The sequence below is a fragment of the Notolepis coatsorum genome (assembly GCF_963971535.1).
Source record: "Notolepis coatsorum genome assembly, chromosome: 1".
Taxonomy (NCBI): Eukaryota; Metazoa; Chordata; class Actinopteri; order Aulopiformes; family Paralepididae; genus Notolepis; species Notolepis coatsorum.
In genome coordinates, this window is record NC_140165.1 from 168,870,912 (window position 1) to 168,943,000 (window position 72,089).

Below are 72,089 nucleotides of genomic sequence, written 5' to 3' on the forward strand. Positions count from 1 at the left end.
AAGAGGCACTCGAGTGCACAGACTGGAGCGTGTTCCGTGAGAACACAGATAATATAATTTATTACACTGAAACAGTGCTGGACTTTGTTGGTACTCCGGTAGAAGAAACAATCCCCTCCACCACAATTAGAGTTTTCCAAAACCAAAAGCCCTGGGTAGATAAATCCGTCTGTGAGGCTCTGAAAGCGTGCACCTCAGCCTACAACGCTGGGCTTGTGACAGGCAACATGAACGAGCACAAGGCGGCGAGATACAACGTAAGGATGACAGTAATAGACGCAAAAAGGCGATACAGGGATAAGGTGGAACTTCAATTTGAACAGGCTGATTCTAGAGGTATGTGGCAGGGCCTCAAAACGATGACAGATTACAGAGGCGGTATCCCCGGCTGCATCCTAAAAGTCTGTGCCGACCAACTGGCCCCGGTATTCACTGACATATTCAACCTGTCCTGAGAACGGTCTGTCATCCCCACCTGTCTGAAAAGGTCCACCATTATCCCTGTACCCAAAAAACGACTATCTCGCTATCTAGCTCTCACCTCCATAGCCATGAAGTGCTTTGAGAAGCTAGTGAAGGGCTACATCTGTTCCTCCCTCCCCAACACCTTGGACCCCCTGCAATTTGCATACCGCCCCAACAGGTCCACGGAGGACGCCATAGCCCATGTGCTGCACACAGCAGCATCACACCTGGACAAGAGGCAGGGGAACTATGTGAGAATGCTGTTCATCGACTACAGCTCAGCATTCAATACCATAGTCCCCTCCAAACTCGTAGCCAAGTGGGTCTTGGACTTCCTGACAGGAAGACCCCAGGTGGTGAGAGCAGGCAACTGCACCTCCTCATCCATCGCTCTCAACACAGGGGCCCCCCAGGGCTGTGTTCTGAGCCCCCTCCTCTACTCGCTGTACAAAATGAATGAATGAAAACTTTATTTAACAGATTGCAGAATGGGTACAATACAGTACGGCTCAATACATACAATTGTTAAAGGATAACTCCACTATTTTGGGAAATTAGCTTATTTAACATCTTCCCTGGAGTTAGACAAGAAGATGCATACCTTTTTTGTCTCTGTGCGTGCATTTTAGCTTTGGGAATAGATGCTCCGTTAGCATAGCTTAGCTTCATCACTGGAAGTGAGGCAGGACAATAGCCTTACAGTGCCTTACAGTGTATTGCAAGGTCTGACATTGACCAAACTTGATATGCATGACCTTGGTGGGCTCTAGGTCAACTCCTGAAAAGGGGGTCAATGTCAGACCTTGCAATCAAAAGTTAGGGGCGCACTGAAATTATGGCAAGGGTTATTAGCCCCCTAACTTTTGATTGCAAAGTCTGACATTGACCCCCTTTTCAGGAGTTGACCTAGAGCCCACCAAGGTCATGCATATCAAGTTTGGTCAATGTCAGACCTTGCAATACACTGTAAGGCACTGTAAGGCTACTGTCCTGCCTCACTTCCAGTGATGAAGCTAAGCTATGCTAACGGAGCATCTATTCCCAAAGCTAAAATGCACGCACAGAGACAAAAAAGGTATGCATCTTCTTGTCTAACTCCAGGGAAGATGTTAAATAAGCTAATTTCCCAAAATAGTGGAGTTATCCTTTAAGGGGATGCAGACCTGAGAAAGACGTTTGTCTTGTTTCCATCAGGGTCCCCCATTTTCAATTCATATAGACATTTATGACATACACAACATACATGACATTTATGGCATAGGGACATATAGGTATTTAGTACTGATACATTTGTGACATAACGGTATTCAAATATACAGTACTGTTACCCCTAGATCCTGACAGAGTATATACATATGATGGGGAGGGGACTGTACATTAGGAGGGGGTGGGTGGGTGGGAGGGAAATATACATACGGCGGGGAGGGAATATATACATGCGGTGGTGAGGAGACTGTCTATTAGGAGGTGGTGGGGGTTTTGGGCATTTACGGTGGCCAGTTTCGAATTGCAGCCTCCCGTAGGTGCTCTTTAAGAGCGGTTTTGAATGTGGGCAGGGATTCACATTCCTTTACAGCTTTGGGTAGGGCGTTCCACATTGTTGTGGCATAATTGCGAAACGTGTTTAGTCCCTTGTTTGAGCCGAATCTGGGTTTAACATGATTTGTTGAGCTTCCTCTGGTGTAGTGGTTGTGGTATTCACTGACCTTTGGGAAGTATTTTGACATGTACATGGGCACCCCGGTCGTATAGTGTATCTTGTAGACCAGGCCCATTGCAAGTTGCTGTACTCTGTCGTCTACTCTAAGCCATCCTAGGTTGGCAAAGTGGGCAGGGGTGAGGTGGGTTCTGGGGTTCAGGTCAAGTAGTAGTCTGACCAGTTTGTTTTGTGATGTTTGTAATTTTGTTTTAAGCGCCTTTGAGGTGCTTTGGTACCATGAGGTGCAAGCATAGTCATAGTACCCTTGAATGAGTGCTCCTGCCAGAGTCTTCAGGGTATTCTTGTTTACCAGAGATGAGATCCGGTACAAGAATCTAGTTCGTTGGTTGACTTTTTTTATTACATTGGATGCCATTTTGTCACAGGAAAGATTTGCCTCTAGGATGGAACCCAGGTAGGTAATTTCGTCTTTCCTTGTGACAATATTGTCACCCACTGTAACTGAGAATCCGTCGGTCTTGCTGAGTTTGTTATTTGAACCGAAGAGAATGGACTCTGTTTTGCCCATGTGTAATGATAGTTTGTTATCAGCGAGCCATATGCAGATTTTGCCTAGTTCCGTGCTGAGGGTTTTTTCAACCTGCAATTTGTTCTTGTCAGAGACCAGCAGGGCTGAGTCGTCCGCAAACAGGAACAAGTTGCAGTCACAGGCTGACGACATGTCATTTGCATAAATTAGGAAGAGTAGCGGTCCTAGTATGCTTCCTTGTGGAACACCACAGCTCACTGTGAGGGGGGAGGATAGAGTACCGTTTACCTCTACCATCTGTTCTCTCCCCTCCAGGTAGGATTGCATCCAGCTCACTGATAAGCTATCAAAACCAATTGCTTTTAGCTTGTCCATTGGAATGGAGTGATTGACAGTGTCGAAGGCCTTTTGTAGGTCCAGCATGACCATGCCGCAGTATTTGCCCGCGTCCACCTCTTGTTTGATGTGGTCGTTCAAATAGAGAAGGCATGTGTCAGTGGAGTGGGACGTTCTGAAGCCAGATTGGAATTCGTAGATTAGATTTTTTTCCGCCAAGTACTTTTCGACCTGTTCATAGACTATTTTCTCCATGACTTTCGAGATGGAGGTAAGAATAGAAACAGGGCGGTAGTTGCCTGGGTCTAATTTGCTAACATGACTGTGTGGCACAGCGGAACAACAACACAATTATCAAGTTTGCTGACGACAAAGGGCCTACCTGGAAGAGGTAGAGGACCTGGCACTGTGGTGTCGGGAGAACAGCCTCTCCCTGAACGTCAGCAAAACAAAAGAGATGATTGTGGACTTTAGGAGGTCGGGGGCCAGGGACTACAGCCCTGGTGAGAGAGTGAACAGTTTTAAGTACCTCGGAGTCCATATATCCGAGACTTGACATGGATCACACACATTGACAGTGTAGTGAAGAAGGCACGGCAACGCCTCTACTTCCTTAGGCGCCTATGGACATTCAAAGTGAGTCAGAAGATCCTCAGGAACTTCTACTCATGCACAATAGAGAGCATCCTGACTGGTAATATTACCTCCTGGTTTGGGAATAGCACCGCACAAGACCGTAGCAGACTACAGAGAGTGGCCCATTCAGCCGAACACACAATTGGTGGTGGGCTTCCCACTCGCAGGACATTTATAACAAGCGTTGCAGGGCCAAGGCTAAGAGAATAATCAAATACTCTAGTCACCCAAACAACTGCCTCTTTGAACTGCTGCGGTCAGGCAAGCGCTACCGGAGTCTCATGGCCAGTACAGAGAGACTCAGAAGGAGCTTCTATCCCCAGGCCATCAGGATGCTCAATGACAATGACACTATGTAACAACCCATCATCTACACTCACTGCACACATCCACATGTACACACTCACTTTAAACAAACACTCACCTTACCACTCACTTTACTCACTTTAGACACTTTAACACACTTTATATGTATCTATTATTAAAGAGATTTGTACTACATTCATACCTCATTTGCACCCAACCCTATGTTTTGTACTTCATCTCATTTCTGCATTGTACCTCACTGTTACTCATTTTACTCTGTATTGTATATTGTATATTTAAGCATTACATCACGCGACGGAGTGTGTTATACAAATTAGATTACGCCTATGGGTGGTTGTTAGGCCCGAGGCGCAGCCGAGGGTCGTTAGACCCCCATAGGCGTGATCTAATTTGTATAACACACGACTTCAAGTGATGTAATGCGTTTATACAATGACCCAATTCACCCAACCTTATTGCTATACAATAAACACACAGTAATTGAAGAATAATGGAGATTTATTCAAAAACAGAAAAAGTTGATCCCAAAACAGAAAACGTAGATCCAATGGAAGTCATGCTTGATTGATTGAAAATTGTATTAACAGATTGCAGAATGGGTACAATACAGTACAGCTCAATACACACAATTGTTAAGGGGATGCAGATCAGAGAAAGACTTTCGTCTTGTTTACATCAGGGTCCCCCATTTTCAATTAATCAGAACATATATGACATACATGACATACAGATAGATAGCCAGTACTGCTACATCTATACATTTATGACATACCAGATTTACAAATACAGTACTGTTTTTGTAGGGTGATTATGGTTTATTTACATTGAGGTTCTGGGGTCACGTGGAGTATGTTATACGAAATAACAACCGGTAACTTCACTGTGCTTCTTAAACAATGATTGTTGTAAATCGTGTCGGTGCCCGTGGCTTTACATATTCGGGGTAACATCATACATGTACATAGATCAAAATGTACAATGATACGTTTGTTTTCGTCAATGTCAGCATGTCTTTTGAATCTTTTGAAGCATGAGAAATACAATTTCAATTGTGATGAGAGAAGATCATCTCCTGATTCAGATACAATTTAACACACACGGTTCCAAAGATATTAATGTTTTGCGGCAAATTTTCACCCCGCAATGGATTTAGGTGCGTCTTATCTCTCCTCTCTCATGTTGTCTGTAGGGCTGTCCCCGACTAAGGATTTGGATGGTCGACTAGGATTGGCCAAAATTTGCCATTAGTCGACTATTGGTCGACTTAAAAAATTAAAAAAAATTAAAAGTGTATAATATTAAAAAAAATAAATAAAAAAATCATTCCATTTGGGCTGTGGGGGTGCTTAATGTCTGAAGGAGTCGACTGAAGGCTTCTTGTCCTCTGCAAAAGCATGCAATTGGTCCACTGATGGATACATCTTGATATTTGTCTAGTCTAGTGTGTTCATTAGATGGTGAAATCCTCTTTCAGTGCCTCTGTGCCTGTTTTCGTAAGCAGTTAGCCTCTGGTATGCGTGCCATTAGCGTTAGCCACGCTTCTAGGCCTCTTTTCTTTTGGAAAAAAAAAAAAAAAAATTATATTCGACTAAGAGGTTGGCCAGTCGACTACGGCTCCTTTCGACCGATTAGTCGACTAATCGATTAATAGGGGTCAGCCCTAGTTGTCTGTGCTTCTCTCCTCTCTGACACCGACACAGAGAGCACTCAGCCAGTGGCCACTCCCCCGTGATTTTAATTTTGTTTTACAATGGGTCATGACAAACCAATTACATAATCCAACATTGTGTAAATGACTAACATATTCCAGGTGACTGTATCTTTTTTGAATGAGTCGTTATGACGAAATCAATACATCCATTCATAAAGATTATTGTCCGCCATCTTGGTTTCATTCAAAAAAAGAATGAACGGCGGAGTCATTCGGAAAAAAAGTTATTCGGTTGTGGGCGGGTTCTGGGGTCACGTGGAGTGTGTTATACGAAATAACAACCGGTAACTTCACTGTTTCAGCCAATCAGAATCAAGAAATGTGCATGCCATTGTATAAATGATATGTATATTGACTGAACATTCCTTTACTTACTTTTTACTTACTTCTTAATAACTTGTTTTACTGTATGTAGCACACTCTCAGGGGCTCATACAGAAACAAGCATTTCATCATAAAGTATTCTGTATTTTATTATGACAAATAATAAACAAACTTGAAACTTGAACTTGAAACAATACACAATATCAACAATACATAGAATACCAACAATACAGAGTATCAACAAGTATCAAGATCTATCAGTTAAAAAGAAGAAGATATGTTTCTATGTATGTGATTTATTTGTAGCTGTGAACTTTAAAGGTTGTCACCACATCACGGAGGAGGCTCTGCACTGGAGAAGCCATGGCTGAGTCAGTCTGCACTGGAGAAGCCATGGCTGAGTCAGTCTGCACTGGAGAAGCCATGGCTGAGTCAGTCTGCACTGGAGAAGCCATGGCTGAGTCAGTCTGCACTGGAGAAACCATGTCTGAGTCAGTCTGCACTGGAGAAGCCATGGCTGAGTCAGTCTGCACTGGAGAAGCCATGGCTGAGTCAGTCTGCACTGGAGAAGCCATGGCTGAGTCAGTCTGCACTGGAGAAGCCATGGCTGAGTCAGTCTGCACTGGAGAAACCATGGCTGAGTCCGTCTGCACTGGAGAAGCCATGGCTGAGTCAGTCTGCACTGGAGAAACCATGGCTGAGTCCGTCTGCACTGGAGAAGCCATGGCTGAGTCAGTCTGCACTGGAGAAGCCATGGCTGAGTCAGTCTGCACTGGAGAAACCATGGCTGAGTCCGTCTGCACTGGAGAAGCCATGGCTGAGTCAGTCTGCACTGGAGAAGCCATGTCTGAGTCAGTCTGCACTGGAGAAACCATGTCTGAGTCAGTCTGCACTGGAGAAACCATGTCTGAGTCAGTCTGCACTGGAGAAGCCATGGCTGAGTCAGTCTGCACTGGAGAAACCATGTCTGAGTCAGTCTGCACTGGAGAAACCATGTCTGAGTCAGTCTGCACTGGAGAAACCATGTCTGAGTCAGTCTGCACTGGAGAAGCCATGGCTGAGTCAGTCTGCACTGGAGAAACCATGGCTGAGTCCGTCTGCACTGGAGAAGCCATGGCTGAGTCAGTCTGCACTGGAGAAGCCATGGCTGAGTCCGTCTGCACTGGAGAAGCCATGGCTGAGTCCGTCTGCACTGGAGAAGCCATGGCTGAGTCCGTCTGCACTGGAGAAGCCATGGCTGAGTCAGTCTGCACTGGAGAAACCATGTCTGAGTCAGTCTGCACTGGAGAAGCCATGGCTGAGTCCGTCTGCACTGGAGAAACCATGGCTGAGTCAGTCTGCACTGGAGAAACCATGTCTGAGTCAGTCTGCACTGGAGAAACCATGGCTGAGTCAGTCTGCACTGGAGAAGCCATGGCTGAGTCAGTCTGCACTGGAGAAGCCATGGCTGAGTCAGTCTGCACTGGAGAAACCATGGCTGAGTCAGTCTGCACTGGAGAAGCCATGGCTGAGTCCGTCTGCACTGGAGAAACCATGTCTGAGTCAGTCTGCACTGGAGAAACCATGGCTGAGTCAGTCTGCACTGGAGAAACCATGGCTGAGTCAGTCTGCACTGGAGAAGCCATGGCTGAGTCAGTCTGCACTGGAGAAACCATGGCTGAGTCAGTCTGCACTGGAGAAACCATGGCTGAGTCAGTCTGCACTGGAGAAGCCATGGCTGAGTCAGTCTGCACTGGAGAAACCATGGCTGAGTCAGTCTGCACTGGAGAAGCCATGGCTGAGTCAGTCTGCACTGGAGAAGCCATGGCTGAGTCAGTCTGCACTGGAGAAACCATGGCTGAGTCAGTCTGCACTGGAGAAGCCATGGCTGAGTCAGTCTGCACTGGAGAAACCATGGCTGAGTCAGTCTGCACTGGAATGACAAGTATGTACTGAGACTGTTGCACAACAAGGATGGGAACCACTCCTGCAAAACGTTAGCTCTGCACACAATCCCTTGTGTGAGTAATCTCTCTCTCTCTTCTCTCTCTCTCTCTCTCCTCTCTCTCTCTCTCTCTCTCTTCTCTCTCTTCTCTCTCTCTTCTTTCTCGCTCTCTCTCTCTCACTCACTCACTCTGCCCCTTCTTTCTTTCTCTCTCTCTCTCTCCTCTCTCTCTCTCTCTCTCTCTCTCTCTCTCTCTCTCTCTCTCTCTCTCTCTCTCTCCTCTCTCTCTCTCTCTCTCTCTCTCTCTCTCTCTCTCGCGCTCTGTGTGTGACTGTCTGTCTGTATGTCTCCCTCTCTCTTCCTTTTGCTCTCTCTCTCTCTTTCTCTCTGTCTCTCTGTCTGTCTGCCCCCCTCTTTCTCTCTGTCTGTCTTCTGCTCTCTCTTCTCTCTCTTCTCTCTCTCTCTCTCTCTCTCTCTCTCTCTCTCTCTCTCTCTCTCTCTCTCTCTCTCTCTCTCTCTCTCTCTCTCTCTCTCTCTCTCTCTCTCTCTCTCTCTCTCTCTCTTTCTGTTTATGTCTGCCCCCCTCTTTCTCTCTGTCTGTCTGCCCCCCCTCTCTCTGTCTCTACCCCCCTCTATCTCCTTCTCTGTCTGTCTCTCTCTGTCTTTCTCTCTATCGCTCTGTGTGTGTGTGATTGTCTGTCTGTCTCCCTCTCATTCTCTTTGCTCTCTCTCTCTCTCTGTCTGTATGTGTCTATCTCTATACCTCTGTGTTTATCTCTCTCTGTCTGTCTGTCCCTCGCTCTCTATCTCTTCCCCTGTGTCTCTGGCTCTACCTCCTCTCTCTCTCTATCTATCTATCTATCTATCTATCTATCTATCATCTATCTATCTATCTATCTATCTATCTATCTATCTATCTATCTATCTATCTATCTATCTATCTATCTATCTATCTATCTATCTATCTATCTATCTATCTATCTATCTATCTATCATCTATCTATCTATCTGTCTATCTGTCTGTCTGTCTGTCTGTCTGTCTGTCTGTCTATCTATCTATCTATCTATCTATCTATCTATCTATCTCTTATCTATCTATCTATCTATCTATCTATCTATCTATCTATCTATCTATCTATCTATCTATCTACTCTATCTCTCTCTCTCTCTCTCTCTCTCTCTCTCTCTCTCTCCCTCTCTCTCTCTCTCTCTCTCTCTCTCTCTCTCTCTATCTCTCTATCTATCTATCTCTCTCTCTCTCTCTCTCTCTCTCTCTCTCTCTCTCTCTCTCTCTCCTCTCTCTCTCTCTCTCTCTCTCTCTCTCTCTCTCTCTCTCGTCTCTCTCTCCTCTCTCTCTCTCTCTCTCTCTCTCTCTCTCTCTCTCTCTCTCTCTCTCTGTTAAGGACAAAGACACTGATGATTCACAGGAAGAGACGGTGGCCATCGATTATCTGAGAATCTTCATGAGAGAATGTCTTCCAGTATATTCCAGGAGTAACTGAGGCTATAAACTGGGCTTTTGAAAGATACGTAAGGACCCGTCTGAGCGGAGGGTGAACATCCCTGTCAGTGTGTGGTCTTGTTTCCAAGCAGATGTCCTTAAGTTAGAGGTTATGGTTGCGCATGCACGCGCGCGCGCACACACACACACACACACACACACACACACACACACACACACACACACACACACACACACACACACACACACACACACACACACACACACACACACACACACACACACACACACACACACACACACACACACACACACACACACACACACACACACACACACACACACACACACACAAATACGGCTTCTAAAAAACAATTCTTAGTGAGGAGTGATGGTTTTGCTTGAAATCTGTTCCCCCCTCATGTAACAAACTCTGTTTTCTTTTGTGTTTTTTGCAAGAGAGAGCTCAGCAAGCATTATCCTCTGCTATTATCTGTGATTCTAAATGAACCTATTATGCTATGTGTGATATCAGTGTAATTGATTGTCTCAGGAGTCAGTAAGCGTTGATGTTTCCGTGTGTACCAGACACCCTGTGTGGCCCATGGAGGTGAGAAGAAATCCCTGGAGCTGAAGAATGAAAACCATAATCATATATTGTTCCACAGTTCAAATGTTTCCCCTGCATAACGGACGACCTCTATAGGAAGCAGAGGAGATATACGGGGATCAACATAAACATACACAAATTTTTTTTATGTTTCAATTACATTTTCTCGTAGGCTGTACAGGGGGGGGAAAAGCATTCCTGGTAGAACTAAGCACATAAGACCCCTGAGGAAAGGTTCCTAATTTACAGCTGCAATGGTTCCCTTAAAGGGACAAGCCAGAGAACCCATAAAGGTGCTAAGTTGCACTTTTCCCCCCTACATTCAGAGTGTGTGTCCGTGGTTTGGGCCGACGCTCCCTGTTGAGTTAACAGAGTGTTGCAATAAGGCAATCACTTTTTCATCTTCCCCAGAAAGGACCACAGATACTAACAGAGACTGCCGAGGGAGGCCTCCGGTGAAGGGTGCACACAAAAAGTATTTGTACTCAAGCACTGTACTTAAGTATAATTTTGAGGTACTTGTACTTTATTCTGTATTTTCATTTTAGGGAACTTTACGGTACTTTTACTCCACTACATTACAAAGAAATATTGTACTTTTTTTTACTCCACTACATTCATCTGAACCCATCGGTTACTAGTTACTTTGAAGAAAAAGTTATTTTGCATAGAAAACGTGTCAAAAATATATAAAGATCATGTACTTTGATATTTGAAGCCTGCCAACTTCAAGAGGATGTAATCAAAGTCAGCGTAACTGGACCACATACCACTTTAACAAAACCTTTAGAGGCCAATGGTTCGAGGATGGAACGCTCACATACACAAACATCATGTAAAATGTGCAGTTACATTTGATACTTAAGTATATTCAATATAAAATATTTCTCTACTTGTACTTTACTGTACTGTAGAATTTTGAATGGAGGACTTTTACTTTCACCAGAGTATTATTTGATCTGGGTATATCTACTTTAAGCTAAAGTAAAGGAATTGTGTACCACTGCTCTCTTCCAATAAAACCTTGCACCAACACAGACATTCTTTTTTCTTTTTCATTTTGTATTTGGGATATCAAAGATGACATTTCCTGTACTAAACTGTCTGTGCTACATGCGTAAACGGCAAACGTCATGCCATCTAATGTTCTCTTGCAGGAGAAGCATTCTGAAGGTTTAGTACAGTGGGCTCCAGTCGCATGCTGGGTGATGTTTTGGCTCCATGCTTTTATTGCTGTGATGTAAATATGACATAAAGGCTGTGAGGCTGAAGGCTGTCAGCTTTAGTTTTCATTCTGGGCCATGCTGGATGAGTTAGAGGACCACCACCCTTTCTGTTTCACGCTCCTCCTATTTCAGAGTGCCAGAGGTATTTGGACAGATTAAAGGGGAAGACCACTCAATTTAAAGGAACACTTCACCCCTCATTTGTATATATCAATTGAGCCCTTGCACTGAAGAACCACATTATGTCAGTTTTGTAACCAATCCAAATCACTAGGAGAGTGAATGTGATATATCACCAGAAAACACTCAGCCTCTACTATCTTTAATGAACACAACACGCTAACTTACCATCTTTAGATAATAAAGTACTCAACCTCTACTGTCTTTAACTACGAATGAACACAACTCTAACTTACTATCTTTAGATAATAAAGTACTCAGCCTCTACTGTCTTTAACTGTGAATGAACACAAAACTTTAACTTACCATCTTTAGATAATAAAGTACTCAGCCTCTACTGTATTTAACTGTGAATGAACACAAAACTTTAACTCACCATCTTTAGATAATAAAGTACTCAGCCTCTATTGTATTTAACTATGAATGAACACAACACTCTAACTTACTATCTTTAGATAATAAAGTACTCAGCCTCTACTGTCTTTAACTGTGAATGAACACAACACTCTAACTTACTATCTTTAGATAATAAAGTACTCAGCCTCTACTGTATTTAACTGTGAATGAACACAAAACTTTAACTTACCATCTTTAGATAGTAAAGTACTCAACCTCTACTGTCTTTAACTATTAATGAACACAACGCTTTAACTTACCATCTTTAGATAATAAAGTACTCTGCCTCTACTGTCTTTATTAACTATGAATGAACAACCCAACTTTAACTTACCATCTTTAGATAGTAAAGTACTCAGCCTCTACTGTCTTTAAGTATGAATGAACACAACAATCTAACTTACCTGAACACAACACTCTAACTTACCATCTTTAGATAATAAAGTACTCAACCTCTACTGTCTTTACCTATGAATGAACACAACACTCTAACTTACCTGAACACAACACTCTAACTTACCATCTTTAGATAATAAAGTACTCTGCCTCTACTGTCGTTACCTATGAATGAACACAACACTCTAACTTACCTGAACACAACACTCTAACTTACCATCTTTAGATAATAAAGTTTGAAAACATTGTTCCTCTGAAAATGTCAAATGGACTTACTGTATATGGTTCTTTGTCTGAGGTACTCAATTATTCGAATTCCTGAAGATTTTTCTTTTCTCGCATACCTCCACTTTGAACGGAGAATCCAAAAAGGGTATATTTGATAAATTTACATTAATGGGGTCCAAATTTAACAACAATTTCAAAACTCTCAAACACATGGCGCTGTATATTCAAAGTCTCGTTCATCCAGTCATATGCTCAGTACTTCCCAAACACATGCATTTTTGCTAGAACGTTGCTAATGAAAACATTATATAAGTATGTGGATAAGTGCTGCCTTCAAATGGAACTTGTGAGTTTGTGGTCTTGACATGGGAAGTCAAGTACACGATAGGCTTGATGTTCACGTTTTATAGGCAACTGGGCAATGGGCAGAAACTAACTAAGTTATAGTGATATAAAGTGATATAGTTTTGCTGTTGTTAAATTTGGACCCCATTAACTTCAATTCATCAAGTTTTTAGATTCTCTGATCAACATGGAGGCAATTTTTCAGGAATCCAAGTCAACACCGGAGGGGCAACGGATACACTTTACACTTTAACACACTTTATATTTATCTATTATTAAAGAGATTTGCACTACATTCATACCTCATTGGCACCCTACCCTAAGTTTTGTACCTCATCTCATTTCTGCATTGTACCTCACTGTTACTCATTTTACTCTGTATTGTATAATGTATATGTATATTGACTGAACATTCCTTTACTTACTTTTTTACTTACCCTTTTTACGGTATGTAGCACACTCTCAGGGGCTCATACAGAAACAAGCATTTCATCATAAAGTATTCTGTATTTTGTTGACAAATAATAAACAAACTTGAAACTTGAACTTGAAACACAAATTATAATTTTTGGGGTGAATTTCTATGTTTCTATATGTTTTTCATGTAGTCTAGGACAGTCCAATCTAGATCTGCAAATGAACAATGCTCTTCAAAAGAAACAGATTGTGAGATAGATTTTTATGACACTAGGAGAGAGTTGGTCATGTTCTTATTTGATTGTACTGTCCTCCACCATAGGAAAACCACATGTGAATTATTTCACAATAGAATTCTGTTTATATTGGTTTTTAATATGTAGTAAAAATTCTAACTATAGCATGATTTCTAGAAGTCTGAAATCCATAAACATCCCCATACTCATAACATCCTGTCAGCTTCTCTTTTTAGGCTTTCTTTTTTTGGGGGGAGGGGGGAGAAATATGTTCTCATATAAAGTTTCATATCAAGCCATTTTGGCAGGTAGGGTTCAAAGCACACAGCTGATATGTGTAATAGCTTGGCTCCTTGTGTATATATATATGTCCAGGATATAGTCTCTATGACGACTCAGCTGTGGGCTGGATTATTCTGATGCAGGTGGTCCTACATGTCCCCATAGATCTTCTGATGCAGGTGGTCCTACATGTCCCCATAGATCTTCTGATGCAGGTGGTCCTACATGTCCCCATAGATCTTCTGATGCAGGTGGTCCTACATGTCCCCATAGATCTTCTGATGCAGGTGGTCCTACATGTCCCCATAGATCTCAATAGAAAACCCAGTAAGGAGAAACAACCATTAAGGCACAGCACTCAAGTCTCACATAAAAACACACCTTTAAATCTTAATTATAGGCAAGGCATTCTTCTCACATTTCACTTGTTCTATTCTTTTGCATGTAAAACTATACATATATGTTGAAATATGCATTACTCTGGCCTAGACATAAGCTTTTCTACCCTTTACCTTAAAGGACAGGTTAACTTTTTTTTGTTAACACAAGTACAGTAAGGGTAAAACCATGATATATTTATTTTCCAAAATGGGAAGCACCCGCTATTATGCTGCCTGAGGAAGAACACTAGTTCCAAACATGTTGCTACAACTGCATGTATCTGTTTCCCTGGCTTCTTAGTGCCTGTTTGATGTGCATTGAACTAGTCTTAACAAATATGTTGTTGCATTCAAGCAGCCTCCTATAATCTTCTTTTCTTTTTACTTTGACTTTATTTTACTTTATAATTTTTTTGTGCATATATTCTACTACAATCCTGCCCAATTGTACAGCCCTGTCCTATTTTACATTCTATTGTATTTTTTATTCTAATTTAGTTTAGATATTCCATTTTACTTTAATGGTCTGTTAATGTTGATGCACCAAACGACCAAGTATTCCTTGTATGTGCAAGCTTACTTGCCAATAAATGTTACGAGTTTCATTGTAGGGCTGTATTCTGTATGATGCTCCCACTCAGCCACATCATCCATGATGTGTCATTTTACCTCCAAAATAATGGGAGTATGTATGGCATCAGGATATATAAAACGTGATTCTGTCAGAATATTTATGGACATAGTTATTAGCCTCATTTTAGCATTTAGCATTTTTGTACATTTTTGTTTTGTATATTGTATATTTTGTATAGTTGTTGGTCTTTTACTCCTTTACTCTTTACTGTATTAAGCACAATCTCAGGAGAGTCATACAGAACCAAACATTTCACTATAATGTACATGTACCTTATATGAAAAATAAAACAAAACTTTAACTAACCAGTGTAGTAGCATTACGCTTCAGATGTGTTAATACCAAAAGAGCTTGTCTGTTGACTGCATTTCTAGGTGTAGCAGTATTATCACTGCACGAACATACAGTCAAACAACCCTGACGGCTGCATAAGAGAGTAAATCTTCAGTTTCTTCTTCACTGTACAAAGTAAAGAAGCCATCTCCCGTCACTAGCCTCACTTCTTAGATCTTGAGCCAAAATGGAGCTGTAAATTGTGTGAGTCTTGAAGGATTTGCGAGTTCTAAGACCGAATTGAGAAGGCTGGGGATATGAACGTGGAAACTGAACACTGACAACAGTGGAACTGCTATATATCACACATTCATTACTTCCTACTACGGCATTGAAGTGAACACACTTGGAAGACGTTTTGAAAGAAAAAACCTTTTTTTACTGAAAAAAAATCATGGTAATATTTTTTTAGCTCTTATAACTTTATAGTATATAATTGTATAAACATGAACATAAATGGACATCAATGAAGACCTATTACATAATGTTTAAAATACAGTTACTCCTCTTAGCATGTACGAGTAAAATGCTTTTTAAGAGGTTAACATCTTGACATACAGTGTTAAGTGGTGAAAGCTAAAATAAAAACAAATACAATTAGAAAGCATCAATGGAAATTATGAATTAACATTTTAAATGGACTCATCCATTTGTATCTGAGGTTGAGGACTTCGGTGGTCTTGAATGAGCTGATATGCTTGCATAATTTCTACCTGGTGAATCAAAACAATGATACATACAATACATATAGCATGAGGTTTTGACAATGATACCCTACAGTACAACACACAGCAACAAGCTGCTAACGTAGGGCTGAATGGAGGTGAGGTGATTCAGTCTCTGAGCGTATAGAGGTGGGGGTTATCAGGGGGGGGGGGGGGGTCGTAGACAAGAACAGCCTCCCCCACCGTCTCTCCGAGTGCTTTAGTGTAGTTAGTGGAGGAGGCGTGTGGGGGTTGTCGGGTTGATTGTTGGTTTGGATTAGACTAGATAGAGCTGCCAGTGAACTCGATGGCAGGTGGAGACAGCTGGACTGTAGTTAGTTAGTTGACTGTCCATGGCGAGCTTGGTTGTGTTGGATGACCGGCGGCAGCGAGGGGTCTCAGCCTTGTAGTACCCATGGAGATGAATAGCTGGGATGGCTCTGTGGTTGAGGGAGTCGTTCCCTCCTCCTCCCGACCTGCCTTAAGAGTTCTTGGTCACCATCTTCATAGTAATGGTCTTAACCTCTGAGTACTCTTTAAGGCCACTCTCTCCCCTGAAAACAAACAATGGTAGTTAGCAACACCGTGGTTTTCTTTAGGTAGGGTACCGACCCAATTACATCGGTACTACCGAGTACCAATTCATGCTAGATCAATCGGTACCAAGTTTCGGTACCTTTACATGTTTAGTATAAGAGTGTAATATAATAGACAAGAGGGAGCCTTTACCACAAATATATATATATTACTGTCCCATCTCTTGGGTCTTTGGAAAGACCAGACCAGTGTTTGATAGTATTTACAGAGGATGGCCAGATAATGTTGATATTTAAACATTTAAAAACATAATACATGATCATGCGATTTATTTTGTGTGGTGTATTACAACAATAAATAACAAAATGGTCTAAATAAATAACAATGTTGAAACTGAGAAGTTTGGAACTGGTTCCAGGAAATGGTACTGGTACCGGTATCGGTTCAAATGTGAACGATAACCAACCCTAGCTTTAGTTTCTAAGTTCAGTATTAGTTAGTTAATTGTGAAATAGTGCATGCACGCCTACAGTGTGACAGTGTAGAAATACCGTTATATGTTCTCGTATAAAGCTGCATATCAAACAATTTTGGCAAGCAGGGTTCAAAGCACACAGCTGATATGTGTAATAGCTTGGCTGCTTGTGTAGATTCAGTGGGCAAGCAACCAAGAGGCATACTCACAATTCGCGTCCGTTGCCAGACATTTTATATCCCCCAAATGGACACTGTGTGCTCAAGGCATTGAAGCAGTTTATCCTAGAAAAATACACAAAACATAGATCACTCTCTTGCATTTGAGTCACTTTTGTTTAATCATTTCATCAAGCTGCGCTGTCATGTCGCAGAGATCGGCGGAATCAACGCTGTGTTCGGTAGGATTTTCATGACAAAAAAACAATATTCTGAGCTCCTTGTATCTGTTTGAATCATGCGGTGGGAGCTGTATGAAACAACACCCTCCACTCCTTCTGGAAACCCTCTGGAATCTCCCACAGTAGAACAAGCCTGTGTTTGTGAATTCCAAGCAGTTTGGTAAAGAACAAACGCAAGGAATACAGAAACATTCCAGCTAACCCAACTCCACACAACAACCCATCTATGATCATATTTGACAGCTTAGCCACTCATGTATATATTTTCCCTAGTTTATACATAGCTTAATTTGTTTTGTTTACTTTATACTCTTACTTTATTCATTGCATAGTAGCACATGGAGTCGGCAACAGGCTTTTCACCGCACAATGTACTTGTACAACGGAGTATGTGACAAATAAACCTTGATTTGATTAGATTTTGATTTACACGGTTAAGAACTAGAAAAACTGAGGACTTTTATTCTGAAGTGAAGGATGACTAAGAGCTTCGGTTAAGTGCAGGTGGAGGAGGGGGTTTGGGTAACAGTGTGGTCTGAAGAGTTGAGTTTAGAGTCTGTGATGAAAGATGGATAATGATATTAAGATCATTCCATCACTGAAGAGCCACAGCGGAGTAGGATCTAGATGACATGAACTAATGGCCAGGCTGCTGCAGGGAAGGAAGTGCCTCATCCAGGAGCTGTACAAGGGGCATAAGCCTGGAGATCAGAAGGAGCAGCTGCCTTTGTAGCCTTAAGGTCCGTTACGACCGCCTTCAGCCAAGTCTGCAGCGGTATGCAGTACCTCACGAGTACCCCGTCGCTGCATATGCTCCTCTACATTGGAAATGAATTGAAAGCAGCCGTGCTGCTAGACTTGGCTGCTTTGGGTGGGAACGAACCATTATACCGGTAGGTCAGCACTAGGCATCTGAATTGGATGTGTGCAGTTCTAGGGAGCCAGTGGAGAGAGTAAATAATGGGAGTGACATGGAATACGGGAAAGTTGAAGGCCAAGTGGGCTGTGGTTATCTGAATAAATTGTGGAGAGCCAGAGAGAAGCACAAGCTTGGCCCCGCCAAGAGGGAGTCAATAAGTATGGCTTGAGCAAAGAGCTGAGCTCCTGAATTCTATTGGCTGTCTCATGGGTCACTCAAAGATTCTTAGCAGTCTGAGATGGGGTCTCCGTGGAGCCGAAGTCTTGAAGTAGGCAGGATTTCTCATGGAAGGCAACTCAGTTTTTTTTTTTATCAAGGTTGCGTTTGATATGGTGAGCGCTGTGGGACCTAAGCCGTGGCTCCAATCTAGGGGAAAGAAGTATTTCTGGCATATCGATGATAGAAGAAAACGTGTAAGGTGATGACAGAGCCAAGAGATTGAATGCAGACAGAAAAGAGGGGGCCAAATACTGAGCCCTGAGACCGTTTCCATCCGTCCTGATGGGAGCAGTCAGCAAGGAAGGAGTCGAACCGTGGGAGCGCAGACGGATCAATACTCGGTTTAGAGAGGGTGTCGAGGGGCGTCTGACTGATCACAGTGGACAGGTCTAGAACAATGAGTACAGAGGAGAGAGCAGCGGCAAATAGTGCAGTCTCTGGGGTTAGCGATGCTAACTTGAAGCCAGGTTAGTTGGGCTCCTGGAGGCTTCTGTGAGAGATATGGCAAGAGTTACCTGACAGCAGCACAGTGCCTTTGGGGAGAGGAGGAGCCCCACGCCTCAGTGTGTGCAATTTACTGATGTGACATAGATAACATGGAAGGGGTTTCTGGGTTTTGCTAGTCTGAATAAGCAAATGTTAACTCTCCTGGCCAGCGAGTAAAAATTACAGAATGGAGGTTTTAAGGCCACACAGTATAATCATTTGGTTCAATATAGCCACAATAACTTTATAATTAGGTTAACTACGTCAGCAATTAAAAAGACACATGTCACAGTATATGGAAGCTCTTACCACACAGTGCCAGCCTGCATAGCTGTGGATATGGTCATAGCTTTATTGATGTCATTGGTGAAGACTGCTGCGACCAAGCCATACACTGAGTCGTTGGCTCGTTCAATCACCTCGTCGATAGTTTTGAACTTCATGATCTGCTGTACTGGTCCAAAAATCTGCAAATATGTGTGAATATGCAGAATGAGTATAGACCACAAATTCCATGTTGCACTCTATAGTCACACACTAGGAGGTCTATGGTCACACACAAGAAGGTCTATAGTCACACACTAGAAGGTCTATAATCAGCAAACTAGAAGGTCTATAGTCACACACTAGAAGTTCTATAGTCACACACTAAGGCTGCGGTTAGACTTTCGTTTCATTTTCGTTTCATTGTCAGATGAGTTTCGCCGAAACGTAGCGGGAGGCCAGTCACACTTTCGTTTTTGTCACCTGAGCACAGTGATGTAGTACACTGCCAAAGCAGTAGGTGGCAGTAGGTGGCGAACATGAAGGCAATTTTCAACCAATCAGAACTTGAATGTGCCAATACACTTCCTGCAAAGAAAATGTCAACAAGGCGGGCGCCACTATCTTTGCCTATTTACCCAATGCAGCACTTCTTTTTCAGCAAAGTGTAATAAAAGTGCAATAAACAAAACGGATACATGCACTGTGTGTTCTGCCTCTCATTTGTTGAGAAACAAAACTAACATCAACACAAGTGACCACCAAGAGCGGATAGTTTAGTCTCAAAAAAGATTGCGACGTTGTTAGCTACATTGTTAGCTGCATGCTAACGTGGATGGAATATGCCATTATAACAGTATAGCATTGTGGCTAGAAGCTAACGTTAGCTCACGCTAGTTAGCCAGCACCAAACTGATGATATCGGGAGCTATCAGTAGCTAGATAACATTAGAGACAACGCTGTGTGTATTAAACAAAGGTGAATAGATGACTGGGCCATTTTGTTTAATGCTTGTTAAGTTGAAAGAGGAGCTTTGAGCTAACAGGGTCTGATAGCTAACGCTAGCTCATGCAATCGCTATGAGCAGAATGAATGGATGTAAACTTTATTTAACATATTGCATAATGGGTACAACACAATACGGCTCAATACAAACAATTGTTAAGGGAATGCAGACTGTTGTAGCTTGGACTGGGGTCCTTATAACAATAACTTGACAACACATGGTAGCTGCAGCTATTTGGGACAGCTCTGTCCCAAACACACACACACACACACACACTCTGTTGTCACCGGAAGGGCACGCAGATGGTATCTACTGCGCATGGGCGTTTTCGCAATAACGGCTCCGTGCAAATTACACGACTGTTGTCGGCGAGTTTTGGCGCTACTCCAAAACGGAAAACACAATTTAGCGTTTTCAGTAGGGCCACAACGTATCCGCCAAAAAACGCATTTCTGTGTAAAAGGGACAGCAAACGTATTCAAAAATGTATAAAAACGAGCACAAAAACAGTCAGTGTAACAAGCGCCTAAGTCTATAGTCACACACTAGAAGGTCTATAGTCACACACTAGAAGGTCTATAGTCACACACTAGAAGTTATATAGTCACACACTAAGTCTATAGTCACACACTAGAAGGTCTATAGTCACACACTAGAAGGTCTATAGTCACACACTAGAAGGTCTATAGTCACACACTAGAAGTTATATAGTCACACACTAAGTCTATAGTCACACACTAGAAGGTCTATAGTCACACACTAGAAGTTCTATAGTCACACACTAGGAGGTCTATAGTCACACACTAGGAGGTCTATAGTCACACACTAGGAGGTCTATAGTCACACACTAGAAGTTCTATAGTCACACACTAGGAGGTCTATAGTCACACACTAGGAGGTCTATAGTCACACACTAGAAGGTCTATAGTCACACACTAGGATGTCTATAGTCACACACTAGAAGGTCTATAGTCACACACTAGAAGGTCTGTGGTCACACACTAGGATGTCTATAGTCACACACTAGAAGGACTATAGTCACACACTAGAAGGTATGTGGTCACAGACTAGAAGACTATTTCTGTCATAGCAATTTCCTCAGTGCATTTGTGGATCAGTCATACAGTATGGCAATCACACTATCTCCCCATACCTCCTCTCTGGCGATGCGCATGTCATCCCTCACATTGGAGAAGACAGTGGGCTCGATGTAGAAGCCTTTGAGGCCCAGGGCTTTGCCTCCACACTCCAGCTTGGCTCCTTCACTGATACCACTCTGAATAAACTCCAGCACACGCCTCTGCTGCTCCTGACTGATCTGTGGTGGTTCGGAGGAAAGACAGAAAAATACAAAAACAGGAAGCTCATCAGATTAGTCTTTGTATGTTCTACTGAGGAAATGTTTGCAAACCGTACATTGTGTTAGATAGCACAAGGCCTTTGAAACTCAATATAATGTTTAAGTCTTGTCTGATCTGTGTTTGCAGTTTACTGCTAAATGTTGGCAATAATTTACACTGCTTTTAGAAGATCTGGGCCTTGCTGCTGGTCCTTAACTAAACAGGTGTGTTACTGGTGTGGAGGAAAGCAACACACCATGTGTTAATAGCAACACACCTTGTGTAATTTTTAAATCACATCTTTAACACATTCAGGGCTTTGGATCCAACGGTTGAGGGCCAACCACGGATATGTCCGTGGCAAGGTTGTTTTGGCTTTTATTCCATTGTAATATCCTACTCAATGTCACCCTGCGGCACTGCAGATTTACCCTACTCTTGGAATTCGGAAAAGTGCATTACCGGCCAGATCCTCATAGGGGCGCTGTCTCGATAATGCAGTGTTCCCTGTTAGAGGTGTTTTTTTTAATTTTTATTTATGAGTGGATTTTTCTGTTAGCCTACAGCTATGCGTGTAGCCGATCGCCTGAAATAGTTTTTGGGACGCTGAATTCAGTATCCAGTAAAGGATTATAGCATCAGCGAATGGACATATGGATCTACCAGATGGCGATCGATAACTGGGAAATCCTTTTTGCAGTCCAACCGGCCACAGGTAAGAGCTATTTGACGTCAATTACAGCCCAATCGGGCCTTGCTTTGATAGCCATCCACCCGGTCAGAGAATTAGGCTACTGAGGCTAATGCCGTTATTGGTAATCAATAATCAGAAACGACGTCGCCCGCCCCCCTCCCCCTTTCATGCATTCAAGGTGGACCATGATACCGATCAAATGCATTTAGATTTTTATCTCTAGCTTGTCTATGGCCGAAACGCCATTCGATTTAACGTTATTAGCTTAGCGCCCTGTATCTCGCGTTCCAAGAAATACCCCAGAAAATTCTGCTATAATGTTCATATTCAAGACGCTATAAAATGGGAACGTATTGATGAAAAAAATTATTTGTATAAGGCATATTGAAGGGACTGTTTATAGTGTCAATTGACAATGAGAATGGACAGATAGCAATAATATAAAGTATAGATTTAGCTCTACAAACAGCCTCACGCACAATGAAACCTTATTATGATATGCTGGCCGTATAGAGTGGGGCCCGTCTAATCCCTGTGGCCGTCAATGTGTTAAAGGGGCAGTTCACCCAAAAAAAACGTGTATTGGCGTGATGGCAGATATCTCTACAGCAAATATCTACAAATCTAAGCAAATTACAACGAAACGATTTGGATGGATAGATAGCACTCCGGTTAAGGGGGGAAATATATATATACAGTCGATTTTTTTGGGAGGGTGGGTGAACTGCCCTGTTAACTCATCTACATGTGTTTATTTAAGGACAACATATCGTGTTATTAGAACACATCCTTTGTGAGAGTGTAGACGTCATGGTTCCCTCTGCTCCTCCTCTCACCTGCGGGCCCTGCTCGGTCGTGGGGTCCAAGGGGTCTCCCACCGTCCTCCTCCTGGCCCTCTCCACGCTCCTGCGGACAAACTCCTCGTAGATGGGCTCCTCCACGTAGATGCGAGACCCCGCCGTGCAGCACTGGCCCGCGTTGAAGAACACTCCCTGGTGGGCCTGCTCCACCGCCAGCTCCACTGGGGGGGGGGGGGGACACAGAGGGAGGGGGGTTAGTTGAAGAACACTCCCTGGTGGGCCTGCTCCACCTCCAGCTCCACTGGGGGGGGGGGGGGGGGGACAACACAGAGGGAGGGGGGTTAGTTGAAGAACACTCCCTGGTGGGCCTGCTCCACCGCCAGCTCCACTGGGGGGGGGGGGACAACACAGAGGGAGGGGGGTTAGTTGAAGAACACTCCCTGGTGGGCCTGCTCCACCGCCAGCTCCACTGGGGGGGGGGGACACAGAGGGAGGGGGGTTAGTTGAAGAACACTCCCTGGTGGGCCTGCTCCACCGCCAGCTCCACTGGGGGGGGGGGGACAACACAGAGGGAGGGGGGTTAGTTGAAGAACACTCCCTGGTGGGCCTGCTCCACCTCCAGCTCCACTGGGGGGGGGGGGGGAACACAGAGGGAGGGGGGTTAGTTGAAGAACACTCCCTGGTGGGCCTGCTCCACCGCCAGCTCCACTGGGGGGGGGGGGACAACACAGAGGGAGGGGGGTTAGTTGAAGAACACTCCCTGGTGGGCCTGCTCCACCTCCAGCTCCACTGGGGGGGGGGGGACAACACAGAGGGAGGGGGGTTAGTTGAAGAACACTCCCTGGTGGGCCTGCTCCACCTCCAGCTCCACTGGGGGGGGGGGGGGAACACAGAGGGAGGGGGGTTAGTTGAAGAACACTCCCTGGTGGGCCTGCTCCACCTCCAGCTCCACTGGGGGGGGGGGGGGGGAACACAGAGGGAGGGGGGTTAGTTGAAGAACACTCCCTGGTGGGCCTGCTCCACCTCCAGCTCCACTGGGGGGGGGGGAACACAGAGGGAGGGGGGTTAGTTGAAGAACACTCCCTGGTGGGCCTGCTCCACCTCCAGCTCCACTGGGGGGGGGGGGGGGGACAACACAGAGGGAGGGGCGTTAGTTCCTTAGAGCCTCTGTTAGTTCAAAAGAAACTGCTATGGAAAACCAAATTCTACCTTGAATGAAAAATCGAGTTGCGACCGAATGACAAAATAAAACACACATTATTACAAGTATGAAATTTTTTTTTTAAGAATGTGTAGTGTGTACGGGCTACACAAATGTATTTGTGTGTACATGAAGTATAGTCTTGTCTAGTTACTGAAGCAAGATTTTTTCTTTCCCCATAGTTACAATAGCTATACTCTGTGCAAATCTGATACTTGACACCTGAGAGACAGGACCCTGCTGTTGTGTGCGAGGGGTTAACGGAGCCCTGTGATTTATGGGTCTCGGCTGTAGCGGCCCGACCGGGGCAGGTTCCATTCTCCTGATTTACAGGCCTGAGGGAGCCCCTCACATGGCTGCTGAAAGCATTTGAAAACCACTGGCACCCCCAGTTTGGTGAGCCACTTAAGAGTTTACACGAGACACATCCATCCATTGGTTTCCAAAAGCACCGCAAAGCTTTTGAGCAGGACAGGACTTACAATACATGTACGCGTGTCCCCTTCCTCAAACGCAAAATATTCTCTCATTGACCATGTTCACACGGCGGCCATTTGTTCCCAGGCGGGAACCGGGTGGAAAGGAATCTCATCCTGAGCATGACACTTTAAATGTTGTTATTTGTATTTTTTTAAACTCTGATGAAGACACACACTGCGTCAAAACTTTAGTTGTAAAATAAAGTGTATTGCCTTTAATCCCTGTGCTCCAGTGTTCTAATTTGGACTTAAGTCTCAGAATTCTCTCCTGGATTCAAGATCACCCAACTGAGAGCCCCGGACAGGAACCTAACCCTAACCCTAACCCAGTCCTACATCTCCCTTTGATGTGGTTTGGCTGAAGCAGCGTAACGTCTCCTTTCATGACATAAGAGCAAAATGTCCGCTGTGTGAATATGGTCAACAGAGACAGGCCCGAGTCTTCTGAGGTGACTCAACCAAACAAGGCTCTGACTTTGCAAAACATGTGCATCCATCTGGTGGACCACCTAGAAAGGCTGACAGGTAAATGGGAGGAAAGGATAAAACCCTTTCTGAAAACTTACAATCAGCATCTGCAAAAATGATGTTGGGATTCTTTCCTCCCAGCTCCAGTGTGACTCTCTTCAGGTTGCTCTTCCCAGCTGCTTCTTGGATCAGCTTGCCAACCTGGGGAGGAAGGAGATCTTGAGTTTACTCACAGAGACGCAGGCCCGTGGCCAGATCAGTAAATCAGCTGGATACGGCCGTTAAATAGCTTAGCGGGTTGGTTAGCTCCAAACAGGGGATGCACCGTTATGCCTGCTGAAACACCAGTTCTGCAAACACACACAGGCTGAAGATCTGTTACAGGCAGTGGCAGGGGAAATAAAGTGATGTTTCAGCACCTGGACAGCAGGTCCCACATCTAATGAAGGCAGGAAGAAGCGACCACAGGCTCCGTGGGGGCGGTGGTCTGGGACTACAGCGGAGCTAAAGCAGAGCTGAGAGGGGAGCCGGCATGAGAACAGCCTGGCACCGTAGTGTGGTGATGATATAGTGTTTGGTGTTCATACAAAAAACAGCAGTGTCAGCTTTCCTCTCAACTCCTCTATTTCCTAATCTACCTTTATCGAAAGTGCTGCGCTCACAAATAAACCAAATACTACTGAATACCACAGCTCTTTCCTGGGACTCCTTCGGTTCCAGACCTTCAATTGAGACATAAGAGCAGCAGCTCCAGTAGACTGGCGTGAGACTTCTGGGAAAATGTTTCCTGAGTATTATTTGACACTACCCAGCTGGTCTCCTTGTAGCTTTTCTGACATATGTTATTGACCCCAAGTTGGATGGAACATGGCGTTCATGTGACCATTATGTCTGAACACCACAAGATGCTGTGTATTTTCAATAGATAAAAACCCCAACTAGCAGCACTCATAACCATAAACAAACAAGCCATCATCTTCCTGTTACTGACATAATCTGTTTGGTTTTCCATAAGGCGGAGAGAGGAGAGGAGAGGAGAGAAGCACAGAGAGGAAAGGAGAGGAGCACAGAGAGGAGAGGAGAACAAAGAGGAGAGAGGGAGGAGAGAAGCACAGAGAGGAAAGGAGAGGAGAGGAGAGGAGAACAAAGAGGAGAGAGGGAGGAGAGAAGCACAGAGAGGAGAAGAGATGAGATGAGAGGAGAGGAGAGAAGCACAGAGAGGAGAGGAGAACAAAGAGGAGAGAGGGAGGAGAGAAGCACAGAGAGGAGAAGAGATGAGATGAGAGGAGAGGAGAGAAGCACAGAGAGGAGAGGAGAACAAAGAGGAGAGAGGGAGGAGAGGAGAGAAGCACAGAGAGAAGAAGAGATGAGATGAGAGGAGAGGAGAGAAGCACAGAGAGGAGAGGAGAACAAAGAGGAGAGAGGGAGAGAGAAGCACAGAGAGGAGAAGAGATGAGATGAGAGGAGAGGAGAGAAGCACAGAGAGAGAGAGGAGAACAAAGAAGAGAGGGAGAGGAGGAGAGGAGAGAAGCACAGAGAGGAGAAGAGATGAGATGAGAGGAGAGGAGAGAAGCACAGAGAGGAGAGGAGAACAAAGAGGAGAGAGGGAGGAGAGGAGAGAAGCACAGAGAGGAGAAGAGATGAGATGAGAGGAGAGGAGAGGAGAGAAGCACAGAGAGGAGAGGAGAGGAGCACAAAGAGGAGAGGAGAGGAGAGGAGAGGAGATGAGAGGAGAGGAGAGGAGAGAGAGAGGAGAGAGAGAGAGGAGAGGAGAGGAGAGGAGAGGAGAGGAGAGGAGAGGAGAGAGAGAGAGAGGAGAGGAGAGGGGGAGATAGAAAATGTCCTTTCAATGTCCCCCACACCCCACTCCCAAACTAGTGGAAAAGAGAGAGACAGCCTCAACTCCTTTTACAGAGGATGTTTAAAGCTGGAATGCCTACATCACCATCGAAGAACCACCACCAGATGCTGTGTATTTTCAATAGATAACAAGCCTGAGAAACCCAACTAGCAGCACTCATAACCATAGACAAACATGCCCTCATCTTCCTGTTACTGACATAATCTGTTTTGGTTTTCCACAAAACGGAGAGAGGAGAGGAGCATGGGGAGAAGCAAGAGGAGAGGAGAGGAGAGGAGAAGAGAAGAGAAGAGAAGAGAAGAGAAGAGAAGAGAAGAGAAGAGAAGAGAAGAGAAGAGAGAAGAGAAGAGAAGAGAAGAGAGAGAGAAGAGAAGAGAAGAGAGGAGAGGAGAGGAGAGAAGAGGAGAGGAGAGGAGCACAGGGAGAAGCATGGAGAGGAGAGAGGGAGATAGAAAATATCCTTTCCATGTCCCACCCAAACACCCCCACTCACAAACAAGTGGAAAAGAGAGAGGACAGCCTCATCTCCTTTTACAAAGCTGGAATGTCTACATCACCAAACACCAAGCTGTTAGGAATAGAATAGAATAGAATAAACCTGCTCTGCTAACATCCAAAAGCTGCAGAAGGGGGACATCAAAGCACACAGTCTATCTTTATTGTTTCTGAAAAGCTGTTTTGTCTCCTGTCTTAGCTGGGACACAGGAAGGTGCTGACTAAGAGGAGGGTAAGGGGGACCGTGTTGCCCCGCTCGGCCACATGTGTGTGCGTGAGGACAAGGTGGAGACGCGGCCCGTGTGAGCATCCACCTGTAGCTACACCCGCCGCCCCAGCCAACCGCACCTCAGCCCCGCAGGGAGAGGGACGCTGCGATTCGCTGTCCCCCCCGTTTCACCGGCGGGACCCGTGCTACTATGGTGACTCACTGTCTGGGCATCGACAGGCTCTTCCAGCACTGGCTCATTCACTCGGACTCCGTAATTGACTCCAGATCACAGGAAACAACAGAAAAAGCACTTGAAAGAGAACGGGGCCACTCATGTAGGAAATGTTCACTCACCACAGATGATAAAACAAGTAAGATGTTTGTGTTGGTAGGTGTGTGTGTGTGTGTGTGTGTGTGTGTGTGTGTGTGGTGTGTGTGTGTGTGTGTGTGTGTGTGTGTGTGTGTGTGTGTGTGTGTGTGGTTGTGTGTGTGTGTGTGTGTGTGTGTGTGAGAGAGAGAGAGAGAGAGAGAGAGAGAGAGAGAGATGAGAGAGAGATGAGAGAGGAGAGAGAGAGAGAGAGAGAGAGAGAGGGGGGGGGGGGGGTAGAGATGCATAGCATGTGTCTGTATCACATTATGAAATATCAGTAAGAACACTGGGGGGGGGGGGGGCTATTAGATGGGATATTCAAGGTTTGGTGTGTCTAAATGAATAGACACCGACCCCCCCCCCACCCCACCCCCCTCAGATCAATAACGACTGTGAACAGAGATCAATAAAGACCCTATTTGACTGTCACTTTTATGAGTCCATTCAATCTCTTATCTTCATTAACACTAGAGATGTCCTTGTACATCACACGTTTATTACCATGAAATGCAAGAAACTGTAGGATAAGAGCTCAGGATCCTGTATAACAGTCTGGATTTCATTCAAAACATTCAGATAAATAGTTCCCATCATGCATTGCGATGTTGCTTTAGTTACTGTGTCTGTTTGTCTCCTTATCACTGATGGTAATCTATGATGTCCTATACACAGGTCTATGCGTATTTGGAAATTGCTCACATACATACATATATGCACGTATGTCTCACACACACACACACACACACACACACACACACACACACACACACATACACACAGTTGGCATAGCCCTCTTCCCCCTTGACTCACCGCCAGAGTCAAACCAGAAACACTATAAACCTCAAGGCTATTCTAAACACAACATAAACCTGGCTCGTTTACCGTAGATACATACTATGAAATATAGGCTGCTCACATCAAAACATATAAAATTTACATTTAGATTGCCGTATGCTTTTATTGTGAGGCTAGTTTGTGGTTTGAAATTACAGATGTTTATAAAGGAATGGTCTGCAGAAATGGAATCAGTCTGTCGTTGCTGGCCATTCACACAGGCCTGAGGAATGAAACCTGACCACAACACCCTCAGAGAGCCTGGTGCCTAACATGGTGTGTCCTTCATCGTTTGGTTTTTCCATTAACTTCAACCCCAGGTCTGCATGGGGGGTTTTCACATGTGTGCTGATAGGAAGACCAGTGCAAGTACTGTATGCATTACAGCAGAGGACAGAGAGAGAGGAGAGGAGAGAGAGACAGACAGAGAGACAGAGAGAGAGAGAGAGAGAGAGAGAAGAGAGAGAGAGAAGAGAGAGAGAGATGAGAGAGAGAGAGGAGACATAGACAGAAGAGAGGGACACAGAGAGGGACACAGAGAGAGACAGGACACAGACAAGGAGACAGAGACAGAGACACAGAGAGAGAGAGAGAGAGAGAGAGAGAGAGAGAGAGAGAGAGAGAGAGAGAGAGAGAGAGAGAGAGAGAGAGAGAGAGAGAGAGAGAGAGAGGGGGACACAGAGAGAGACAGACACAGACAAGGAGACAGAGACACAGAGAGAGAGAGAGAGAGAGAGAGAGAGAGAGAGAGAGAGAGAGAGAGAGAGAGAGAGAGAGAGAGAGAGAGAGAGAGAGGGGGGGGGGGAATGGCTTGGACACATCATACCACACCATACCATAGTAAAACATTTAATAAAACACAAGCTGCTTTTACCAACTGGTACATCTGTATGATGTTGATGGGTCAAATGTGTATAAATGCACACACATACGAGCACAAGTGCTTGGAGATAACTGTCAAGCCCCCCTGCCATGGGTGGTAATGACAGGACTTACAGCTTATGTAAGACCCCTATCTGACTTGTTATTTAAAACCTCAATAAAGGCACACAATGTCCCCGTAATTACACCGACTGATCTTCTGCTCCGCACATGTTGGCCACTGTGTCACTCTGGTTAGCTTGCAAAAACATGTAGTTATAGGCAATTGTCTAAGTCTGAGCCATTTTTATTGGGATGATTACCTCGGTTGATCCTGTGAAAGCCACTTTATCTATGCCCATGTGTGAAGCGATTGCAGCTCCTGCCGTTGGCCCGAATCCTGGCAAAATATTGATGACTCCCGGTGGAAACCCAGCCTGTCAAAACAACATAGAGAGGAAACAAGCTTTAGAGGAGATGACAGCGGAGCCAAGCAAAACCGCAGGCAGAGTGGGGGAATCCGGACCCAACCCAACCTCCCTACCAGCAGAACCCAGGAGAATAGACAGAACATCAAATAGAAGACGGCGTGAGACACATGCTCTCTTGGAGAAGGAGACACGGAGGATGTGGACAGTGGGGAGGCGTACGGGACATGATTGGGTTTCTTTCCTGTACCACAACACTGACTCGTATTGTACTTGTGCTATAGCTTGCGCTGTACTGTATCGTGTGCTGTGCCTTCGCGTACCTCCTTGATGAGGGCTCCCATGTACAGGCAGGTGAGGGGGGTCTGCTCCGCAGGCTTGAGGACCACGGTGTTCCCGCAGGCCAGCGCTGGGCCCAGCTTCCACGCCGTCATCATCAGAGGGAAGTTCCACTGTAAACACACCAGGGCCCAACGATTAATCGCAAATCAAAATCGCAAGTATGTGCATGGTACGTCGCAGTAGGTAAGGATACTTGATGAATACCGACAAATCATATATGATATAAGAAAACATATTATAAGAAAACATATCTTCGGTGCAGACGACCCCTGCAAAAATCATAATTTTAATACTTCCTTCAGATGGAAATTAATATAATGATGCAGAAAATACCATTCCCTCTACTGTTGTGAATCATATCTCCAATTGCAATTATTGGATATTCTTTTCCATATTGTGGAACACACACACACACACACACACACACACACACACACACACACACACACACACACACACACACACACACACACACACACACACACACACACACACACACACACACACACACACAGAAACAGGACGTCACACATCTGACTGACATGCTGGGTGGTCACGACTCAAACTCAATAACTCATCGGTATTAGTCACTCACTCTCATTTTCCCTCTGTCTAAACATAAGGCAAGTGAGTAAATGTTCTCGGCACATCCGCAGTGTTTTCTCTTCCCAGCATTCTGAGAAGACAGAGAAATTGCAACACATGTGCAAAGCTTAGAGCCCTATCACTGTGCTCCACGCAGGCCTGTGTTATTTCTATATTACCCCTATCACTGTGCTCCACACAGGCCTGTGTTATTTCTATATTACCCCTATCACTGTGCTCCACACAGGCCTGTGTTATTTCTATATTACCCCTATCACTGTGCTCCACGCAGGCCTGTGTTATTTCTATATTACCCCTATCACTGTGCTCCACGCAGGCCTGTGTTATTTCTATATTACCCCTATCACTGTGCTCCACGCAGGCCTGTGTTATTTCTATATTACCCCTATCACTGTGCTCCACGCAGGCCTGTGTTATTTCTATATTACCCCTATCACTGTGCTCCACACAGGCCTGTGTTATTTCTATATTACCCCTATCACTGTGCTCCACGCAGGCCTGTGTTATTTCTATATTACCCCTATCACTGTGCTCCACGCAGGCCTGTGTTATTTCTATATTACCCCTATCACTGTGCTCCACGCAGGCCTGTGTTATTTCTATATTACCCCTATCACTGTGCTCCACGCAGGCCTGTGTTATTTCTATATTACCCCTATCACTGTGCTCCACGCAGGCCTGTGTTATTTCTATATTACCCCTATCACTGTGCTCCACGCAGGCCTGTGTTATTTCTGTATTACCCCTATCACTGTGCTCCACGCAGGCCTGTGTTATTTCTATATTACCCCTATCACTGTGCTCCACGCAGGCCTGTGTTATTTCTGTATTACACTGCGCAGCCCATGGGGCTCAGCACAGAACCATACACTTTTCTAAAGCCGTTGCACAATCAACTCTCTGTCTCTTTCTACTTGATCCATCTCTCCTTTCTCACCATTCTCTCTTACACAAACTCTCCTTCTATAAAGTCCCACAACTCTCTATCTCTGCTCCTCTGTTTCTCTCTCTCTCTCTCCCTCCCTCGCTGGCACCTCTGTTCTTTGAGCTTGCCAATGGTTTTACCCAAATATACACAGACTTATAGTGCGTCAGAGAGTTCCAGGATACTGCCCGGCGTGTTTCGAACAAACGGGCAAAGGTTTTTTCGTCGCCTTCCTCAAAACGTCCAATTACCAAGATCTTGACTTAGATGCGCTCCCTCCCCTGCTGTCTCTCTTTGTCCTCATGCCTTGCATGTCTGTCTGTAACCTATCATCGTGCGTCCGCCTGTAACCTATCGTTGTGTGTCCGTCTGCGAGCAGGGCTTGGAGGTGAATGTGAGAGGGAGGTTAAAGGTTCTACTTACAGGAATGATTTGGCCACACACTCCAATGGGCTCGTGTCTGGTGAACGTTAGATATTCTCCATCTGTGGAAGAACACGTATGCAAACACACACACACAGCAAATTAAACATAATTTTAGGTGCTAGTCAGGTTGGCAGAATCACAGTGCATGAAAAGTGTCACCATATGATTCCACAAGCCGTGTCCTCAGTCTTCCTCCGATGATGTATGGAGAATGCCTGTCTTTCTTCAAGCACAATTGATGCTAATTGTTAATGAAGCACATGTCACACAGCACTCTTGATTACAGGACTGAATCACACCGTGTTTCGGGGCCAGAGAAAAAACACCAAAGTGGGTGTTTAGCTGGAAGAGCTCGTTCATTCCTCTTGCATTACCAGAGTGGAGGGAGATGCCTGTCAGGGGTGTGTTACCATATCCATTTTCCTCAAAAAAGGTACTGAAAACAATCGATGCGACCGCAGATTTCTAAACCTCACGTCGGTTCTATCACACGTCAACTCCATCCTTCGACTAAGAAAACTAAGTTAAAGCCTGTTTTCACGTATATTTTGCAGGAACGTGGTCATCCTCTTGTTTCCCCCCAATAAGTAATAGGATTGCAAAAAGAAAGAATAGACCCTGTCTTTGAATTTGGAAGATAACATATTGAAATTATATGTGCCTCCCTGTACAACTGATAATGTGAAGAGTGTCTGTTCAGAGAGGAGCGGGAGTTGGAGTGATCCAGGGGATGGTTGTTCTAAAATGATTGCCTCATATTCTCTGGTGGCCAGATAAGAACATTGCTGACAACTCCACCTCATACCAGCCAGAGAAACAAGGCTTGGCCTATTTGGTTTCTTTGTAATTCGACAACCGATTGGGAGCTTAAGTCGAAACCCTGAAAATATGCTGATCACTGGTTAGTTTAGCTCAGGAATACAAGAGGAGCTTTCAGTGGAACAATAACAGTGGTTTGCTGGAAGTTGTCTTTGCTCCTTCTCTCTTTTCATTTCTCCTGTTTCCTAGACTGTAAAACAATAGATAAACAAGCCCAGAGAGGGAATGTAGAGGACTTATTGGAGGGATTAACGTCCAACGCAAACCACTAAGGAGTGTGTATTAACACCAGGCACCCAAGCCCTCTCTCCACCAGCTCCGCTGATAGTTGCGGTCGTATCACGGTTAGAAAAGCTGCAGTCTTTAGCTACTGTAGCCGCTGGGCTTCCCGTTGCCTTACTTTCAAAGTGCTAAATTAGCCAAAACAGCCATTGAGCATTCCCTCTCGTCCACCCCCCCCCCCCCCCCTCCGTAACCCCTAGCTCGTGACTGGGCTCCACTGGTGGCAGTCTCCCCAGGATAGCGACCATTAGTGTTCAGATTTATAACTGGCCAGGGAGCGGGCCTGTTTACCTTCACAGCACCCCTGAGCCCTCGGCAGTGTTCATCTGCAGTGCTTCCCCAGGGAGAAGCCTGCTCTCTCTGCTTCAGCTGCTGCCTCTGCACTAGTCCACCATTACGTCTCATTCAGAGTTAGATTCATTCCGTCTAGAGTTCCACCTCAATGAAACCCGAAGGGGTGAACAATAAAGAACTCTAGTGTTTGTTACTAGCAGGTACATCGCTGGAAAGTAAAGTTCCTACACCCCCCTGGAAGATGCCCGATGCGATCTTACCCATTGGAATGGAGGTGCCGTGGATCTTGTCTGCATATCCAGCGAAGTATCGGAGTGTTTTGATGGTTCCCTGGAGGTCCACAAACAGGGTGGGCAGGAAAGGCTTCCCACTGTCCAATGATTCTATGGTCTGAAGGGGAGATGGAAGAGATGGTTAAGAAATATGTGCTATAACAAGAATTCTTATGTAATTTCATGCGGCTCCGGTCTTTTTACGCGACCTCAAAGGGGAAACATGACGCTAAGATAACACAGACCGACATACAGCGGAGCCATTAAGTTACAGTACTGTGACCAAGTGGGGAAAAAAACAAAACATTTAATACCATCATTATCATAACCATGGGAAAAAGGAACTAAAAAAGACATTCAACCCCACTCACTGCTAGATAGACGCTATCCCTCTCCACCAGGTCAGCCAGCTTGGACAGCAGTCGACCTCTCTCAGAGGCGTCCATCCTCCGCCATACCGAGCCCAGGGAGAAGGCCAGACGGGCCGCCTGCACCGCCTTATCCACGTCGGCCTGTGAGAGAGTGTGGGGGGAGGGGTGCTTTAATGATATAACCATATCCAGTAAACATGTTTGTTCACCTCCTCCGAGAACAATGAAATCTCTCTGTCCATTTCGGAGGATTCTCTGTGGATCTACCATTAGTGTGTTTTAAGTTTCTCCCCCCGCCTCATTTAACCACCCAGAGGTGCTGATTTAGGGAAGAAGCAGAGCAACTTGCCAGACCACCAGACCGCCACGTCACATTAGACTAAACTCTCACTGCATGTTTGTTTTTCTTTTTCTTTTTTGTTTTTCTTTTTCTTTTTTTTTTGTCTGTTGCTTCTTTAAAAATAGTTTTGTGTTTTTGGACACAAAAAAGTTCACACATGCACATTTGCACAGACGACAAGTCAGGTCAGTGCAAAACGTACATGCAAAAACTCATTTTCATAAGCTAAAGGGGAATGGGGAATTATGTAAATGAAAAGACTCCATGTTTTGACAGTATTGTGCAAGTTACCTTGTCGGCCTCCTGAACCTCACAGAGCTGCTCTGCGTTGGCGGGGTTGTACACAGGGAACACCTTCCCACTGGCTGAGTCGTGCCACTCGTTGTTGATGAAAATCTGCAGGAAGAAAAGAAGCAGCTTCCAGTAAAAAGATACAGGGGCCACATGAAAGGGGGGAGGTCTGATTTCCACAACCATCTCCAGAGCTCACTCTGCCACTTCCAACTCTTAAAGGAACATGGCAGCATTATGGGAAATGCACTTGCCGTATTCTCCAGAGTCAGACAAGAAGATAGATACCGGTTTCCTCTCTGTGGGTTCAGTAGAAAGTGATCCGGCTGCTAGCCTAGCTTAGCACAAATGAATGGAAATGGATATGGATCAGCTAGCCTAGCTGTTGGTGAAAAACACATCTCCCAGAGTTTTTAGTTAGGCTAGCTGATCCGTATCCGCTTCCATTAATTTGTGCTAAGCTAGGCTAGCTTGCAGCTGGATTGCCTTCTACTGAACACACAGAGAGGTGTGAGTGAATCTGGTTTGCTTATGAGAACTAAAATGAAAAGAGCGGACAAACCCCAGACACCACTTTGTATTCATCTGACTGCAGCAGAGCCTTGATTTGAAATAGTCTTTTCATTATTTGATTATGTAGCATCGACGATGACAATCTAACTTTAATTGTTACCACTAGGGATGTCCCGATCGCCTTTTTTTGCTTCCGATCCGATCCCGATCATGTGATTTTAAATATCTATCGATCCGATCGTTTCCGATCCGATCTTTCACATTAGTAATCAATTTTGACGAATTTTTGTCAGAAACTGGCAGAGCGAGACAAGCCCATCTGTTGCCTATAGTCCGGGGCGGGAGCGCGGAGGCTTTTGTTATTACATTCACCCTGAGAAATGTGCTTCTGCTTCATATGAGAAATATTAAAAGTTTCAATATATGTTTGCACATTAGTATACATTCAGTGTTCGACTTGCGTCCATTCTGGTCTGAAACGCAGACGATAATCCTCAGTCACGTTATCCTCCAGGTGAAAAGTTAGTCTGAAAACTTCGCCTCCAGCCTGTCCTCCTTGCAAACATTGCAACTGGCTTGACTTTCTATTTTAAAATGCTTAGTTCCAAACCTCTGACATTAAGTCTAGCTGCTCAAATCAGTGGATATTAACCGTGTTTCGGGAGCGACGTGTTGTACTGTTGTTGTGATGTGGTCGAGCGTGTAGCGTGTAGCGTCTAAATTAAAGGGATGTGTTTGTTGCAACGGTGAAAATTAAAGGGGAATGTGTTTGTTGTGGACAATTATTCTGCTCTGTGTGACAATAAATACATTAATGATGATATATTATATGTAATTTAAAACCAAAACTAAGGCCTCCGTATGAGTTTAAGACGTGGACATGGTCATGTTTGTTGAATAAAATTTGTCTTTTTTTGACTGCCGATTTTTATTATTATTTTTTCCCGATCCCCGATCCTCTGAAAAGCATGTGATCGACGCCGATTCCGATCACGTGATCGGATCGGGACATCCCTAGTTACCATAAGCTAATCTCTATTCTTGCATTATGCTGACCAGAGTTGGTTGTAGCTCAAGTTGTCATGTACTTGAAACTAAGTTGTACTCGGTTGCTTGTTTACTTAGCATCATTCCTGCTGGCACCGGCTCCACGTCTTGTGTGATATGGAAAATCATCAGCATTCACTTTGCACTTTCACGCTTTCTCTCACACACACACACACACACACACACACACACACACACACACACACACACACACACACACGCGCACACACACACACACACACACACACACACACACACACCTACACACACACATCACTACCATCGATGTCACTCACCCCATATCCATCATACACGCTGTACTCTCCTACCACCTCTCCCCCTATCCGTCTACGTCACTCACCCCATATCTGTAACAATGCACCCACTCGGTTTTGTCTACTGTACTTCCCTTGTATAAATACTTTGTTAACTCTCCGTTCTACAGAGAATCCAGGGCGGCGCATTCGTATTCGCACTCTCGAATCTCTCCACGCTGCAAACATGTGCTTTAATTAAATATCAACCCTCAACCAAACACTCTGTTGTCCGCCTCCATGAATAATCTGTTTAGGCTTAACAAGATTGTTCCCCCATCAAAGGGGGAAATGTGAAAATCTCTGGAAATGTGGACAGAGATTCCTGGCCGTCCAGCACTGCTCTCTGGGGAGTGCTCCAGCATCCAGACGAAGGGGGTGGGGGTCAGATACATCCCTATCAGACACCAGACACCCCCCTCTCCCTCCCTCATACACAGACACACGTTTCACAACATCACTGCTCGTTTACGAGATCATAAAACACGTGCTGCACTTGGTTTCTGTGATGCGTTAAAGCAAGCCTTCCGTTAAACAACCGCCTGGGATTCCAAACAGGGCATATTCGAGATCTATAAAGACCAAAAGAAAAATAAATGTTTATACAAGTAACAGAATTTGGATTAGTTTCAAACGAAATGTTTTAGGAGAATGTGTCCAGCAATGAGCGCATCATGAGTTGTTAAAAAAGTAGTGATTTGAAATTGTTTAAAAAGAAAAAAAAAAAAAAAGAAGAAGAAGAAGAAGAAGAAGAAGAAGAAGAAGAAGAAGAAGAAGAAGAAGAAGAAGAAGAAGAAGAAGAAGAAGAAGAAGAAGAAGAAGAAGAAGAAGAAGAAGAAGAAGAAGAAGAAGAAGAAGAAGAAGAAGAAGAAGAAGAAGAAGAAGAAGAAGAAGAAGAAGAAGAAGAAGAAGAAGAAGAAGAAGAAGGAAACGTGTCTCTGTCCTCACGGACATGTTTAGATCCATTAAGCGCACACCTCACAAACTGTTTTAAATGGCTGTCAGTGGCTTTAATAGATGGGGTGAAGAGAGAACATCTACTGTATATACATGTCCTCTTCCTGTCCTTGTACTTGAGAGGTAGAGACACTTTGGGAGAAAACCGGAGAGCAGGGTTCAAGTGTCCCACTGCCCCAGGCCTCCCTAACTATCAAACATGTTTATCCACATAAACCTAGAGGCTTAAGTACTATTTAATTGGCTGTAAACTGTTAGGGGTGTTTACCTAAGAACAGGTATAAAATGCCAGCGGCACGTTTTTTGGAGAGCGGCTCACACACCGGAGCGAGCGGCACACGGGATGTTGCTCTCAAACTTCTCTCCCCCTCTCTCTCCTCGTTCCCATGGTCTATGTGAAGAACATTTGCAGATAGATCACATATACATACAGCCATTTTAGGTGGTTGGGTGTCTGCGTGCACTACCCGGCAGAGCCATACATTACAGACTCATTTCTCTACCATTCACCCGACGCTGCCCCCCACCCGGGCCCACAATAGATAGACACAGGCCACAGTGGGTTCCCTCTCCCGGCTCTCAGTGTTCTCAGGCGCCTTCCATCAGAGGCCACCTTTAATCTGCCTCTCATTAAGGGCACTTCATAAAATTGTCAGTGACGATAAGGAGCAGAGGGCCCGCTACGAAAACAGAAAGCGCCATAGAGCAGAGAATTAGTTTCTAAATTTATAGGGCCCACTGTAGTGGAACGCCCTAAATCAGAGGAGCCCCCCTGACAGCCTCAACAGTCCGAGCAAGAATGCAGTCCATGGGTAGCTTTATGCAAGGAGAGGGGTGGAAGCATGAGGAACAGTGGACCAGGCCCGCCAACTAAATCACAGCCAGAAAAGGACAACAGTCAGCCGCCGCTTGGCTCAGGCCTCTCTGGAGCTCAGGGAGCTGTTAGACTTTTGTCTTGTTCCATTGAGAGACTTGATTAAGATGACATGGCGAAGTTGTAAATCAACTCTCAAGGTTTCTTAAAATTGCTTTTAGGTTCATTTGGAAGAAGGGGAAAGAACACAAGAGGGGAGGGGGGGGGATAAGTGCAAAAGTAGACATTTTAAAAATGATAAATAGTGTTTGCTTTCTCGTTCCCCGTGGGGCTCTTACCATTACCGTCATATATCAAAGAATGGTTTCTAGTTAATAAAGAAATCCTTATTTATACAGCGTTTGTGTTAGATGAAAGTTAGCACTGAAGAAATCCAAAATAAATAAAAAAATCTGCACAACAAAATGTGCAAAAAGGCACCTAATAATGTTGCAAGCCTCTCTATCTCTAGCACTGACGTAGTACCCAATAAAGAACAGGGTTGAAAATCATGTTTAATAAATTATCTTCTTTGCTTCTATCTCATCAATTATCCTATCAATAACCACAGGCTTTTTTTGTTTGTTAAAATTGTTGTGAGAAAGTTGAAGATTGCTATAAATTGTATAAATAAATGTTATAGTCTCTTTTCCAAACTATTTGCATTATCTGGAAAAAGAACACAACAATTATTGCAAAAAATATACCAAAACAATCCAGCGCAGCATGATCCCCAGTACAGGGTAGGTGGCCAGATGTAAATGGGAACATGACAGTAAGCAGGTCTTTATGCACGGGCTGGGACAGCTGCAAACACTTTGCATCTCCCATGTTTTCCTGTTACAGCTGTCAATCTCATCAAGCTAAGAGCCTAGCAAGCCGATAGCACCATGAGACATACTGTAAATTTGTATGCAGTTGTACGGTTTCCTGCGACTAGGGCACTGTTACAAATAAACTGGGAGTCATTAACAGCAGTGTAGTCATTCATTAATGTAATGAAGGCGATTCAAGTTCTACAGAGATACTGATAAATGCGATGAATCATTCGATAAACAGTATGAGACAAAGGAGGGAAAAAACCAAGTGACAGTGTCTGTTGTTTTCTGTGACATTAAGAGCTACTGGCGTTAACATGAAGAAATATAGAGGGGGAGAGAATTAGTTGCTGTCTATTGTCATACTGGAAATAATGACCTGGCACACCACCGCATGCTAGATTCAATTCACTACAATTACAGATAAAACCAAACTCATCTGGATTATGTGTGTGTGTGATTTTTGTTTTTACAGTGAATTGCAGAGAGAGTAAGGAGTGCCAAAATACTCACTACAGCCTGCAAAACATCTGTTTGGCTGCTACTATCTTCTCATGGTTCACACATGCTTAAGGCCTAAGGAATATTTAATGGCACTCACTCCTCTCTTCCTACTTTTTTTGTGTGGAGGGGGTGGTTGGGTGGGTGGAGGGTGGTGTTACATATATGTGTGTGTTTATACACAACAGGCCAAGATTCCACAGCCAGACTCATCTGAATTGGGCACCTGCAACCTTAGTCTGCACAGGAAGTTTCATATCCTCTCATATCTCAGGTCCCCTATTTCCTCTGGGTTTCTGGATGGGAGTCAAGACATTTATAATTACTACTGTTACAGGTGAGCAGAGAGCATGTGAAACTGGAGACCAGCTGGTGTACCCCCCCCCCCCCCCCACTACCCCTGACCCCCCTCCCCACATGTCTGACACCATAGGCCCTTCATGTTTTTCATTCACACGACCAGAGACAATACCACCCTGCTCTCCTGGGTTTGGCAAGGGTGCCCTAGCTGTCAGGGACTGGCAAGACGTCTCTCTCTCGCCTGCGTGTGGGCGAGCGCTGAAAGAGCGGACCGAATCCCCCCCTCCATCCGAAGGAATATGAGGAACAATAATTTGGATGCAAGAGTGTGATGGGGAATATAACCTTTCACTTCTTCACAGTAGTCGGATGCCATGACAGAGACACGGCAGTTTGCCAAGTTGGGCCGCAAAGCTTTATGAACGGTAGCGTGTGATGCTAACTTCTTGATGTGATATTAGTTAAGCCGATGTCACGATTACGTAATCCGTTTTGATATTATTTTGCACTGGTTATTTTCTGCTGCTGGAAACTGTAACGATGGACTTTGCCCGTTTGGTTCTGTACTTCTCTTCTGCTTCCAGTAAACTCCCCACAAATTCACAGAGCAAACACTGTATTCCTCGTCAGTCCATGTGAAGTGTTGAGTAGACGATGAAAAAGGGCAAATGAACGATGAAGAAAGATTTAGAGTGGCTGAAAATGGTTACAAAATAAAAATATATAATAATATAAATATGAAATAATGTCAAGACGATTCGAACGTCCCCTTAAAAGGGGTATTGCACACTGAATAAACATTTCCCGCCCTGGTTGAAACGATGGTATATAAATCCTGGTCGAATTCTTAACCGCAGAGTATATTATTTTGAAGATCATTCCCCACCTTTGACACTTCGGCCAGGCGGGAGTCGTGCAGACGTTAGCTTGTTTGGTGGAAACCGCTAGTCGGCCCGGTGTTGTGTAACATAATGGAGAATTAGTCATTTAATATGTTTTTCATTGTCTTCATCGTTACTGAAATGCCACACGGGTTATGTTTTTCAATCGTGTCGACACTCGACTGGATCCCATCCCTTTCTGGCGTGGCTCTGGGCCAACTCAGTCCTCCAGACCACATGAATGGAGCGTCTTTCAGGAGGGGAGAAACTCTCCACTATCATGTGTGATGAAGGTAGAAGCTTAAGTAACTCTGTTCTCTCTGGGCACAGAGCTCCATCATATGCTTTCAATACGTTTTTCTAAGCAATAAATTAATTGAACCGTTAAAACTAAAAAGGATTTTATTTGGGAACGATAGGGCCACATTGGGACCTGGTCGTTCAAACTCATTAAAGGCGCTTGTAGGATTTTCAATCGTATGGAACGAGGACCATGACACTCGAACGCATACAAATTATGTTCAACAAGAACGTAATTAAATTGGAATAAGGACCGTGTAGACTCAACCACATACAAATTACCTTCAATAAAAATACAATTTCACCCAAAACAAAGATTACGAGCCAAAATGTGAGTTTAGAAAGGCAGAAATCTCAGCACCTGGTATAAATCAACAACCCTTTCAACCCCCCCCCCCCCCCCCCGATACATAATGGTAACGTTTTTTCTATGATACAGTGAAAATAGTACTGATTTCACCTTTAAATGTTCAAACAAATGAAATATAGTATAGCTATAAAGACAGAGCTAATCTAAAAGCATGCATTAAAGCTCATTCCAAGGCGGGCGCCCGCGTGGCGCACCATGTTAGTGCATCGCACACCTACACGGCCGTCCCGGGTTCACTTCCCGCTCCCGGTGACATTTGTCGCATGTCTTCCCCGCCTCTTCCCTCGTTCATCCTCTCCTCATCTGTCGGTCATGTCTGACCATGAAAAGCAATAAATGCTAAACATTTTTATAAATAAATAAAAAAATAAAAAAGCTCATTCCAACGATGTGCAATATCTTTTTTTCTGCTGTGATTCTACTGTCTAATGGTTTTTATTTATTTATTTTACCATTTGAATGTTCTTGTGAATAAGTACATATGTAGCAGAGGGTATGAGTGGGTGCATGAATGTGTGGTGTGATAGTGAGTATGGGTACAACACATGTATGTATGGCAGTGTGTCTATGGGTACATCATGGATGTGTTGTGTGGCAGTGTGTGTATGTAGGTATCGTTCTTTTAGGTGCTGCACAAACTAATTTCGTTGTACCGTATTGTGCTTAATGACAATAAAGCTTTCTACTCATCACAGATACGGTAAATGTACTTTAAGTGTACTGATGTCCGGTTAAATTAACGAATTAATTGGTGAACTGAAAGATTACAGTTTTAACTTGTGTATCTAATACTCGTGCCGTGCGGGACAACAGTATAATGTTTATAGAAAATGCACGTCAAAGTAGATACCTTTGTACTTATGAGTAAACACCTAGCAGGGCTGTGGGTTGTGTCCTGGGCTCTCTCTTATGAGTAAACCCCTAGCAGGGCTGTGGGTTGTGTCCTGGGCTCTAAACACCTAGCAGGGCTGTGGGCTGTGTCCTGGGCTCTAAACACCTAGCAGGGCTGTGGGTTGTGTCCTGGGCTCTAAACACCTAGCAGGGCTGTGGGTTGTGTCCTGGGCTCTCTCTAAACACCTAGCAGGGCTGTGGGTTGTGTCCTGGGCTCTCTAAACACCTAGCAGGGCTGTGGGTTGTGTCCTGGGCTCTCTCTGAGAGAAGAGGCTCTTTTCAAATGGATTTATGGAGCCAAGTGTTTTTCATAATGACACCATAAGGATTTACACCTTCCTTGTCAAGTGGACTGAAGACTGAAGGTGTGGAAGTTAACAGGGTAACCTCGCTGTCACCGGTCTTCCTAAACCAGTGATTAAGAGACAGAGGACATGATGTTGACATGTCTGCCAAGACAGTAATTTACACTCATTGCACAAACAGGCGTTTCACCACCAACGGACATATTCATGGTGGAGCACACTTACCCTGTCATAATCAAAAGATGTGTGTCTCAGAGAGTCTGCGTGCGCACGTGCGAGAGCGGCGGTGTTGTGTAAGCAACGAGGGAGAGGTAAAGAGAGAGAGAGACATGGGAAAAGGGAGGTAAAGAAAGAGAGAATGCTCGCTGTGCTTGTTGTGATAAATCATTTGGTCCCACAGTATCGTCTAACTTGGGCTCCGTTTGATCTTGATCGCAGTAAGATGGTGGTTTTGAAGTGAAAAACTCCAGAACTGCAGGTCAGGCTCTGGCAAGGCAGGGCCACTGACCCACAGAGGGAGCCAGGGCCATAACTTACACCCCAGTGGACAGCACCTAGCACTGGGGAGCCCCCAGCCTCCATCTGCACTATCTCAATCAGTGACAGATTGATGGCACCTCTTATTCATCCACACTGACTGGACTTCTCTACGTAGATTACTTTACAAAAAGGGAAAAACTCTTATCTTCAGCCGACATGATTCTGCACATAAGCTCCTATGATGACAGGGTGCCAACAGCACCGTGAGCAAAGCGAGGATGAGAATGTCTAACTGTTGATTAAGAATGGGTAGACAAAACAACAGATAATGAACAAGGCTGTTGCATTTTGTCTGGAGTTCAGACACACTTGGTACTGTTTGTACTACTTGAATTTGAAAATCAAACTATATTCAAGTTACGACCCAGTTTCCCCCGGCCTTGATTTCAGCGTGTGCATGCTTATCAGTGACCTAATCCGCAACCGTGCTACAGTGATTCCAGTTTAACATTAACCTGTGTTGCTTTTGCTCTAGTCTACAGTCTCTATTATTAATAATCTATAACCTTGTCCAAATGCAATGATTAAATCAACTGTTATATTGTTACCGCAATATACATCTTGCAACAAACCAACTGCCTTTTTTACAGACTGCTCCTTCTGCAGAACAACACAGAATAAACCAGAAGTGTGCTTTCCACCAATCACATAAGATTTATCCCTCCTAGGTGTCTGGTTTAACAACTCAGGGCCGTTGAGTGGTGTGAGTAGCCACCAAGGCCACAGCAATCACCCAGTAAAGCCTCCCTGCATGTGTTATTATCCATATACTATAGTCTCTCTCTCTCTCTCTCTCTCTCTCTCTCTCTCTCTCTCTCTCTCTCTCTCTCTCTCTCTCTCTCTGTCCAGCCTCTCCACTTTTGCACAAGTGAAGAACATCAATAAATAGCACATCAGGGTTCTCTAATTTATGGCTTCCTTGGTGGGACTATCAACCACGGCGGACTACCTCACAGACACAGAAAAGATCTGACTCCTTTCACCTGGGGTCAATCAAACATGTTGTGTTTAAAAAGAAAAAGAAAAAAACAACTGGGTTTTGTGTCTCGCATGCCCAGCTGGTTTTAGGCCGCCATAGCGTTAGTAAGTGTGTGTGTGTGTGTGTGTGTGTGTGTGTGTGTGTGTGTGTGTGTGTGTGTGTGCGTGTGTTGGGGGGGGCAGCTGAGAGAACCCTCTCCTTTTTTTTATGGCTTTAGAATGGGGTGTGTGAAAAGTGTGGCACTTGGATAATAAAGCACGGAGAGATATGAAGGGACCTTTCAAAGTGTGCACAGTGCTACGTAGATGCACACAGCGAGGAAGATAGCTTAACTGACATGTTCACACAAAGTCTCTTTGATGGTGAGCAGTTCATGACTTGGTGAAAGGGACGAGGGGCCTCGGCTGCAACAACACCTCTCTATCTCACACTTCTGGGGCTGAAGTAAACACCTGTTAAGTAGCGATCCCATCCGTATCTATTTGGATATTTTCAGGGACACTCGGGTGTAAAATATTTTTCTGTTGCAGTCACAGTGGTCTTATCGACCGTGATCCGAGGTGAGGTGAGCAAGAGTATAGAAGGGAGGAAAAACATGTTTAATAAATCTATGTAAAAAAAGAATAATAATAATAATAATGAATACAAAGATTTGCCGATCTGTGCATTAAGCATGGCGCTCTATCCACAAGCCCTACCGGCCTGCTATCTGTCTGCTGTTCACTCACAACAGAAACAGGGTGTGTGGAGAAGCCCACGTCAGGGGGTGCCCATAAATCAGGGCCCTCCTGCCCCCTGTGTCCACCAAACCTACAGGGACTGGATGATCCAAATTCCTGGGGGTTAATTCACCAAGTCGCTCCCTAATGTTCTACTATATACACCTTTCCGTGCATTCTTGCAACGGAGAGCTGGTAACATGACTGTGCACAGAAAAGCAGACATATGCTCTACTCACACTGGTGGACCTTACAGTACTGAGTACGACTTGCCCTTTGCACTAGTATCGAGGCCAGCGATTATAGCGTTGAACTTACGATGCACTATCGGCCTGTGTTGGCGTGCCCTTTACACTCTCCCGATCATAAACAGAACGCAATTCAGAGAGAGCCTCCCACGACAACGGGACTACAAGGCCACTTAAGTGTACGACAATCACTCCTTCGAACCAAAAAGCAGCTTCTTCTCGACTGAAAATCAGTGCCAGTAAAGGGGCGAGTTCAAACTATGGTAACCTAATAAAGTTAGATACTGAAACTAGTTATTCATGTTGGTGTGTCCGAAATATTATTAGTAAACCACAAGGAACAGCTCACCAGCAATAGCTCAACTCATATAGTCACGCATTTTACGTTTCACCGTGGGATAAATGTACTATAAGGTGGACAAATGAATCCCAGAGGAGGTCAGATGATGAAGCTGAGACTTTTCACACCAAGGATTTTACGAATAAACAGGCTGGAAAATAATTCAGTAGCGGGTTCACTTTATTTGTCGTCTGCCAAGAGTCATGCATCAAGCACACATTAGACTAGAGTGAAGTGAAAGACTGATGAATATGATATATTTTATGTTGTTGCATAAGTGGTTTACTGTTTACCTGTTTGTTGAAACAGATTTTTGGATGCTGAAACAAGCTATATGGAGATATCCATGTCCCCAAACAGAGTGTGTACTATGGTACGGATCAACTTCATCTTAGCTTCCCATCAAGACAATTGAGTTACATTCTTGTTTGATCCTTTATTTTGAAGGCAATGGCATCATGTGTCTAATAATGAAGTATTCTTGACGCAAACACCAATAATGAAGTATTCTTGACTCAAACACCAATAATGAAGTATTCTTGACTCAAACACCAATAATGAAGTATTCGACTAAAACACCAATATATTCTCCAACAATTCTCAACTATTCTCCACTCAAACACCAATAATTAAGTATTCTCCACTCAAACACCAATAATGAACTATTCTTGACTCAAACACCAATAATGAACTATTCTCCACTCAAACACCAATAATGAACTATTCTCCACTCAAACACCAATAATTAAGTATTCTCCACTCAAACACCAATAATGAACTATTCTTGACTCAAACACCAATAATGAACTATTCTCCACTCAAACACAAATAATTAAGTATTCTCCACTCAAACACCAATAATGAACTATTCTCCACTCAAACACCAATAATGAACTATTCTCCACTCAAACACCAATAATGAACTATTCTCCACTCAAACACCAATAATGAACTATTCTTGACTCAAACACCAATAATGAACTATTCTCCACTCAAACACAAATAATTAAGTATTCTCCACTCAAACACCAATAATAAACTATTCTCCACTCAAACACCAATAATGAACTATTCTCCACTCAAACACCAATAATGAACTATTCTCCACTCAAACACCAATAATGAACTATTCTCCACTCAAACACCAATAATGAACTATTCTCCACTCAAACACCAATAATGAACTATTCTCCACTCAAACACCAATAATGAACTATTCTCCACTCAAACACCAATAATGAACTATTCTCCACTCAAACACCAATAATTAAGTATTCTTGACTCAAACACATTCCAACTGTTTCAGGGACTCCATCTACATCTATCTTCAAGGAGGTGGCTTCTAAAAGTGTATTATAGCATAATATATGTGGACATTTCTCAGAAAATGGAGATGCTCAGGAACTCAGTCTGCAATTTGGAATAATTTTCCATCTCTTAAAACAAATGTATAGCCTCGTTATATACACATTTTAGATTACAAATGACAATAACATGCTGAAACCTATTGCCTCATTCAACTATGTGAAGATTCCATAGATAAGAAGAATAAGACAGCATTTACACCTTACATCCTAAACCAACGCTGTTATCATCCATATAGGCTAATTACTTTTTGTGTCATTTAGTACTGCATCATGAGCGTTCAGCACAAATGTGGACGTTGAGACCTTAAATTCAGCCTTTACCCATTGACGCCATAAACTTGAATTAGGCTAGACTAAATCATGTTTGCCTGCCTATTTCTACAGCAACATATAGAACTAAAATTGACAAAGACACGTTTAAGTTTAGAAAGAGTTGTGTTCAACTCATTTAATGGGGGGAAAAAAGATTTGATTGCATGTTCCACCAGCAGACATTGTTGCTCTATTCTCTATCCCTAGAAAATATTTTTCAACTGGACTTTGATTCCCTATTATTCTTTAAAAATCAAATAAACCGACAAAAGGCCTATATGGTCTATATGCCCACTTCAAGAAGATGGTCCGCACTGTAGCCCAGTTTATTTCAACATCCCATAGGGATGTTTCGAGACAGTGGTCTTCTTCAGACTACTATGCCCACTTCCAATCCGGTTTTGCATTTGTTATACAATGAAAAAGTATTTATAAAAAATATGAGACGTGTGTGGGCTTCATCTGGAAACGTGGCATACTAAACGTTGTAATTGTATCACGTTCAAAACAAGATTCTCACAAAACAGAGCCTAGGCTATCACGATCAACCATGACACACCCTAACTACCTAAGCCTACTTTTAATTCAACAGGATATGACAAAGCCCACAACATGGTTATTGTATAACGTTATAAAGTATACTATTACGGATAATATAATCTTGTAGGCTATAGACAACGACTTTAAGTCTATTCAATCGGTTACGCAATTACCTAGCGATAATATGCTGCATTATCAATCACAAATTAAACGTTAGTGACAGGCAATTACAAATGTATAATACAAAAAAACGTAATTATTAATCAATTTTCCATTGTGGGAGAGGCACAACTTTGGGAAATTGCAGAAAGACTATTGGAACATAGCAAATTAAAAACGTTGATGATCATGACACCTACAAAATGCAATCGTCAACTTGCATTAGATGGATGCTTGTTGCTACAGGTGACCTGGCGTTAAGCGCAACATAGCCCCGTAAATGTTGTCACCTGTGCGTAAAAGTTCGTGCCAAACTGACGCGGCGTGGCGCAGACCTGCCACTGACAACACACAACACTTTCTGTTTTATTTGTATTTTTATTTACTTATACTTATTTTTACGTATGTTATTGCACATACCGCAGACCGTTTATTGTATATAAATACCTGCTTTTTTATTCTGTTAATTGTTTCTTTTTGTTCCGTTATGCTGTGGAACAAACGGAGAGTAAGAATTCCATTCTACTTGTTGCATATGGCAAATAAAACGGAATCTGGAAGGACTGAAACACATCTGGGAGTTAAAGTGTCGTTACACACACACACTAGAGAAGCTCTTGTGACCTAGAAGAGGAGCCTAAACCCTAAAGGCTCCAGCGACACAGACCTTGGTGTACAGGATCTCCGGGTTGGGCACCGGCGAGGGCATCAGCTGGAGAGATGCCATGAGCGCAGCGGCGTCGCCCTTCACTTCACCAGGGAGCTCGATTTCACTGGAAGTCATCGCGTCTGTGTCTCCGCTTGCTGTTGTGCGTCCTCGGTTTTTTCCCCCTAACAGATGTTTGATTAGGACTTTGGAATCCTTCCTGTGTTTATAACCAGGTGTCAACGGCAGTCCATTTTTATTGGGTAAGGGAAAGGGCCGCCCTCTCGAAAATTAAAATCGAGCATTTACATAAACGACCTCGGCCGTGCGTGCTGGGGAGGGAGGGGGGGTAACAGCCCAGCCCCTTGGAGGATCCAGACTATCATTTCCTCTCCTTTCACCCACAAAAGAACTAACATTTAAAAAATGTAAACGAAGCTGGCACTTTGCCAAAGATTGGCTCAAACACTAAAAGTAGTGATTTAGGCCTATTTCAACTGTGGTAGCCTGCGTTATCCTAATAAGCTGTTTGGTAACAAATTATGGGATTTAGATACAAATGAGTTTGCTGTTGAAGATAGGCAATTATGTGTGAAATGTCACTGAATTCTACGAATTATAGTGAAATTGTAAATGGTCTTACAAATAACATTTATATTTTATGTCAGGCTAAAATATCGAATAACTTTGGCAACGTTTTCCCAATTAGCTGTTGTTTATGACATCCAATAACACAGATGAAAGTTGAGCCAACTATTATCTTAGCCTGCATGCATGTGACGTCACCATTGTAAACACACATGCTAAAACAATACAAACCTATTCCACACATGACGTGGATGTGTGAACGTTTACCACACTTAGCAATTTACGCGCAAGATCTAAGATGTTATCAAGGTGTGGTCTAACGATTACCACTAGGCCAATTTCCTAGTGTGTTGATGAGGGATATCTCCCCCGTGGTGATGATTCCTCCTAGCACCCATACTCTTCCCACCCACACACTTCTCAATAAACATCTCACCACTTAACTGGGGGCCCATTCAAACGACGGTGTCTCAGCAAACTTGTGTTGTGTTAATTACAGCTCGGTAAGGCGACAAATAAGGAGACAAACTAGTGATGGGGATTGCAATAGGGATTTCTATTTTTATTTTCATCTCCATCATTTAATTGAGATTGAGTGTCTTCCGATGACCTCACTGGGGGGGACACATTCAAACAAATGTACTCTCAATAGCTGTCAAACTAAATTGATGTGTGCAAAACTGTTTCAAGTTTTGGGATATGTGTGATTAGGCGCAAAATGAATCAGCGTTGTTTTTAAGTGAAGCGCAATTAAGCTACCCAGATATCAACACGTGTATTAATGTAGCCCAGACTGTTTTTAACTAATGAAAACAGCTATAAACCATGGTTATGGTTAGATAAATAGTCCGTATATTATTTTTATTTTTGGCTTGTTTCCGGAGAAAAGCCTGTCTGATTAGAATCAGGAGAGGGGGAAGAATGTGGAGATTGTGTCTAGATAGAGATGCATTAGTGGCCGAGAGGAACGGCCCGAACGGGTCGAATTATACATAGGTCTATTACCGTTATCTTATCTTAAAGAAAAAACTCTTGGCAAGAAAATTCTCTTAATTTCCAATGCTAATAATGTGAGTTGTCTGACAGGACAAAGGAGACAGATGTAGGCCTATAATTCGCTAAATCCCCCCGGATGATGCTTTACCTCCATCACCACACCAGCCTTTTTTCTCAGCATGGGCGACACTCTGAACGTGTCTGGTCCACATCAAAGAAGACGGGACTGGAAAAAGTGACACTGATTAATGCATTCAAAACACTGCATTCTCTGCCTGTCGCCTCACCTTTTCACTAAACACAGTGGACGGGAGGGAGATAAGACACCCCCCCCAACACCCCCACACACACACACACACACACACACACACACACACACACGCACGCACACACACACCCACACACTCGAGGCCGCGGTCAACTTCAACCGTTCTATTATACGTTCACTGAGCGCCCTCTGTCGGATGAACCGAGACAAGTCGTTGTGTTGTCGACGATTTGGTTATTAGTGACATCTTGAAAACACAACAGCATGTCCACTACGCTATGCATTTTAATCACATGTGCATTCCGCCTGCATAACAGACCTAAGTAAGATTCGATGCATTTGTTGAAGGTGTAGGTATGTTCATAACAAGATACATTTGTATTTGTGTTTTTTTTCTGCAGACAGGCAAAAGTGCGAATGTACTAAATTGATTGACTAATGGTGCGAGTCGTTCATGGTTGGAAAATGTGTGCATGTTTAAAGTGACCAAGCTATCACCAAAAAAACAATGGATGGGGATTGTTCGTGGGAGGAAATTATGTGCACTCTTACCACAAAAAACGACAGCTCGATCTGTGCAAACAAGAAGCCGTGAGGTTATTTTTACGCGAAAGAACCATTTATATTTCAGACCCTTTTTTGGTCCACAAAACAAAGCAACCCCATAACTGAACGCGCGTGTATCGTGTCGTGTGTGATAATGCAATTATGTCAGTATTGTGATGACTGAAAGGACTTTCTTAGGTGTAGATTTAGGAACTGTTTCACCATTACGCATGCCACATAAATTGGCCAACGGATGGCGTAAAGGTGAATAATTTGGGTACGCCAAAAGAGAGGTAATATCAGTGCAATACAGAAGCCCTCGTTTATAAGACGATAGGGACGATCGGACGAGAAGGAAGATGAGACAGATTAAGTGGCATGCCAGCCAGGGTGTGCAGCCTGCTACATACAAGCGGCCAAGTGGGAGGCGACTAGTGTATATTCCGAGGACCGTTCCTGTGGACAATATTATATCACACTTCATGCCCAACTGTCTGTCCTCCTGACCGGTATATCAGAGTAAGACATCAAGGATCTATTGGAAATATGGAAAGTGAGAGGAAGAGAAAATTTAAGGAGAGATGTGCCCTGAGGCATGACATCATCAAAGAGTTCCTGGCCGAATTTCTGGGAATATTCGTCTTAATAGTGAGTATCTGTGCACCTGTCATCTAACTATATAATAACTGGTTTTAAAGCTGGAGTATGATAATGAGATGTCCCAAGGGACACAATCTGCCATCTGCAATATGTTTTTATAAATATATTGTTCTGCTCAATAATATATTCTGAAAATAATTTACATTTTCTTTGATGTGCTCATATATAATTCCATTCTAGCGAAAATCTGACTCGTAATTAAGACGTCTTCAGACGAGCAAACCTGACAAGACACGACGTGACAAAGGACTGTTTTTCGTCAAAAAAGAAAAACTCAATCAAATCAAATGATCACTCTCTTCACAGTTACTGAAGACTTTCGCTTAGTTATGATTGTGCAATTATTCAATTAGTACAAATGGGCTACTGTAGTCTAACAGTCAATATTTCTTAATTTTTTTACACAAAAAGCAAACATCTTTCTAGGCAATTCCTGAGTGCAAATGCAGTAGAAATGATATGCCTTCATTGTCTTTGCACGTAATCAATTATTAAGGGACGATTCAGAACTACTTTAGATGGTTGATTCAAATGCATAGATCACCCAGTTTAATTAAGTACAGATCCTATTTCTCTGGTGTGATTTCTGGAGCATCTCTTGTCCACGAGGGAATTGTTGTCGGCTTGTAAATAATCTATAGAAGTCACTATAATCTAGACCTTCCTCCTGCCCCCCCTGAGCTCCTCCTGCTCCCCTGAGACCCCCTGAGACCCCCTGAGACCCCCTGAGACCCCCTGTGCTCCTCCTGCTCCCCAAGCTCCTCCTGTCCCCCCTGAGCTCCTCCTGTCCCCCTGAGCTCCTCCTGCCCCCCCTGAGCTCCTCCTGCCCCCCCCTGAGCTCCTCCTGTCCCCCCTGAGCTCCTCCTGCCCCCCCTGAGCTCCTCCTGCCCCCCCCTGAGCTCCTCCTGCCCCCCCTGAGCTCCTCCTGTCCCCCCTGAGCTCCTCCTGTCCCCCCTGAGCTCCCCCTGTCCCCCCTGAGCTCCTCCTGCCCCCCTGAGCTCCTCCTGTCCCCCCTGTCCTCCTCCTGTCCCCCCTGAGCTCCCCCTGTCCCCCCTGAGCTCCCCCTGTCCCCCCTGAGCTCCTCCTGTCCCCCCCCTGTCCCCCCTGAGCTCCTCCTGTCCCCCCTGAGCTCCTCCTGTCCCCCCTGTGCTCCTCCTGCCCCCCCTGAGCTCCTCCTGCCCCCCCCTGTCCCCCCTGAGCTCCTCCTGCCCCCCCTGAGCTCCTCCTGTCCCCCCTGAGCTCCTCCTGCCCCCCCTGAGCTCCTCCTGTCCCCCCTGAGCTCCTCCTGCCCCCCCTGAGCTCCTCCTGTCCCCCCTGTGCTCCTCCTGTCCCCCCTGTGCTCCTCCTGTCCCCCCCTGAGCTCCTCCTGTCCCCCCCTGAGCTCCTCCTGTCCCCCCCTGAGCTCCTCCTGTCCCCCCTGAGCTCCTCCTGTCCCCCCCTGAGCTCCTCCTGTCCCCCCCTGTGCTCCTCCTGTCCCCCCTGAGCTCCTCCTGCCCCCCCTGAGCTCCTCCTGCCCCCCCTGTCCCTCCTGCCCCCCCTGTCCCCCCTGTCCCCCCTGCCCCCCCTGTCCCCCCTGTCCCCCCTGCCCCCCCTGTCCCCCCTGCCCCCCCTGTCCCCCCTGCCCCCCCTGTCCCCCCTGCCCCCCCTGTCCCCCCTGTGCTCCTCCTGCCCCCCCCTGCCCCCCCCTGCCCCCCCTGTCCCTCCTGCCCCCCCTGCCCCCCCTGTGCTCCTCCTGCCCCCCCCTGTCCCCCCTGAGCTCCTCCTGCCCCCCCTGTCCCCCCTGAGATCCTCCTGCCCCCCCCTGTGCTCCTCCTGCCCCCCCCTGTCCCCCCTGAGCTCCTCCTGCCCCCCCTGTCCCCCCTGAGCTCCTCCTGTCCCCCCTGTGCTCCTCCTGCCCCCCCCTGCCCCCCCTGTCCCTCCTGCCCCCCCTGCCCCCCCTGTCCCTCCTGCCCCCCCTGTCCCCCCTGAGCTCCTCCTGCCCCCCCTGTCCCCCCTGAGCTCCTCCTGTCCCCCCTGTGCTCCTCCTGCCCCCCCCTGCCCCCCCTGTCCCTCCTGCCCCCCCTGAGCTCCTCCTGTCCCCCCTGAGCTCCTCCTGTCCCCCCTGTGCTCCTCCTGCCCCCCCCTGCCCCCCCCTGCCCCCCCTGTCCCTCCTGCCCCCCCTGTCCCCCCTGAGCTCCTCCTGCCCCCCCTGAGCCCCCCCTGTCCCCCCTGAGCTCCTCCTGCCCCCCCTGTGCCCCCCCTGCCCCCCCTGTCCCTCCTGCCCCCCCTGTCCCCCCTGAGATCCTCTCACCTCTCTTCACGTTCCTGCTCAACAACCTCTCGTTGTGTCTCAGTAGTAACCCTGCCTCCAGAACAGCATCATTATTTTTAGATGGCTGGTCCTTTTCTCACCCCTTTTACCCAGAAAAATATATAGGGACTTCATTATTTTCAAGGGCCTCAAATTAGACATCTTGTTTTTTTATGGCAGTCAAAGGCTTTTGAAATGGAACAGGAAGCGATGCTTAATTATGGGTATAATTGCAACATTTACAAACAATGACTCTTTTCTTTCCTCAAGCCAAACATTGTCCTCTGCTCCTGTCTGTCTGCTCCTGTCTGTCTGTCTCCGTCTGTCTGTCTGCGTCCCCAGCTCTTTGGATGTGGCTCGGTGGCCCAGACGGTGCTCAGTAAGGGGGCGCTGGGGGAGCCCTTAACCATCCACATAGGCTTCACCCTGGGAGTCATGATGGCCGTCTACATGGCAGGGGGGGTGTCAGGTAAAACAACTGCACACTACGACACGCGTCACAGAAGAACTCACACCCACGCGGTCAGGTGGCGTAGCGGAGATTGCGCTCGTCACCAATGCAAGAGGCTGCAGTCTCGACTCCCGGAGTCAGCATTGCTCGGGGCTTGGGCTGATCGCTATACTAACCCGTTTGGCTGGGTTACAGGGAGGACAAGTCATGGGTGGGAATCTGGCGTTGTGGACAGCGACACCTACAGGTCAGTTCTGGGTGCTTTCTCAGCGGAGGCAGGACTTGATGGAGGCAGCGTGCCCTCCCACGCGTTACACTTCACCAATGAGAGTCCTCGCTGCCAGGTGAAAAAAGAGTCACTGGCTGTTGCCGCGCATGTTGGAGGAAGCGTGCGGATGACTTCAGGGTTCCCTTGTACCGACCAGTAGGAGAACATGCGCACAACAACCAGGTAGGGGAGGGGGGGAATTGGCACAACGACTAAATTGGGACGGGGAGAAAGAGAGGATTACAAAAAAAGTAAAAAAAAACTCCTGCCTGCAATCCTCATCTCGGTGCTGATATTTTGATGCTGGGAGCGTGTCACGATAGAGTGTAATATTGGGAGAAAAAACATTCTCTAAAATAAAAACAAAACATTGTCCAATAGTGATCGAGAGTCAAATAGAAACAACGGAAACACGCCAGTTTGTCATTTTTGACCAACAAGCTCGACCTTTGACCACTACGCATGAATTAGAATCCCTAAAACATGAGTGAGTAACAAACAAGCTCGACCTTTGACCCCTACGCATGATTTAGAATCCCTAAAACATGAGTGAGTAACAAAAAGTCAACAGTTGTTTGTGGTGGGAAGGCTTCGCCGTGACGGGGTCTTTGACCATGAAAATCTGTCCCTCTCTCTTTACTCTGGAGTATCTAAACTCTGCAAATAACTCTGCAACGTAAACACGACGTAGGCTGTTCAGTTTCGAGGTATCAACATTCACATAATTGATACCAGTACATGCATCATATAATAGTACTTTTCCAACCCCGTCAGGACTAAACGTGGAGTAAATGAACTGTGAAGGCCTATATAGGTCACTCCTATGAGGCAGGAATGTTACATAATGGAGGGTATTCAATTCACAGCATCTTAACTACTATAGAGTACTCTGGTCGCCTGTACTGTATCCAGAATAGGACATACGATACCACATTTCAATGCCGATACTGATTCAAGTCCTACATTTTTAGTAGGGATGCACGATAATTATCCCGTTTTGCCAGTACTGTGGTAAAACTGATAGCGTGTGGTTTAGGAACAGGGAGTTTTTCACAAATCCAGCGCTCCCTTTCTTGGCTGTGACGTAGTCACGTTACATTCGGAGACAGACAGTCGATCTGCCAATTACGTCCCACGGCTTGCACCCACCTCTTCTTCTTACCACAAATCAGAAGCTCTCGTTCGTTTATTTACCTCCGGATTGTCAGCCATTACTCTACTCAGAGCTAACGTTATCTCCCCGCCAGCCACATTGACAAGTACCAGCGCTTATACATTACTGGCAAATGTCTTGTTGCACTTGTGGCAACGAGCGTTGTCAGCATCGACTTTAGTAAAATAGACCCAGACTTTTGAACATTTCGTTCTGTCCGCCATTATGAGAGCAGAGCTGTCTGTAGCCTACTCGGCAGCGCAGCACCCGTGTGAGTGAGTGTGTGTGTGTGTGTGTGTGAGTGAGTGTGTGTGTGTGTGTGGGAGGGGAAGAGAGGAGAGAGCAGGCAGCCCGCTCCCCGCGCAGGCAGAGACACACAGAGGCAGGAGAGATATAGACAACGGCCAACAAGATTAGTTTGCGACGTTTAAATTCCTCAAAAAAAAACTCCATAATTTCTCGAGTACCGATAGCAGTACCGATGACGTCGGAGCTTATAAATACTACTAAAAAAAAAAAAAAAAAATTGATAAAAAAAATATATATATATATATATTATATATACAGTTAAAAAAAATATTATAATACAATAAATATCGGTTATCGGTATCGGTATCGGCTTGAGGAGCATAAAGTTATCGGTATCGGTGTCAAAAAATCAATATCGTGCATCCCTAATTTTTAGTATTGGCCTCTGATCTGATCCATTGCTTTTACAGAACAATATAAACTTGTAAATTTGTTTTGGGTCACTGGACAAAAATAATCAAGATATAATGTTTTTTCCCCAACCTCTTATACGTCAAACATGCAAAGAAAACAATTGGCTTTGCTTTGATTTCTAGACATGTTACATCTGTATGTCTCTCGGAATGGGGAGGGGGGGGGAGGGGGGGTAGTATTCAGGAAACTCTTGGATACAGATACCTTGTTTTAGCGCAGAGTTAAAAGCTATGTGGGTCAGGGCAGACATGTTATTGCTTGGCTACACTCCTGTAGCCTGACAGCTTTTAAGAGTCAGGGGCTTAAATGAGTAGGCTACGTTACAAGACTGGAGGTGTGTTGTGTCCTAATGTCCAAAGGGGGCCTTTACTGGGTGCATTCATCAGGGATTACGGCAAGGAGAGCCCTCCGTGCTTCTCAAGCGATGCTAGGAAACTCTAAATGTCACAGTATCCTATGGGCGGGCTGAGGTGGCGAACGCCTGTTTAATCATCAATCAAAGATTCCATTACATTGGCCTTATGTCGTCGGAAATGCCAAGGTAATTTCCATCGCTATCAGTGGTATTAGCTGTTAATGTACCGGTGTGTGTGTGTATATACCCGAGGGATAATTTAACATTGTAGCATTTGAGATAATGGATTGGAGCTAAATTGAATGTGTTTTATCTTTAAAAACACATGTTGGGTAGAGTGTGAGTACTCTGTGTAATCTACGGGTGGCACGTGAAATGCAGCACCCAGATCAGTTCTCCCACATTAGATGCAGCTGTTATTGTGTTTACTATGAGCTTAATGTTATACCATATTATATGAGACTCAGCAACAACAATTATTTGATTCCCTGTTGTTGTCAATGATTGAATCCACGTGGTCCTTATATAAAAAATCTTAGCGCATCTTTAACTTCATATTGGTGTGTGTAGTATGTTTGAGTTGTTCTTGCTCGTACACACAGGCGAGGTGACAACTGAGTTATTTTGGCCTACACGCCACCATCAAAGTTGCCAGTCCCATGGCCTTTACAATCTCAATGTAGGGCAGCCGCTGCTATTGTATACTGCCCTGCAGAAGCTAACCGCAGTAACTATGCAAACAGTGAAACTGAGAAAAATGTATTTAAAGTTCTTGACTATCCAGTGATTTTGTAGTTACTGCAATTCTTTATACCCCTTTTTCTCTAAAACAGCAAGATTGAACTCTGAGATTGAAACTCTGAGATTTATAACTAAATTTTTAAAAAGATTGTAGTTGCTGCAGTTAGCTTCTGCAGGGCAGTATTGTACACCAGACAAGAGGGTCGGGAAACAAACATTCATGCTATTGTTGGAGGGATTCACTGAGAAGCTCCTCTAGAAAGAGGGAACTCGTAGTGGTACCGTCCACCCCCCCCACACACACCTCTGTTCTAACGTACAGGGAGCATAGCTTTACTCATCAGTCTGACTCATATAACATTACGAGATCACTGCCTGCCCGTGTTTAATGAAGGGGACGGAGGCAGGCAGCCCCAGAGGGAGCACTGAAGAAGAAGAAGAAGAGCGAGGTTGTTATACTGTAGGAACCAGAGCGTCGTTGCTGCATGACTGGGCCATTCTACCCCGGGGTCATTGGAACAGTAGGACGCCTCCACCCTGTTCAGTGACATCTCTGATGATGATCATAGCTATTGGACTAATGAGCTTAGCCAGGGCATGGGTCTCTGGAGAGAGAGGGAGGGAGGGGGGGTTCAGGTGTGAGAAGCCTCCTTGGCGGGGCCCGCGTCCCGCACGGGGGGAAGAAAACACTTTTGTTTTCACTTTTGCCCGTCTCCGAATTTTAATTGACAGCGCAACCATAAGTACGGCGCACCGGGGTCACTCCGATGACCTGCAGTGCGTTAAGCAGATTCGGGCGGCTTATGTCAGATGCAATTCCGTTTCAGCCGGTTGTTGGGGCTGGTGTTTGTGAACAGGACGGGGGGATTAGGCGTTGGGCTCACGCCCGATAGCCCAAGTCGCGTTACACCCCGGTGAGGTCACAGCCCGGACCCTCGAGTGTCGGAGAAATGAGTCCTCGGTTTCAGCTTAAGAGTCTAGTAAAGTTGTTGGCTGAAATCTCTTCAAACAAGCCGCAGTGAGCGCGGTGTCATTGCAGACACAATGTAGGCTAGGGCTGGGCAATTAATCGAAATAAAATCGCGGTCTCGATTCATAGACCTATGCAACTCTCACAAAAAAAAGATATACGGTATATATATATTTTTACTTAAGTAAACTTTTTTAAATGATGACGATTCTGACTTGAGTTATTTTGTATGTTACAAGAGATTTTTAGGTTTAAGTCAAGCACTTTCATATGTTATGTTTAAGTTTAAGTCAAGCACTTTGATATGTTATGTTGTCTGTTTAAGAAAGAGTGCAAAAATGATTTTATTGAAAAAATACGAATCGTGTGAGAGAATTGTGATCTCAATTCTTAGAGAGAAAAATCGTGATTCACATTTGAGCAAGAATCGCCCAGCCCTAATGTAGGCCTGCTTAGAATGTGAGAAAAAAGGAGAAAGGAGATTTCACTCAAATATTCCACAGACCTTTGATCTGAGACTAACCCTGGTTATATCTGGTTATATATATATATATATATATATATATATATCTACCATCGCTTAAACCTTTCTGACGTCTACAAGTCAACATGCTTCTACCTGACATATCATTAATGTTCACCGTCATGTCCATCAGACACAGTTATCTATTATGACCGATAGGGTACAGACCCTCATCTGCACCTTGTGTATATTAAGTGCTTTGAGATTCCTAATGTAAGGCGCTATATAAAATAAATGTATTATTATTATTATATTGTTTACTTTTACTCATAGTATATATTCAGATTCAACATTTTCATTATTGCCTATATTTATTGTAATGTTTTGTTTATGCTGTTTAATTTTCTCATATTTTATATTCAAATTGATCTTTATTGCCTATATTTATGTCTTTATTCTATCCCCCCACATCTCACCCGCATTTCCCCAAGGGGATCAATAAAGGAACATCTTATCTTATCTCATGTCCCGATCTTCAGCTGGTCTGTCCTCAGCCCATCTAGACACCAGAAAGCACATGCATTATGTCATCCATATCTGGGTACTGTAAGTTTTAACCACTGACTGGCCAGGTTCCCTCTCACTTTAGGGGAATGTTTGCTCTGTGCAACACAGTGAAAATACCCCCCCCCCCCTTACTGTTGCAGATGAGATTAAGATGCCGGACGGACTGCGATGGGAACATTCTCCATTATGAAATTGCAGTGGGGAAACTTTCCCCCAAACTCAGCAACTTGTCCCCAAAAACACCACATTACAATAAATAAGTTTAGTACGCACAACATTTACGTGGCCAACCACTTTCAAATATCAACTCTGACCCATTTCTGTTTGGCTACAAAGTACAAACCCATTTAAAATTCTGAGCATGTGTCGGCATACAGTAGTCAGAGTTAATGAGATCGAGCAGCTGTCAGTTGGCACATTGACAGTGTAAACAAACTGTGATTAGAATTTGGTCAAATACTGTTAATACACGCAGCCATTTATCAGTATTTTCATCAGTCACCCCTGATTATTGGTTTCTAGATTCTCTGTCCTGAAATGGAATCACTCTTTAGTAGACACACTAAAGAGAAACGGCTGCAAATCGTCCATACAGGGTTTTAACGTTTGATTTGTTCTGACCACATTTCCTTTTCCCGTTGTTCCAGGGGCTCATGTGAACCCTGCAGTGTCTCTGGCCATGGTGATCCTGGGCAAGCTGCCCCTGAAGAAGTTCCCTGTGTATGTGGTGGCCCAGTTCCTGGGGGCCTTTGCCGGGTCCTGTGCTGTCTATGGATTATATTATGGTGCGTGTGTACTAGATAAGTCAGAAATTATATTTGACAATGAATGGAAAAATGTAGACACAAATCTACTCACACACACCCACGCACACACAGACATTGCGGGGTCAAAATGATAGCATTAAGACTAAGTAATGCATGCTCTACTGACTCATCATATGCTGGATGACTAGTTTTACATTTCTTTTCACCATAGATGCTTTGATGGAATATACCAACGGTGAATTCTCAGTTACCGGTGTGAACGCCACAGCCAACATATTTGCGTCTTATCCTGCGAAACATCTCTCAGTCCTAAATGGGTTTGTAGATCAGGTAAAGAGGCTTTCTCCATCTTCCATCCTATTCCATGCTTCCCTGAAGGACAGTATATTATCACCAGTAATACGTATGTAGTACATAATGAAACCTATCTCAAACCCTGCCCTCTTTTCTTGATCCTCCAATCACAACTGTTGCCGGTTTCATCCCCAAAACAAGAAATTGCAGCAAATCTTTTTAAAAACAATATAAAAAATAACAACCTACTCTTAAAAATGACTTAGTAACATGAAAATAAAGCTATTATTAGCTTAAAACCTTTGCTCGCAAAACGATACACATTTTGGGAGCTGGAATCATCTGTGTTAATATTGACTGATGGTATTCAGCTACAGTAGCACAATATTTTCGATTTGGATATTGGAATGAAACTAATGAGTGTAAGGAAGGCCTCCAGAGTAGTCATGTGCATAAATGTTACATAAACGCGATGTGAATGATATGAGCGAGATGACGAGAGAGAAACCACCATCTGTGCCGAACGCCCAGGAGTCCTGTGGTGCACGTGTTCTGTTGTGTTGTGAGCACACATCTGTATCTGTATTTGTGTAAGGAACTGGGGCGTGACAGGGTCAAAGTAGAGATTCAAATGTAATTATTAACCAAACGATACAAGCAAAACATTTAAAATTCTATGTTTATTTCAAAACAATTCCATCGGACGACACCAGCGACGATACGAAGATGAATAGAATAAACGGGAACCCGTTTCAGAGCCTGTATCCGTTTAGCCAATGAGAGAAGTGAACGTCGCTTGAATGATAACGTATGGTTATTCTATAACACTAGTTACATGATACTGGTTGAGCGTCCCGCTCTGCCTACTGAGATAACTCCTTATCACCACGCACCTAGCGTGCACGAGAAACAAAAACAAATGCACCCACTTGCACGTGACCACGCCACTCCCATGTGCCCTATATTACACCGGGAGTGGTCACGCCTCACCCTTCCTCAGTTCGATTTCCTTAAGCGGAAAAACATCCAAGGGACCTCAGGGCGCTAAGAGCGGGACGCTCAGCCAGTATCATGTAACTAGGGTTATAGAATAACCATACGTTACATATCAACTGGCCTCGCGTCCCGCTCTGCCTACTGAGATAAGGGCAGAGCAGACGCGTGGCCCGGACAAATGCACCCCCCGAGGGTCCTAACGAAGGGGGGGAGGCAGTCAACTCCACCAAAGTGCGAAAAGGGGGAACCCGGCAACCCTGAGACCCTGCGTGCGACTAAGATAAACCCCCAGTGTACGGACAGGACACGACAGGTGAAGGCTCGACTCCAACCCACTAGCGTGAGGAGGAGGATGAAACGCCTGAATCACAATATCCCTGGAGCGAAAAGAGCTCCGGATATTCTTTGGCACGAAGACCGGATTAGGCCTCAGAGTCGCCCTGTTATCGGCCCGAACAGACAGGCACTCAGGCCGCACCGAGAGAGCACATGGCTCACCCACATGGCTCACCCACGCATTTAGCGGAGGTGTTGGCCCAAAAAAGGAACGCAGTCGTAAGACAGACGATCCAATGGCGCCTGTTCAAGAGGGAATCTATTAATTGAAAATGGGGGTCCCTGATGTAGACAGGACTAGCGTTTTCTTTGGGACCATGTTGGAAACAAGTCGACAGACTTTCACATGTTATCCTTGTACCCCTTGTTTTTATACTTTTGTATAAATTGTATGTACTAAATAAAAATCAAATCAAATCATCACAGAGAACGTTCCACAGGCTTGAGACGCCATGCGCCAAGCAAGAACGTCCCACGAGAGGGTGGCTGAACAATGTTCTGCCCCCCACTCTCGACCATACGCCACTTCCCAGCGTAAGCCGCGGTAGTGGACGGAGCGCGCAAGTTCCGGATGGCGTTAACCACAGAAGAGTTAAGACGCATCCCCACCAGATTCACCCTTTCAGCAGCCAAGCCTAGAGGCTGCCCCAGAACAGGAGGCAGAACAGAGTTCCGCGTGCCTGAGAGAGGGCCCGCGGTGACCACGGAACAGGCCACGGCGGGGCCACCAAGAGCGGAATCAGGGCCGGGAACCACACAGCTGAGCCCCGGCCCGGCGCGACCAGGATCAAAGTCCCGCGCTCCTGACGTACCCGCACCAACAGCTGAGCTATCAGGTGTATGGGGGGAATGCGTACAGAATCCCGGGCGGCCACGGATACATCGAGAAGGCATCCACCCCCAGAGAGGGGTTGTCCTTCCGACTGACCGAGAACCACAAGGGGCCGAATCGGTCCCAGACCTGTCTGACTATGTCTGGACGTAGTCCCCACTTGTCAGGGTGAGGACCGCCCCGCGACATCACATCTGCACCCACATTCTCCCTGCCGGGGATGTGGAGAGCCCTCAGGCTGCGCAGATTGAGAAACGCCCATAACCAGAGCTCGACCGCCGCCCGGTGCAGACGGGGGGAGCGTACTCCTCCCTGTCTGTTGATGTACGACGCTGACGTTGTGTTGTCCGTCCTGATAAAAACATGCTTGCCCACCACAAGGTGGCCGTGCCATTTGAGGACCAGAAGGACTGCCTTCAATTCCAACACATTGAAATGTAGTGCGGACCGGGCAGCATGGTCCTGCCAGCTGCCCCCTACTGCGTTGGCCCGACACGTCCCCCCCCATCCCGTGAGGGAGGCGTCAGTGAAGACCGTGACGTGTGACAGCCTGCTGCCCATGGGGACCCCGCTGGTGAGGGCCCCAGGCCCTCCCCAGAGGGCGAGGTCCCCCAGTACTGACATGGGAACCTTCAGCCGCTTCCACTTCCCTCTCACCGGGTCTATTTCCATACTGGAAAACCACCCCTGTATCCTCCTCATGAAGAGGAGGCCAAGAGGGACCACAGAGTGAGCAGATGCCCTAACCGTCCTAGGATGGAACCTCCCGAGCGCGCCGAGAACATCCACTCGCCGCCGCTCTGCGAGGGATGCCCATATAGACCTTGAGCTTAGAATAAGCCCAAGTACTCCACCCGTTGACTGGGAAGAGGAGTACTCTACTTCCAGTCTACAGCAAAACCCAGGCTGGTGAGGAATTCCACCACCTGCCTGGTATGAGACCTGGCGATCTTCTCTGACCGGCCGAGGACCAGAACGCCGTCCAGGGTAGAATAAAATTCGTATCCCCTGATGACGCAGAGACCCCAGCGCGGTCTCCACGCACTTGGTGAAGATGCGAGGAGCCAGAGAGTAGCCGAACGGCAGCCTCTGATACTCGTACGCTAAGCCCTGAAAAGGAAGCGTAGGTATGTCCTAGGAGGGAAGATCGGGATGCGAATATGCATCCTACAGGTCTATGGAGGTGAACCAGTCCCCCACCTGACAGCGCTCAACAGGTGGGTGACGGTCAACATTCTGAACCTTCCATGGGACAGGTCCAGTATGGGTCTGACACCCCCCCCCCGATTCCTCGGGCACCAGAGAATATCGGGAGGAAACGCCGTTCATCGCGTCCTCCCATGGGACCACGACGACGGCCTGCTTCGCCAGAGAATGAATCTCCTCGGCCAGGGCTGTCACTGCTGTGGACTCTGATAATAGAGTCTGTACCAAACCCAAAAACTGAGGGCGGGGGTGTGTAAACTGTAACACAAGCGCCGCCCTCAGCGTTCTCTCCATCCACACCGACATATGGCTACCACTGCAGCCATACGTGGTAAAAATTCCAAAGCGCCCACGCCGCCAACTGCCGTTGGTCCGCTAGGAATCGTAGATAGGTGGCCCGGTCCCTCCCGCTGTGCGTTGTCAACCCTGGTCTCGCCAACCGCGCGAGCAGGGTGTCTCGTGGAGCCGGGATATCGCACCCTGACTCTACCAACGAGGCAATCGCACCCAAGGGGGGGACCCCGACAGAAGGGGCGGTCTGATACGGGGGGAGCGGCCATCACCCCTGGTGACATAGGCTCCCCCGCTGAGCATCTTCCCGGCTTAGCTTGCTGAGGACAGCCTGCTCTGCAGCTGGACATGCATGGTGTGTGGTCCTCACACTGCCCGATAGGGTGGGTCTCTACACACCGTAGCCCTGTAGTGATATTACTACCACCCAAATTACGCGTGCGTGCTGACCACCGTGGGATCGGAAGTCCAGACGGGGGAGGCACTAACGTAATACCCGGCCTGGCGAGGGCGGGGCTGGGGGGAACCCACGCTGCAACCTCCTGGGCCTAGAGTTCCCCCTCTGACAAAATGTTTTAGATACAGGGAACCCTGCTCCGTCGACAGATACAACACCAGGCTCACCAAACACAGACGCAGGACGTGTGGTGTGGGAGCCGCTTGACAGCACAGCATTCTCATAGACAGACCCAGGCCTAGCTAGCAACTGGGTGTCAGCCCCTGTCTCCATGAGAAGCGAAATGTGGGGCCGCTTGTGCTTCACTGGAAGAACGCGGCCCGCAGCCAAAGGGAACAAATCAGAGCCCTGTGTCCCGTAGTGTAGCGGGGGGGAGTAACCGGAGAGCGTGCTAGACACAGCTAGATGGCAACGGTTTTTTAGGGCGTGCCCATCTAATATAGCCGATCCTGTCGGCCTTGTGATCACCTGTTTTCTTTGTGTCCAGGGTATCTCAGGCGGGGGAAACATGGCCGCTGGCCGGGGGCCTCGCCGCAGCCGCTCGCGAGGCCGTGCTCTCACCTCTGGCTGCGCAGTGTGGGGCGGCGTGGAGCCCAGGACAAATACCGCCCGCGCCTCCGTGGACAGACCAAGGTCCACCCGCGGAGAGGGGAGCCCTGAGGAGGAGCCCCTCCCCTCCTCAAGGGGAGATTGCTCCAACCAAAGATGCCTGTGAACAACCGTTGACAGCATCCTAGCCCTCCCTGTGGTTATAGCTTGCGGCTAGGTCAAAAGCTGAATAACCTCAAAACCTTGCGCGATGGTTTTGACGTCGGCTGGCCCTAAGGCCCCACCACCCGACACCATTTTTGACAGTAAAACAGCCAATTGAGCAATGTTGCCAGTTGCTGATAAATTCTGTACCGCGGCGGTATAGGCTTCATCAGCCCACCAGCCACCTGCCGTGCCGACTCGCCTCATGGCGCCGGCCGGGCGGGACACCATTCCACCATGTCAGGGCAAAGGACTGATGCCACCTGCTTCACTAAGCACGGAACACCAGTGGTGGCTGCTGACCAAAGTCTATTACTAGTGAAGCACTGCTCCATTAGTAGTCATGTAACAACCTCCACTGCGGTGTGCACCCATGAAGGGATAAATGAAAGAATGAACGAAAACTCTATTAACATATTGCAGAATGGGCTAGCCCAGTGCTTCTCAAACTTTTTCTGTCAGGCCCCCCTTTGGCGGACCAAAATATTTTGGGCCCCCCCCCCCCCCCCCCCCCCCCCCTCGCCCCAACAAAATAGTCATGAAATGGGCCATGTTTAAATTTATTGAAATAACACCAATATCGTGACCTTTCAAATTGGCCCTATATTTTGTTTTCAGAGCTGTCATGGATGAAAAGCCAGCTTCACACAGATACTGTATGTGGTGCTGAATGGTATCAACACCTTAACTGCTGCATCATGAGATACTTGGTGGGCCATGAGATGAGATACTTGGTACTCAGCACCACACTCTGAAACTAGCTCTCCAGGTGGTATCAGATGAGATTTCAAAGAGTTCTTCCAAGAGTTTGGATGGAAATGTGTCAGGAAGCTTTGTCTCAATGTTGTCTGTAAAGTTTTTTTTTATCCAGAGTAACTTGGTGATCCTTTTCTGTGTTTTATTAAATAATGATTTTCAGATTTTGAGAAATTGTATTTTCATGGAGAACAGTGCAGCTGCAAGAGATAGCACTTTAGTGATAATTTTCTGAAATCCAAATTTTTTTCTTTTTCTTTTTTTTTCTTTTTTCTTTTTTAAATAAATCTCAATGTCCCCCCTGTCATGCCTCTGCGCCCCCCCCTGGGGGGCGCGCCCCCCACTTTGAGAAACACTGGGCTAGCCCAATACACACAATTGTTAAGGGGATGCAGACCAGAGAAAACGCTAGTCCTGTCTACATCAGGGACCCCCATTTTCAATTAATAGATTCACAAAAAGCACACCTGCCCTGAGCCCTCGTCAGCCCATCCACCCATGTAAAGGGTAAATAAGCCTCCGCTAAACCCCCAACATTAGACACCGATTGACCGTCAGCATGAATGGTTAAGAGGAGGGAAGACAGTAAAGACAGCCCTCGGCGGGGTACATGGGGAACGACGCCCCAACATTGTAGCATTAGCATTAGCTATGAGCTAGGATAGCTGGAAAAACATCCAAAAGAGAGTCATGACGACCATGTTTTCCCAAATATCCCGCCCCCTGCACCAATACATCACTCGGTCGTCTCACGAGACAACGAGCAGTATCCCACATGCCATTACCAATGCCTGCTTAGCGCAGGCCCTACCTGTGCACGACTTAGCTTGACTGTTAACCGTCGCGCGACGTCCCTCGGTCCGCTGTCACGAGACGAGGAAAACACAGGATAGGGCCGTCGTGCTGTCAGGACGTGCCGAGAAGGTTCCGGGGGCTGGCGAACTTCTGGCGAATTCCCAACATTGTGTAATTTGACCTTCTGCTTCATAACAATCTCCAGTTCTGAAGTGCATCTAGCTGCTTCCGTGTTGGAAACTAAATGAGGAAGGGTGAGGCGTGACCACTTCCGGTGTAATATAGGGCACATGGGAGTGGCGTGGTCACGTGCAAGTGGGTGCATTTGTTTTTGTTTCTCGTGCACGCTAGGTGCGTGGAGATAAGGGGTTATCTCAGTAGGCAGAGCGGGACGCGAGGCCAGTTGATATGTAACTTCCTTTTTGTTGTTTCCTAGGTGATTGCAACAGGTGCGCTCATTCTGTGCATCCTAGCCATCACTGACGGGAAGAATATAGGTGCCCCGAAAGGTATGGAGCCTCTGTGCATTGGCCTCGTCATCATGGCCATTGGGGTGTCCATGGGCTTGAACTGTGGCTATCCCATCAACCCTGCGCGTGACCTGGGCCCCAGGTTCTTCACGGCTGTGGCCGGCTGGGGCATGGAAGTGTTCAGGTAATCCAGTTCCACGCACCCTTCACAGAAAGACAGGAATGTTTACAGATGCTAAATATATATTATAAAGTACAATAGTTCAAGAATATAAACACTAGATATACTATTTGCATTTTGGACTTTTGAAAAAAGTCTCTACAGACACTTAAAGGAACACGCCGACATTATGGGAAATGCGCTTATCGTCAGACAAGAAGGTAGATCTCTGAATTTCCCCAAGGGGATCAATAAAGGAATATCTTATCTTATCTTATCTTATCTTGATAGCAATTTCCCCTCTGGGCATTCAGTAGAATGCTAGTCTAGTTTAGCACAAATGAATGGAAGCATATACAGACCAGCTAGCCTAGCTGTTGACCAAAAACACCTCTCCCGGAATTTTAAGTGGTCCGTATATTCCATAGGCCATATGCCTCCATTAATTTGTGCTTAGCTAGGTTAGCTTGTAACCAGATAGCTTTCTACTGTACACAAAAAAATTCTTATTGTCTTACTCTGGAGAAGACGGTAAGCGCATTTCCCATAATGTTGGCATGTTCCTTTAACCCTCTCTGAGCACAGCCAACTGTCAGTATGTTGAGGGGACGTCGCCTTCTGTTCATTGAAAGGACATGTCCAGTTAGTATCATAATGTATAAAGCTTTTGAATGTAAACCAATTCAGGCGACCAGTGTTATCGGTTGCTATGGGAGATTAACATTGGCTAACTGTGCTAGCAGGTGATAAATAAATTGTCGTAGTTGCGTTGGATGTTTTTGAACCACTAAAATTAACTAAATTGTAGCAAACTAGTTTCATTACTTGTTTGTAGATTAGCTAGCTCATTCCTTACAACCACTGACAACTGACAGACTGACTGATGGGTCAATCAGGGTAACCCAAATAGATTACGCAATCTCTTCAAGGAAGCAGATTGGATTTCTGGAACGGTTTGATTCTGTTGATATCCAGGGGGATAGAGATGAAAGGGCTTTAGTCATCATTTTCACAACTGTTAGGGGTGACACTGGCTCAGGAGGTAGAGCGGTTGTCTGGTTCGATTCCGGCTCCTCCCGGCAGCGTGTCTACAAGTAAGTGTCCTTGAGCAAGACACTTACTTAACCCCTAACTGCTCCCGATGAGCAGGTCGGCACCTTGCATGGCTGCCTCCGCCGTCTGTGTGTGAATGTGAGTGAACGGGTGAATGTGAGGCATAAGTTGTAAAGTGCTTTGGATAGAACACGCTATATGAGTGCAGTCCATATAACAGTTCTAACATTTTGGGTAATTCTGGAGTAATCAACATACAGTACATTCTGTAAAAGAATGCAATGAGATGAATCTACTGAATTTATTTATATATATTTTTTCTTTTTTTTCTGATTTCTGTGATTTTCTCCCCGTCCCAATTAGTCGTTGTGCCAATTCCCCCCCCTCCCCTACCTGGCTGCTGTATGCATGTTCTCCTACGAGTCGGTACAATGGTCGATCGCACGCTTCCCCCGAGACGTGCGCCGACAGCCAGTGACGTCTTTCCACTTGGCAGCGAGGACTCTCATTGGTGAAGTGTAACGCGTGGGAGGGCACGCTATCTCCACCAAGTCCTGCCCCGCTTAGCAAGCGCCGAGACCTGACCTGTAGGCGTCGCTGTCCACAACGCCAGATTCCCACCCGCCAGCTTCCCACCCGCCAGCTTCCCCACCCCCTAATACAGCCAATTGTATTAGTGTGAACGGCCAGCCAAGCTGGTGGCAACGCCGAGAGCTGGACTCGAACCCAGCATATCCTGCGTTGGTGATGAGCGCAATCTCCGCTACGCCACCTGACCGCCTACTCTACTGAATTTTTAAGCCAGTACCAAAATGAACATCTGACATTTTCATGAAGCCTGGGAGAATGCGTGATGGGAAATCCCTTTGTGGAGCGTGCCAGCTGCCTGGAAGAGCTATAGGCACATGATGCTGCTGTCGGCCCCGGTAGCGCCTGGGAGTTACACATGTTATGTGAGGAGGAACTGTAGGAAGAGCACCACTCTGGCCTCTGGGCCTCCTTCTTATCCTCAGGAAGAGCAGCGTTTGTAGCTCCTTCTCCGCTCTCTTGGCTGCCAGCAATCAATATTTCAATAGGAATTCTTGTATCTACTGCATTTTGAAAAAAGGCTCTGGGATGTACAGTAAGTGAACGGAGTGAGATATGACTGGGCATAAATATTACACGTGTCATGCTTCACGACGGAAAGCGGCATGACCGTGTGCTCCTCGCGTTCTGATTCTCCCGCTTACTCATCAAAGTCCTGCTGCTGAATCCTTCTGTCTCTTTTACAATAGATTCACTGTCATAATGTAAGATAAGATAAGGTAAAATATTCCTTTATTGATCCCCATGGGGAAATCCGGGTGTCATAGCAGCATGGGGGAGGGGAGGTACAGGTATGGGCAGGGTAATAGTAGAAAGACATAAATAACTGAATATAAAAATATGAGAAAAAATAAACAGTGTAAACAACGGTGCAGATGAGGGTCTGTATGGTTATATGTTACAATAAATATAGGCAATAAAGAATTTAAATATGAATATATGCTCTTACTATGAGTAAGAGTAAAAGTAAACAGTATACACAGTATACACAAGGTACCCTAACTGGCATGATATACGTCATAGGTATTCACATTTGGAAGGAGTTGAAACCACTAAGCTAGCTTAAAAAATGAGCCCACCAGGCCCTGTGAGAGACAGTTAATCGATTGGACCCATCAGGCTTCTGCACTCACAGGATATATGTTGGTAAATATAAATCAGGTGTTGTCGTATGGAGGATAGTAGGTGAGGGTTGAGGGGTCAGGGGGGGATGAACTGCCTCTACTAGATGGCATTAACAAGTGCAAACTGGGCTTAATTGTTACTTGAGGTGAAAACAATCTTGCAAATTATTGAAATGCTTAATGTGGTTGTTTAAATGTCAACGTCTGACCTCTTGACCTCTCCACATCTGAAGTCCTCGCCAGATGTCTCTAATATGGGATTATATATGCTGTGCATTGAAGATAAGTCTGCCCTAATGCACATATAAGCCTCTGGTCCTCTTAGGTTTACATCATAAAGTATATGTAAAATCTGACGTAACCTAACCTCTCAGTTAGAATATCCCTTAAGTCTCTGCAGTTTTGTAAACATTATGCTGAGTGAGATGTATCAATTCAGATCATAAATGCAAAAAAGGCATTTCACTTGAAGATCTCTGTATTTCTGTATTATGGCCAAGATTCAGCCCAGGTACGATATGAAGGTCATCGGTCATCGCGGCAGCGCCTCTCTCCGTGCCGTGCGTGCACATCGGTACCGCCTACTTGTGTGTACAGTATCTGTCCCCTGGCCTGGTCATCTTGGCCGTGGCCGTAGATTAGTCTCTAATCCGGTCCCCGCCCTCCCGTAGTCTGCGTCCACTTCCCTGAACGCTTACTGGAGATAAAGACAACCCGCTCAGACACCTATTTTCCTACAGCTATGCCGAGGCGCGTCGACTGTTAATTCAGGCCATTTCACCTGTGGTGTAAAGGACAGACCAGCTACACATGAGCCGCAGGGCTGTAATCCCCGTCTGATGGAGTAAAGTAGCCCTCCTGAGGCCACTGGGGACGGCTGGCGACTCCGGGAACCAGGCCACGGCGAGACGTGGCGTGAGAGAGGGTCAGATGTACAGATGATCTGGGGTTAATTGCTTTTCATTACAGCTAACTTTAAGTAAGATGACTTGAATATTATTGCAGGGTCATTCTGTGAAGGATGAGAGGTTCAGGACGAGAGCAACACATGTAGTACATACGTAGAATCAAAACGTGATATAAAACACCGGGTAATGCGTTTGGTATAATTCTCAAAAGAAATATGGTCCAGGGATCACATCAATACCTAGATTTACCAATACTTTTTTATTTATTTATAAAATACAATATAAATACAAATACTACTACTACTA

General features: G+C 45.4%; 2 protein-coding genes across 2 annotated transcripts in view; one reads left to right on the forward strand and one right to left on the reverse strand.

The window, feature by feature from the left end:
• Positions 1–15,422: 15,422 nt before the first annotated feature.
• aldh1a2 (aldehyde dehydrogenase 1 family, member A2) lies at positions 15,423–49,134 on the reverse strand. Its single transcript, XM_084319566.1, has 13 exons — positions 48,980–49,134; positions 35,059–35,163; positions 34,428–34,568; positions 34,045–34,174; positions 32,387–32,448; positions 30,414–30,542; positions 29,986–30,099; positions 25,129–25,231; positions 22,919–23,103; positions 21,202–21,366; positions 19,087–19,244; positions 16,963–17,037; positions 15,423–16,295 (listed from the first exon to the last, which is right to left on the reverse strand). Exons 1-13 carry the CDS (start codon positions 49,094–49,096, stop codon positions 16,223–16,225), a joined length of 1,557 nt encoding a protein of 518 aa, XP_084175692.1. The 5' UTR covers positions 49,097–49,134; the 3' UTR covers positions 15,423–16,222.
• Positions 49,135–51,902: 2,768 nt separating this feature from the next.
• The window catches only part of aqp9b (aquaporin 9b), a gene marked incomplete at its 5' end in the record, with an annotated part of 22,347 nt that continues 2,160 nt past the window's right edge, over positions 51,903–72,089 (forward strand). The window contains 5 exons of the mRNA XM_084322051.1: positions 51,903–52,004; positions 54,649–54,775; positions 60,645–60,782; positions 60,976–61,094; positions 67,917–68,134. Coding sequence (XP_084178177.1) covers positions 51,903–52,004; positions 54,649–54,775; positions 60,645–60,782; positions 60,976–61,094; positions 67,917–68,134 — 704 coding nt within the window. The remainder of the gene's footprint in view (positions 52,005–54,648; positions 54,776–60,644; positions 60,783–60,975; positions 61,095–67,916; positions 68,135–72,089) is intronic.

Bases quoted from the DNA above. Each gene is read 5' to 3' on its own strand.
- aldh1a2 (XM_084319566.1), bottom strand. From the start codon at position 49,096: ATGACTTCCAGTGAAATCGAGCTCCCTGGTGAAGTGAAGGGCGACGCC. The intron at 21,367-22,918 runs GTGAGAGGAGGA...GAACCACCACAG, and splicing joins CGACCGAGCAGGGCCCGCAG to ATCAGTCAGGAGCAGCAGAG. The intron at 19,245-21,201 runs GTATGGGGAGAT...ACATATTTGCAG, and splicing joins TGCGCATCGCCAGAGAGGAG to ATTTTTGGACCAGTACAGCA.